The sequence below is a fragment of the Dendrobates tinctorius genome, unplaced genomic scaffold, assembly GCF_039654945.1.
Source record: "Dendrobates tinctorius isolate UK_male_01 unplaced genomic scaffold, ASM3965494v1 ptg000229l, whole genome shotgun sequence".
Taxonomy (NCBI): Eukaryota; Metazoa; Chordata; class Amphibia; order Anura; family Dendrobatidae; genus Dendrobates; species Dendrobates tinctorius.
Genome location: NW_027361896.1, coordinates 958,188 through 1,030,276, shown reverse-complemented (window position 1 = coordinate 1,030,276; position 72,089 = coordinate 958,188).

The following is a 72,089-nucleotide window of genomic DNA, read 5'->3' as shown; positions in this document are numbered from 1 at the left end:
GGTTCCGACTTGTTGGTGATATAGTTTTCCCTGAAAATCAAAAAAATGGCTTTCTGATTCAATGGTAAACGGGCATCTTCTTTCACATATCTCCCAAAACAATACAATCCTAGATCATGTCTAATATTTGAATAGAGGGATGCAACATCTCTAGTCACAAACACGTATGAATCTTTCCACACTATATCCTTCATCAAATGAATCAGCTGGGCAGAATCCCTAAGAAAACTTTTCACAGACATCATATGGAAATACATTATATTATCTACATACGCTGCCAATCCTGACGTGAGAGAACCTATGCCAGAAATGATGGGCCTCCCTGGGGGGTTGTTTTGATCCTTATGAATCTTAGGAAGATGATAGAAAAAAGCCCTAGGGGGATTTTTCATAGTCAGAAAATTATATTCATTTTTATTTAAAATCCCCTCCTTTTTTCCAGTTGCAATTAATTTATTATATTCAGTTACCGCACTCTTATAAATATCCATTGTAACCACTTTATATGTATTCTCATCATTTAATATTCTATATGCCTCTTTCAAATATTCCTTCCTATCTTGGATTACAACTCCCCCCCCCTTATCAGCTGGTCTAATAACCACCTCTGTGTTCTCTTTCAGACTTTTAACAGCCTCCCTTTCTGCTTTAGTCATATTTCTTTCATTTTTATAATCTGCAGGATTTATATTCTCAAAATCCTTCAGTACTAAATCAGAAAATGTTTTTAAATGGTGTCCCTGGTTCTGTATCGGGTAAAAATTAGATTTATTCCTCAATGTAGTGTAATATTCCATTTTCAGTCTGCTGTAATGAAACTTCCTCATCTAAAGACACTTTTTTACTATCCTGTATCAGGAAGTGTCTTAATACCGTTAATTTCCTGATAAAAGTTTGCAAAACAATAAAAAGATCCAGTTCCTGTGAATTCGTGACAGGACAAAAGGATAATCCTTTTTGCAACACAGAAATTTCTGCTGTATTTAATATGATAGATGATAAACTAAAAATATTATTTAGTTTAAGATTAACATACTGGCGCCAGTCCACTTGGACAGAGAAGGAAGGTCCGCTATTCCCAGATGCAGCTGGTGAATAACAGGCTCTGTGCTGGTGCCTGTTTAAAAGAGCTAAAGCTGATAAGAAAAGAAATACACCGCGCTATACTGGGAACTGAAAAAAATAATATAACTGAGTACTTACTTGCTGGTGTGTGAAAAAATCACGTGGTGGTGGATGTATAGCAGTATTCTGAGACTATTCACCTTGTCATAGATGTATATATTTGGATGCCAAAACTGCTGAGTAGATAATATAGGGTTAAATGGGGGTGAGCCCGTTAGTGTGTTACAGAGGGAAAAAATAAAAAAAAAAATAAATAAAATAAAATAAAATATGAACTAATCTTGATTTACTCACTTAAGGAAATCAGAACCATATAAAATATATGCTGTAAATGTAGCCATTGCCAAGTATTAAGATTGGAATGTTGCAGCCTGTTTCTGATGTAAAAAATATAATAGTTGAAAAAAAAAAAAAAAAAAGAGGGGGATAAATAGATGTTTGAGATGATAACTGAATGCTGACCTTACTGCATGCCAATTTCAACAGGCGAGGTCAGAATGATTAATCCTGTGCAAAACAAATGATGGCACAGTTCCTGCAAAGTGAATGAGCGTTAGTGACAGCATGTGCCCACTAGTGGAACGAGGTGCTTAATTCTGGTGCACTTACTTGCAGGGCCAGTGCTCAGTGAGGCAGGCTTGGGTGCTCAGCGTGGGGGCTGGGGCTGCTGCTGCTAATCCGTATGGACGTGGAGACCGCCGTTGCCTCGCGTGCTCCGGCCGAGAGCAACGCTGAGGGACTCGGCATGTGATGGGGCAGGGCTAGCGTGACGTCACACTGGGGGTAAGACGGTGGCTCAAAGGCAGCACAATACCGACATGTTTCGAGAGATAGCTACTCTCTTCATCAGTAAAACATGTCGGTATTGTGCTGCCTTTGAGCCACCGTCTTACCCCCAGTGTGACGTCACGCTAGCCCTGCCCCATCACACGCCGAGTCCCTCAGCGTTGCTCTCGGCCGGAGCACGCGAGGCAACGGCGGTCTCCACGTCCATACGGATTAGCAGCAGCAGCCCCAGCCCCCACGCTGAGCACCCAAGCCTGCCTCACTGAGCACTGGCCCTGCAAGTAAGTGCACCAGAATTAAGCACCTCGTTCCACTAGTGGGCACATGCTGTCACTAACGCTCATTCACTTTGCACAGGAAAGATGTATATCTTTGTACCGTGTTAGCCAGTAGATAGAAAAATATTCAGGATTGAGAGTCCTCAGTAGTTGATACCTTTTAATGGCTAACTGAAAAGATGGTAACACATTGCAAGCTTTCGAGACTACTCAGGTCTCTTCATCAGGCTAGACTAATACAAAATCTGAAGTCACATATTTATGCACAATACATCAACTACTGAGGACTCTCAATCCTGAATATTTTTCCATTCACTTTGCAGGAACTGTGCCATCATTTGTTTTGCACAGGATTAATCATTCTGACCTCACCTGTTGAAATTGGCATGCAGTAAGGTCAGCATTCAGTTATCATCTCAAACATCTATTTATCCCCCTCTTTTTTTTTATTTTTTTTTATTTTTCAACTATTATATTTTTTACATCAGAAACAGGCTGCAACATTTCAATCTTAATACTTGGCAATGGCTACATTTACAGCATATATTTTATATGGTTCTGATTTCCTTAAGTGAGTAAATCAAGATTAGTTCATATTTTATTTATTTATTTTTTTTTATTTTTTCCCTCTGTAACACACTAACGGGCTCACCCCCATTTAACCCTATATTATCTACTCAGCAGTTTTGGCATCCAAATATATACATCTATGACAAGGTGAATAGTCTCAGAATACTGCTATACATCCACCACCACGTGATTTTTTCACACACCAGCAAGTAAGTACTCAGTTATATTATTTTTTTCAGTTCCCAGTATAGCGCGGTGTATTTCTTTTCTAAAAATATTATTTATTATTTTGTTTTCTGGTGTCGGTATCTTTATTCTGTTTTGTTGCGTTTGCCCCCCTCTGCAGCCTCTGTAACACTTTTTCTTTTTCTTGGCTGGTTTGAAAAAAAGTGCGTTATTACATTCTGCTGGTTTTTTCCCTTCACTAAAAAAGGCGGTATATCATCTTGAAAGGATTGTTTGTTCTTTTGTTTACTAATGTTAAATTTTGGAAGAAAAGGGACCAAACTACTCTGATGTTTAGAGTTGTCAATAATACACATTTTGTTCAACTCTTGTAAGTTTTCACATACAATGGACTCCTTCTCTGCAACTGCAATATCTGTCGCTCCCACAATTAAATTATCATCCAACCCCACTTGGGGGAGAATATAAATATTTTGTCTATGATCATCAATTTTATCCAGGAGATTACTCTTCATATTATCATCTGAAAAATTAATCATATCCGGGGGTTCAATCCTCATAGGAGTCATAGGAGGTGGCAAGCTTTTATTTCCATCTTTCCTATTCACATGTTTATTATCCTGATTTTTCCCACTTCTCTTTATTGCATCTATTTGTTCTATTATTTTCTTAATCTGCATCTGTGAGTCTATAACTTCCCCAGTAACATTAGTATTATTGGTGGTATTTATTTCAACTATTTTTACTAGTGCACCCAAATCATTATTTCTTGAATTATCCGTTACATCCATTTTGTCATTGTCACTATTGTCACTAATGATCCGCGGTTCGCTTATTTCAGCTGTCATATCATTAATATTTTCATTTCCATTTTTATTTTCATTTTTATTCTTATAAGTGTAATTTTCAGTAATCACTGTTTCACATAAACCCGTCTGTTTTACTTGTGCATCAGTGTTTTTGTGGACCTCACTTACTATAGTTTCAAAAGAAGGTTTTTGTGTAATCTTCAAATTAGTCTTTGTAAAATTTGGAGTATTTTCACTATTAAAAATTTTTTTATTTCCATTTCTGGGTGTACGTGTAGGCACCATAGGAATTTGTGGGGTGTTTTTCTGTACACTCCCATCTCCCTTATTCATATTCATTATATTGTTGTTCCCACTATCTAGTGTGTTTTTATCAATACTATTCGCTTTCTTATAATCATCTCTATCTCTATATAGTTTGCGTGCCTTTCTCTTAATTATTTCTTGTTCAGCTTGTAAGAGCCTAGATGTAATAGCTGTGTTAATCCTATTAAATTCCGGGTGTATCCCAAAATGAAGGAGTTCTAATGATAAATTGGAGATCCTTTCTACTAATGTCTCTGCCAAAGACGTTCTTTTTTTAAAAAGTAGTTGCAGTAAACCTTGCATGCATTTAAATAAAACCTCATTCCATTCAGAACAAAAACTTAAATCATGTGGAAAAGGGGATGAATGATTAACCCTCAATCCCCTTGGGCATAAATTCTCATCTAAATATATAGAGAGAAACCTAGCATCAGTGGAAAAATGCAATTCATCCTTCAAAAAATCTAACTGATTAAACAGTTTTTTCATTTTAGCCGTGTCTTCCCCTGTAAAGGGTGTCGTATCATCCACATTAATAGTCTTATTTGCTCCAGTCCCAATAGTCTGTACAATAAGTCGTTCCCGGGAAGAAAGGCGATGAGGAAAATATTCCATATTTCTGCCCTAGTGCAGCTATCCAAAGAGGAAATTCAATTTCCAATGTGAACTATAAAAAAGGGGGAGACAGAAGCGCACAATAGGGTCTTATCCAATGATATAAACGTTTCACAGATATGGATCCACTCACCTGGTTCAGTTGTGTGGAACACAACAACCATAAGCACAAATGGGTAGGATCCAATGAACTGCAGCAATCAGCCGGTCACTAGAATTGCATATATAGGAAGGAGAGAAGTCCGGCTTTCAGGATCGCGCTGTTCCAGTCCAAAGTACACAAGGAGTTAATCCAAGGACCAAGCAGTGATTATAACTTTCTTTTTATTCCATAAACTCTACGCGTTTCGTGTACACACTGTACACTTCCTCAGGAGCAAAAGTTACACTGGCATCACATTCCATTCTCCTTATATACTAGCTCCCCCAGGAAGTGATGTAGATGCTCATTGCACTTAAAAAAATTCACACATAACTATCAACATAATGTAAAATCACGAAAATTCATCTATAAAACACACTTCTATAAAAACACACATATGTAAAGCTTCATACTAGAAAAAATGTAAAACATAATAAAATTATGATTATACTCAATAAAAATCTAAATTTCTTGGTACATCATATCAATTAGCAGAACAACATTCACAAATCTCTTATATAACCGCACTTATATTTTCCTTTCAGTATTAACCCTTCATTCAACATATTATACTTTTACTTTCCTTATATTTCAGGCAGATGATCATATACTAATTAATGTATGTGCTCCTATGTGTTTACCATGTCCAGGAGGAACAGGCTGCGCTGATATTTTCAACTATTAAGATTATCCTGCGTTACAGCAGCTTTCTGACCATTTGATTACTGGCGTTATCAGTGAATAACATAAAAAGCGCCCTCCTTCAAGCTACTTTCAAACATACTAGCACGTAACTGATGAAGGTCTATATCGACCGAAACGTTTTCTGGTACTACAATAAACTGCCTCATCAAGCATTAAGTTGAGTGCCAGGTTTTCATTTTATCAGGTGTAAGATAGGGACAGACAGGCTGGAGACTCCTATCCATGTTGTTACCATTGACAAAACACCACTGGCTAAGAATGGCATCAAATTTGTTCCAGAGGAGTTTCTCCTTAACGTGAGTACCTTGCACCAGGAATGTATTTCATGCTTTGTTATGGACAATCTGCCTATGGGGCTGGTGTTGGGGTTCCCCTGGTTGCAATTACATAATCCTGTGATTAATTGGGAATCTCGGGACATTGTTAAATGGGGTCCCATTTGTTCTAAGAAATGTCTTGTTTCTGTATCGGTGTCATCGGTCAGTCTGGAGGGTATTCCGGAGTACCTGAAGGACTTTGAAGATGTGTTCTCTGAAAAGGAGGCTGAAGATTGTGCTGTTAATCTTGCTCCTGATGCCAATTTGCCCAAAGCCCGTTATACAATCTCTCCACCCCTGAGCAGGTCACTATGAAGAAATATATCTCTGATAGCCTCCATAAGGGCCACATTCGGCCCTCTGTCTCTCCTATGGTGGCGGGGTTCTTTTTCGTGAAGAAAAAGGATGGTGGTTTACACCCATGCCTCGATTTTCGAGAACTTAATAAAATCACAATAAGAAACACATCCTCTTCCACTTATACCGACTTGTACAATCAATTGTCAGGGGCCAAGTGGTTCTCCAAGTTGGACCTCAGTGGGGCATACAATCTCATCCGTATGCAGGAGGGGAATGAGTGCAAAACTCCATCTCTCACCTCTGAGGGTCTGTTTGAGACTAACGCGCCAGCAGTATTTCAAAATTTCATGAATCATGTTTTCTAAGATTTTATTGGGTGTTTCATGGTAATTTATTTGGATGCCATTCTTATATATTCTTCTGACAAGCAGAGTCACATGGGCTACCTCCGTGCTGTTCTTCAGAGGCTTAGGGAGAACTTACTATTTGCTAAACCAGAGAAGTGTTCATTCTTTGCTTAGGAATTGTCCTTCCTAGGGGTCATTTTGTCTGCTGAGGGGTTTCGTATGGACCCTAGGTAGGTACAGGCTATTGTGAATTGGGTGCAACCCAGAGATCGCAAAGGTCTTCAGCGTTTTCTGGGTTTCGCCAATTATTATAGAAAATTCATTAAGGGGTTTTCTCAGATTGTCAAACCCCTCACAGATTTAACTCGTAAGGGGGCTGATCTTAAAAACTGGTCAGCTCCAGCTGTGGCGCCGTTTTCTTTAAAAAAATTTTTTCATGACTGCCCCTGTACTGGTTCAACCTGATTTGTCTAAATCATTTATCGTAGAGGTGGACGCCTCAGAGGTGGGAGTGGGAGCTGTGTTGTCCCAGGGGCCCACCACATTGACTAACTTAATGCCCTGTGCCTTCTTTTCGAGAAAATTTTCCTCTGCTGAGAGGAATTATGATGTGGGTAACCGTGAGCTATTGGCCTTTAAATTGGCATTTGAAGAATGGAGGCATTTTTTGGAGGGGGCTGTCCATCGTATCACTGTCAATACGGATCACAAGAACCTGTCTTACATCGAGTCCGCCAAACGTCTGACTCCGAGACAGGCAAGGTGGTCACTTTTGTTTTCCCGATTTCAGTTTTCTATTACTTTCAGACCAGGGTCCAAGAATGTGAAGGCTGATGCTTTATCTCGTAGCCTGGATACAGTTTCACCTCCTGAACCTCCTTCCTCCGTTCTTCAGCGGGGAGTGGTGGTGGCTGTGGTGTCCTCGGCACTGGAACGAGAGATTCGTGAGGCCCAATCTCTTGCTCTTTATGCCTGTTCAGTTTCGGTTAAGGGTGCTTCGGGAGTTCTATGACTCAGCTCTGAGTGGGCATCCTGGAATCTCGGCCACGAGTAAAGCCATTGCTAGGTGATTTTGGTGGCCTTCATTGGCTTATGATGTCACTGGGTTTTTGTCCTCCTGTGAAACGTGTGCTCACGCTGAATCCTCTTGTAACCAGCCGACGAATTGGTGCCACTGCCAATTCCAGATAGACTGTGTACTCATCTGTCCATGGATTTTATCACTGATCTGCCTCTCTCTAATTGCAAAACTGTGATCTGGGTAGTCGATAGGTTCAGCAAACAGGCGCATTTTGTACCTTTGGCAGGCATCCCTAATTCTGAACTCTATCTAAACTGTTCATTGAGCATGTGGTCCGATTGCATGGTGTGCCTGTCAGTGTGGTGTCTGATAGAGGTGCAATTTGTGGCAAAATTCTGGAGGGCTTTTTGTAAAAGGCTGGGTATCAGTCTGACCTTTTCATTGGCCTACCATCCCTAGACTAATGTGTTGTGAGTTCATTCTCTGGTTCACCAGTTGTGAGTTCTCCTTCCAGACTCCCTCTGGTGGTGACAGAAAGTAGTGAGGCTGATTTGATCGGTGGAGATCTGCCACCTGAGAATGGGGATGACGATTGGACCTCAGGAGTCTCAGATTGGATTTAAGACAGCCGACGCCCTATTCTGTTGCTGGTGATTCCTTCTGGCTTGTCAGCTCGTGGTTTTCAACTCTGTTCCAGTCATCTAAAGCTAAGTTTTTTTTACTAATGTTCACACTTGATTTTGTTGGTCTGTTCAGTTTTTTGTGTGGTCAGCCAGCCCTGGCTGGGGGTCGTGCTGAATTTCCACTCTTATTTATCTGTATTTGCCAATTTGCTTTTGTCCCTTACTAGTTTGGCCTCTTTTTGCTCTGTCTCAGAATATTTCAGAGTGCTGGTATAGTGGGAGTAGTATAGTGACTTCAGGGTTAATTTTGCTATCAGAAGTGTTGGACATTATTTTTGTAGGGTTTTTTGCAGGTTGCAGACAGTGTCTTTCCTTTCCTTCCTCGTTAGTTTGGGCCCCATCGTTTGCTCAACCTATTTTCCTGCCTGTGTTTGTGCTTTCATCTTGTTTCACCGTCAATACATGTGTGGGGGCTGTCTTTCCTTTGTGGTCTGCTCTAGGGCAGTTAGTTTTCCCCTTTTCTTGCTTTAGGCTTATTTAGTCCTCCGGCCGTGACGAGGCATCTAGGATCATCGTAGGTACGCTCCACGGCTACTGCTAGTTGTAGTGGTAGGATCAGGGATCTGCAATCTGCATAGTTACCAACCTCTCTTGTTTTCTGTGACTTAGCTTGTTTTGTTTTTTTCTCCTCGGTGACCCATTCATAACAGAATCACCAGCCATACCGCAGATTCTAGGGTACTCAAAAGCAGGAAAAAGTTGTTAAAAAAAGAGAGGGAAAAAAAAAGTGTCCAGAATTTTTTTTTTATGTATATTTTTTCCTCTTTTTCTCTGGGGCCGTAGGAGGATTTTTTTTTCTTTTTCCTAATGGAGATTAAGCAATTTTCTGATTGTGTGGAGCAGCCTGCTGCTGAAGTGCAGGGAATTTCTACCTACCTCATTCAGTCACATGCTGCTGAACCTAAGATTCCTACTCCTGATGTGTTTTCTGGGGATCGGTCTAAATTTCTGAATTTTAAGAATAATTGTAAATTATTTCTGGCCTTGAAGCCTAACTCATCGGGGAGCTCTGTGCAGCAGGTTAAAATTGTCATCTCCTTGCTGCGCGGCGATCCCCAGGATTGGGCTTTTTCTCTGACACCTGAAAATCCTATTCTGACTAATGTGGATGCATTTTTTCAAGCCTTGGGGGTTGTATGATGAACCTAATGCTGTTGATCAAGCTGAGAGAACCCTGTAAACTAAACTAGGTCAGGATTCTGCAGAGTTATACTGTCAAAATTCCAAAAGTGGGCGGTCCTTACTACATGAAATGATAGTGCATTGGCAGCTCTCTTTCGGAATGGTTTATCAGAGACTGTAAAAGATGTTATTGTGGGATTTCCTGTTCCCTCTGGTCTGGATGATTCTATGTCATTAGCCATTCAAGTTGATCAGCGTTTACGTGAACGTAAAACTAGACGTCAGGTGCTGCCACCTTTTGAACAAACGTCTGAACCTATGCAATGTGATAGGGTTTTGTCTAGGGCGCAACGTCGGGAGTTTAGAAGGCGTAATAAACTGTGTTTTTTCTGTGGAGACGTCTCTCATACTATTTCTGTCTGCCCTAAACGAGAGAAGCGTTTTGCACACACATTTGCTGTGGGCAGTGTACAACCTAAGTTTCTTTTGGCAATTACTCTGATCTGCTTCTTATCCACGTTTTCCACGAAGGCTTTTGTGGATTCAGGAGCAGCGTTGAATCTGATGGATTTGGACTTTGCTAAACGTTGTGGTTTTTCCATGACGCCTCTGCGGATGCCTATTCCTTTGAGGGGTATTAATGCTACTCCTTTGGTGGAGAATAAACCTCAGTTTTGGACCCAGGTGACAATGCGAGTTGCCCCAGACCGCCAAGAAAATTGAAAATTTTTGGTGCTGCATAATTTGCATGATACTATTGTTCTGGGTTTTCCTTGGTTGCAAACTCATAATCCAGTTTTGGATTGGAAATCTGGGTCTGTGGTGAGTTGGGGTTGTCAGAGTGTTCTTAGGGACGCTCCTGTTTTCTCCACCTCTCCTCAGTCTCATGACATTCCTGATTATCTTGCCGATTTTTCTGATGTATTTAGTGAGAGCAAGTCTGCGTCTTTGCTTCCTCATAGGAGTTATGACTGTGCAATTGAGTTGATGCCTGGGTGTAAATTTCCCAAGGGTCGGCTTTTCAACTTATCAGTACCCGAACATGATGCTATGCGATCCTATATTAAGGAGTCATTGGAGAAGGGTCATATTAGACCATCCTCGTCACCTTTAGGTGCTGTTTTTTTTGTGGCCAAGAAAGATGGTTCATTAAGACCGTGTATTGATTATCGTTCCCTTAACAAGATGACGGTTAAATATCAGTACCCATTACCTCTGATGTCTGATTTATTCTCCAGAGTTAAGAGTGCCTGCTGGTTTACTAAGCTTGACCTCAGGGGGGTGTATAATCTTATTCGCATCAAGCACGGGGATGAATGGAAGACGGCGTTTAATTCTCCGGAGGGACATTTTGAGTACCTGGTGATGCCTTTTGGGCTCACTAATGCCCCTTCTGTCTTCCAGTCCTTTATGAATTATATTTTCCGTGACTTTGTGGATAAGTTTTTGATCATCTATCTGGATGATATTTTGATCTTTTCTAGTGATTGGGATTCTCATGTGGAACACGTCCGGACTGTGTTCCGGATTTTGAGGGAGAATTCCCTGTTTGTTAAGGGATCTAAATGCCTCTTTGGTGTACAGAGGATTTCATTTTTGGGATTTATCTTATCTCCATCGACTATTGAAATGGACCTGGCCAAGGTACAGGCCATTTATGATTGGGTTCAGCCTACTTCTTTGAAGGCCCTCCAGAAGTTTTTGGGTTTTGCTAATTTCTATCGTAAATGTATAGGTAATTTTTCTGGTATTGTCAAACCACTGACTGATCTGACCAAGAAGGGCGCTGATGTGCTGAATTGGTCTCCTGAGGCTATCTCAGCATTTCAGGAGCTTAAGCAGAGATTTACTTCAGCTCCAGTTTTACGGCAACCTGATGTCTCACTTCCATTTCAGGTGGATGTAGATGCTTCTGAGATTGGTGCAGGAGCTGTTTTGTCCCAAAAAGACCCTGTGACTTCTAAGATGAATCCCTGTGCCTTTTTTTCTTGAAAGTTCTCCCCATCTGAACGCAACTATGACGTGGAGAATCTGGAATTGTTGGCCATGAAATGGGCATTTGAGGAGTGGAGACATTGGTTGGAGGGAACTAGACATCAAGTTGTGGTCCTCACCGATCGCAAGAATTTGATTTATCTGGAGTCGGCCAAACGCTTGAATCCTAGACAGGCTAGATGGGCCTTGTTTTTCACGCGTTTTAATTTTGTGGTCTCTTTTCTTCCGGGCACTAAGAATGTTAAGGCAGACGCCCTTTCTAGGAGTTTCTTTGCTGATTCTCTTAATGTGACCGAGCCTACTACCATCCTAGGTGAGGGGGTAGTTCTTTCTGCCATTTCGCCCGATTTGAGACGCGCCCTGGAGGAATTTCAGGAGGATAAACCTGAGCTTTGTCCTATGGGAAAATTGTATGTTCCTGACCAGTGGAGAAAGAGTGATGTCTGAAGTTCATTGCTCCGCATTGGCTGGTCATCCAGGTATTTTTGGTACCAGAGATTTGGTGAGTCAGTCTTTTGGTGGCCTGCCTTATCTCGTGACGTCAGGAATTTTGTACAGTCCTGTGGGACTTGTTATCGGTCTAAACCCTATTCTTATTCTAGTGGGTTGCTGATGCCCCTGCCGGTGCCCAAGAGGCCATGGACCCATATCTCAATGGATTTTATTTCTGATCTTCATGTCTCTCAGAGAATGACTTATCTGGGTGATTTGTGATAGATTTTCGAAGATGGTCCATCTTGTACCACTCCCAAAGTTGCCATCTTCCGCTGAGTTGGTGCCCTTGTTTTTACAACAGGTGGTTCGGTTACATGGGATTCCTGAGAACATTGTGTCCGACAGAGGAGTCCAGTTTGTTTCCAGATTCTGGAAAGCCTTTTCTTCCAATCTGGGAATTCAGTTATCCTTCTCTGCATTTCATCCCCAGACCAATGGACAGACTGAGAGAACAAACCAGACCTTGGAGTCTTATTTGAGATGTTTTATATCTGCTGATCAAGATGACTGGGTCTCATTTTTGCCCTTGGCCGAATTCGCACTGAACAATAGAGCTAGTTCTGCCACTTTGATGTCACCCTTTTTCTGTAATTTTGGGTTTCATCCTCGATTCTCTTCAGGGCAAGTGGAATCTTCGTCCTGCCCAGGTGTGGACACTGTGGTTAAGAGAATGCAGCAGATATGGGACCAAGTGGTGGATAAGTTGTCACTCTCAGGAAAAGGCCCAGCGATTTTCCAACTGGCATAGGACCATTGGTGATGTGGTTTGGTTGTCGCCTAAGAATATTCCTATGAAGGTTGCATCTCCTAAATTTAAGCCAAGATTTATTGGTCCTTATAAGATTTTGGAAATTCTTGATCCTGTTTCGTTTCGATTGGCTCTTCCAGTTACGTTCAAGATCCATAACGTATTTCACAAATCTCTGTTGAAGAGGTTTGTTGAGCCAGTGGTTCCTATGGCAGCACCTCCTGACCCTGTGTTGGTTGAAGGCAATGTGGAATATGAGGTAGAGAAAATATTGGATTCTCGTTTGGTTAGATGGAGACTCCAGTATTTGGTCAAATGGAAGGGTTATGGTCAGGAGGATAATTCTTGGGTCTCTGCCTCTGATATTCATGCCAATAGATTGGTTCGTGCTTTTTACCGGGCTCACCCTGATCGGCCTGGTGGCGTGGATGAGGGTTCGGTGACTCCTCCTCAAGGGGGGGTACTGTTGTGAGTTCATTCTCTGGTTCACCAGTTGTGAGTTCTCCTTCCAGACTCCCTCTGGTGGTGACAGGAGGTAGTGAGGCTGATTTGATAGTTGGAGATCTGCCACCAGAGAATGGGGATGACAATTGGACCTCAGGAATCTCAGATTGGATTTAAGACAGCCGACGCCCTATTCTGTTGCTGGTGATTTCTTCTGGCTTGTCAGCTTTTGGTTTTCAGCTCTGTTCCAGTCATGTAAAGCTAAGTTTTTTCTACTAATGTTTACACTTGATTTTGTTGGTTTATTCTGTTTTTTTGTGTGGTTAGCCAGCCCCGGCTGGGGGCTGTGCTGAATTTCCACTCTTGTTTATCTGTATTTGCCAATTTGCTTTTTGTCCCTTACTAGTTTGGCCTCTTTTTGCTCTGTCTCAGAATATTTCAGAGTGCTGATATAGTGGGAGAAGTCTAGTGACTTCAGGGTTAATTTTGCTATCAGAAGTGTTGGACATTATTTTTGTAGGGTTTTTTGCAGGTTGCAGACAGTGTCTTTCCTTTCCTTCCTAGTTAGTTTGGGCCCCATCGTTTGCTCAGCCTATTTTCCTGCCTGTGTTTGTGCTTTCATCTTGTTTCACCGTCAATACATGTGTGGGGGCTGTCTTTCCTTTGGGGTCTGCTCTGGGGCAGTTAGTTTTCCCCTTTTCTTGCTTTAGGCTTATTTAGTCCTCCGGCCTTGACGAGGCGTCTAGGATCATCGTAGGTATGCTCCACAGCTACTGCTAGTTGTGGTAGGATCAGGGATCTGCAATCTGCATAGTTACCAACCTCTCTGGTTTTCTGTGACTTAGCTTGTTTTGCTTTTTTCTCCTCGGTGACCCATTCATAACACCAATGGTCAGACTGAAAGGACTAATTAAACGGGAGTCTCACATAGCAATCTCGCTAGCGAGATCGCTGCTGAGTCACAACAGCGATCTCACCAGCGAGATCGCTGTGTGTGACAGTGATCAGCGACCGGCCCCTCTGCCGGTATCGCTGATCGCTGCAAGAAACCTCTGGACATATTTTTCGTCGCTGGTCTCCCGCTGGCCAGCACGCATCGCTGCGTTTGACAGACGGGAGACCAGCGATCAACTGTAAAAAATAATAAAAAAATTAAAAATATTGTTATTCTCACCTTCCGACGTCCCGTGCAGCCATCCCGCCTCTCTCCACGCTCCCGGTCCCAGTAAACCTTTGCTCGAATGACCGCGAGACGTCGCGCTGCCGCGAGACCATGACATTCTCATGGTCATTCTCGCAAAGGATTACTGGGACCGGAGCGTGGAGAGAGGCAGGATGGCTGCGCGGGACGTCGGAAGGTGAGAATAACAATATTTTTTATTTTAATTCTATTTTTTTACAGGGATATGGCATCAGCGCTAACGAACACAGCGATGCCGGGCGCTCGGCATCGCTGTGCTGATCGCTGGTGAAGCTGTTTGTTTGATTTCGTTGTCGGGATCGCTGGTAAGTCGCTATGTGTGACTCCAGCTTTAGTCTTTGGAGCAGATATTGCTGTGTCTTGCTACTTCCAGACAGGACGATTGGTGCTTTGCACTACCCATGGCAGAGTTTGCGTTCAATAATCGTGTGAATTAGTCCACTGGTACTTCCCCGTTCTTCTGCAACTATGGGTTTCACCCTCACTTTAGTGAGTTTTCCCGGCTGGATTTGAGGTGTCCAGGGGCTGATTCGGCTTTTTGGCCATTTGGGGAGATCTAGAGGGAGGTTCAGAGAAACATTGGGGAGGCTCAGGGCAAGTATAATTTTTTTGTGGATAAACGACGTTCTGTGGGCCCTACCAGGTGGGGGATAAGGTATGGTTATCCACCAAGAATATTACATTGAGGATTCCTTCTACTAAGTTGGGTCCCTAGTTTATTGGCCTTTATGAGATTTTAGAGGTGGTTAATCCTGTGGCCTTTCGCCTGCGCTTGCCTCCGTCGTTGCGGATCCTCATAAGGTGCTTGTGAAGCCGTAGGGGCCTTCTCCTGGTGAGTCTCCCTCGCTCTCGTCACCTGTTGTGGCAGATGGCCAGACTGAGTATGAGGTGGAACAGGTGGAGGATTCTCGTATGCTCCGTGATTCACTTCAGTACTTGGTCCATTGGAAAGGTTACGATCCTGAGGACCAGTCGTGTGTGCCGGCGCGTTCGGTCCATGCGGATCAGTTGGTCCGGGCCTTTCACGCTCATTGTCCAGGGAAGCCTTGGGGTCCTGTGGCCCCCCATTGAGAGGGGGGTACTGTGATGATCCAGTCCAGAATTTGTTTTCTGCTGTCTTCTCTTTGGACTGGTCATGTGGGGGGACCTTTGACGCCACATAGGCGTCATGAAAAGTCATGCCAATACGACCCATGACGCCTATATGGCATCATGAATTGATTGCCCCCCTGCGGGTCGGGTGATCGGGGTCACTGAAAGGTCACCCGACCCGCACACAGAGGACCCTTTATAGTTAACCCCAGGGGGCGTGTCTTAGCCCCCACGTGCCTACGATCGCTTCCTTCCGCTCCCCCCCAGCTTCCGATTACCTCCCCTCCCACCCCCGGTACCTTCCGAGTGCCGCCGTCGCTCCCGGTGTCCTGCAGTCCTGGATCATGGGTGCTGTCATCTTGGAAAATGGCGGGTGCATGCGCAGTGCGCCCACTCGAATCTGCCGGCTGCAGATTCCATTCATTCATTTTGATCACTGTGATAAACTCTCTCAGTGATGAAAATAAAAAAAAAAGTAAATAACCCCCCCTTTATCACCCCCATAGGTAGGCACAAATAATAAAATATAGAAAATATTTTTATTTTTCCATTAGCGTTATGTAAGGTGTGGACCTCTGGTAACCACTACTCTGGCTATAGAGGACGCAGACAGGGAAATACTGAGGACTTTTACCCGCAGCTTCAAGGGGTCGAGGGTCCGGTGTCTAGCGTGGGTATGAGCAGCCAGGAGTCGGGACCTGAGGAGAGCTGAGGTGCTGTGACCTGCGGTGCGTCAGAGAAAGGGGCAGAGCTACAGCAAAGCCCCACTGGGAGCCGACAGCAGCACAGGAATGCAGCAGTGAAGAGGAAGAAACAGTAGACAGGTCAGCAAAGCAATATTGTCATACACAGAAAGGGCGGTGAGGTACAGCAGGGACAGCCAGAGGGAGGTCAGGACATAGCCAAAGGTCATACACAGAGCGGTCGGCGATGTACAGCAGGGACAACCAAAGGGAGCTCAAGATGTAGCCAAAAGGTCATGCACAGAGAGGGTGTCAAGGTACAGAATCAGCAGATGGAAGACTTAAACAGGGACAAGACCAGATCAAAAACCAAGCAGACATACAAAGATAGGCACGAAGCACATGCAGAACAGGGTGAGACACACTCAGCTCAGAGTTTAAACGACAGAGAATGGCTCCACAATGAGGCTAAAAGAACCCTCCCAAGATCCCAAAGAGAAGCCCTCCACATTAACTCTTAAACCACCTAACCTGCAAACCATGACAGGTGAGGGTTAGAATTAGGGTTAGGGTTGGAATTAGGGTTAGGGTTGGAATTAGGGTTAGAGTTAGAGTGGAATTAGGGTTAGGGTTGGAATGAAGGTTAGGTTTAGAATTAGGGGGTTATAGGAAGTTTTGCCCCAAGCAGTTCGCCCCCAACAATTTGCCCCCAGCAGTTCGCCCCAGGTACATTTCGCCCCCTCACATTTCACCCCCAGGAAGATTTGCCCCTGCACATTTCGCCCCTGCACATTTCTCCCCTGGATGTTTCACCCCCAGTAGTTCACCCCAGGTAGTTCGCCCCCGGATGTTTGTACCCTGTTTTGCCCCAGAATTTTGTGTTTGGATGTTTTGCCAGCTTGTAATTGTGGTTCATAAATTCCCGCCCTTCATCAATCTACATGTTACAAAAGAACTGTACAGAATGCTGCACTTTTGTGACATGTTAAATCAACTGTTTCCAATACTTCTTGGATATCGGTCAGACCCCTCTCTTATAGCCAAACCAGATCTCACTCTTTGCACGAGGGGCAGTACCCCACAACACAGTGTCTGTAAATTGAGATTCTAGTTTTGGCTTTTATCCTAAGTCATGTAAGAAGGCTCGTTAAAGGGTCGACATTGACTTTTAGGATTGCTACTTCCAATAGGTGGCACTAGAGTTCTAGCCCTCTTCCTCTCTGAAGAGACAATTTATATATTTCCCAGAGGAGCATTGCGGCTTTAAGTCTCCACATCTCGGCATGAGATGAGAATAGTTCTTGGATATAAAACATTTTTGTGTTGCAAAAACATAACATGAAAAAAATAAACGGATTCAAAAAATGTAGTGTGAATGATGCCTGATTTAGGCGGGGAATGTAAACCGCTCTAAAATCAAAACATTTTGTGAACTTTTACCTGACCCAGCACTGACCTGCTTTTTTGCAAGTTTTGTTGCAGATGTAACAATTTTCATGTCAGGTGTCCTGCAAGTTTCATTAGACTAGCTTTTATTCCATCTTTACAGCAGAATATAGCAGTGTCAAAAATCTCTACAAAGAGAGAGGTGTACTAGCACAAAAAAATCAGTCAGCTTCCACAGCAATTCACTTTCTACAATTATGAATTTACTTCTATCCAAACGTGGGAAGAAGAAGTTGGTCTACGAGAATCACATTTACATATTTTCCAAACGAACGGCTGACGATGTTCATTCTATCTGGGTGTGAGAAAAACGGTCGACTTGCAAGGGATGTGTTTGGACCAATGAAGCATCTGGTGTAGTGATGAAAGTAACCAATCCCCACAACCACGCAGCACAAGCAGCAAGACCTGAAACAATCCGACTTGTCAATGAGGCAGTCACCAGGGCAAGGACAACACAGGAGACACCACAACAGATTCTCACAGAAGTCATTTCAGGAGCCCATTCTAATGTTGTAGCACATCTCCCAAAGAAATCATCACTGAAGACAGGACTTGGCAGGAGGAGCGCTATTAAACGGTCACAGGACCCTGCCCCAGAGACAAGGGATAGGGTCCCTCTAGACCATCAGTGCTCCGTGCCGCGACTGCAATGCCAGCAGAAAAGTAATATAAATGTACAAGTAGCGCAAAAGTGTGCAAGGCGCCAATCTGGCATGCGCCACTAAGCGGCCAGGGTTGGGCTAACCAGAGCACAACTTGCACGCGGCGCTGCACTGGCGGGTGCTATGACTTGGCGTAGTACGGTAGTGCCACGTACAGGACGACACTACCAGACGCTAGTGTGTGCTGACACTTAGGAGCTCGGTGGCGAGAGCATAGCCACCCATTGGTGCTGACTATCTCTAAACCCTATAACAAGCACAACCAAAGGGAGGGAGTCATAGAGAGTCATTCACCAGATACATGCATCCATCATCACGCATTCCACTGACAATATGAGTCTATATTAGCGCATGGCCGAGCGGCCATGTGAGTCTTTTATAGTGGTGACCTTTCGGGACCTTCCCTGTGGTCCAATTGGAACAGGCACGGGACCTGAGCATGTGACCCCTGGACTCCAATGGGAGGTTGAGCCATGGGCATGCTCAGTGGAACGTAAAAGGGACTTAGTCCCAGGAGCTGCTTTCCGCTGGCTAGTGCAAGCTGCTATAGTTGAACCAGGGATGGCAGCAGCAACCAACCCGACAGCACTAGTTTGAGCAAGGTGCCGGGAATGACGTCTTTGCTGAGCAGGCTCCTCTGCGGCCGGGACTGAATGGGAGACTGCAGAAGGCAAGGATCGGGATTCCTCCCGTGCAGAGGGAAAAACCCGATGACTAACAGCCGTATCTTGATATTTGGAACAAGAGACAATCTCCATCTACTGGCCCAAAGTAAAGAGTGGTTTTCTGATGACATGTTTTCCACTACACCATCCCTGTTCAAGCAACTTTATACAGTCCATGTAGTCCACAGCGTCCTTGTTGTTCCTGTAGTGTACGCCTTGCTGACAGGCAAGAGCCATTCAACATACTAGAGACTGCTATAAGAGCTGAAGAACATGCAACCTGGACTGCAGCCACACAACCTGATGTTGAATTTTGAACTAGCTGCAATCCAGGCATTTGAGAATGAATTCCCCAACCTCGAGAAGACTGGTTGCTTCTTACACCTATCACAGTCAGTTTGGTATAAAGTTCAAAATGAAGGACTCAAGGTGCAATATCAAGGTGACCATGAATTTGCTTGTTGGATACGCATGATACCTGCCCTTGCCTTTCTACAACACAGAATGTTGTGCCTTCATTTAAAGAGTTAGTGGAAAATCCTGACTTTCCACAAGAAGCCATACCCATTGCCAACTATTTTGAAGATACCTATATTGGTCGAATGACTCTGTAGGGGGTGGACTGACCTATGGACTTGTCTGATAAAGATGGAAATGTAAAGGAGATGATGTATACAATGCTTTATTCTGATTTGTATGTATATGTGTGGGACAACAGCTGGAATTAGTGGAAGATGGTGTAGTACCTGGTTTTGGCCACAAGATGAGGACAGAGTAGTGAGAAAAGGACTCACCAGCAAGCCTAAGGGCCCCGTCACACATAGCGACTCACCATCAATCCCGACAACGATATGAACTTGTCAGGATCGCTGGTGTGTCACTACATGATCGCTGGTGAGCTGCCAAACAGGCAGCTTCACCAGTGATCAGCACCAGCGACGAGCGGGTGCGTCGTTGTGTACCTTAGTTACCAGCGCGCTGATGCAGGGAGCTGGTACCCAAGGTAAACAACGGGTTTCTAAGTGCCGCACGGCGCTTAGAAACCCGCTGTTTATCTTGGTTACCCGCTCCCTGCATCAGCGCGCTGGTAACTAAGGTACACAGAGGGTTTCTAAGCGCCGCGGGGCTCTTAGAAACCCGCTGTTTACCTTGGTTACAAGCTCCTGATCGCTGGTCTCCCGCCTGCCACACGCAGCGATGCGTGCTGGCCAGTGGTAGACCAGAGACCAAGAAATTGTCCAGGCCATTCCATCGTGATCAGCGATACCCGGCAGGGGGGCCGGTCGCTGATAGGTGTCACACACAGCGATCTCGCTGGTGAGATCGCTGTTGCGTCACAAAACTTGTGACTCAGCAGCGATCTCGCTAGCGAGATCGCTGTGTGTGACGGGGGCTTTAGGCTAGGGAAACTGCATAGTCATGTTGGGCAGAGTTACGGGACTGGAAGGGGGATTTAAAGAAGGAGCAGATATAAGGAAGAGTCCCAGGGGCAGGATAGACACCCAGGAGGAAGAGAGAAACGTGAAGAGCTCAGGAGAGGATGGAGGAAGGAGAAGGTCAGGAAAGACAGAAGAGAAAGAGACGGTTAGTCAGAGAGGGGGGTGGCCCTGAGAGGACAGCTGCAGGACCGGACGGCAGTGACTAACGGAGGTCTGGGGTACAGGACAGTTGGACACTGAAGAGTGAGTAAGTATCACAGCGGGCAGGCTCGGTCGGGTGAAGCACTGTGGCCATGGGCCTAATGGCAGCCACAGTGAAGGAACCTAGGGGTCTCCGCCGAACGGAAGCAGAAGGAAGGTAACAGGTACCCAGGCCAGGGAGCAGAAGCTGTTGTGTCTGCTGTGGATGTCAAGAGGACACCCAATAAAGTTTGGACCTGATTGAAAGGATTTCTGCGTCTGTCTCCCGTCTGTTCCGCAGCCGATTGGAACCACCCCCAGTCTGCACACGTACTACAACTCGCAGAGGATGTCAGGCACCTTTGTTTCCAGTTCAACTTTGGAATATGTATGAACGAACATTAAATGATCAACAGCGAACAAATAATGATGTTGAAGGATGGCACCTTAGCTTTCAAGAAACATGTGGTACTCTTTTCCCAAATATATACCGGTTCATTAACTGTCTGAAACATCAGCAAGAGCTCCACAGTTTAGAAATTATTCAGATAATAGCAGGAAATCCCACCACTGCAAGAAACAAAAAATATGCTGCAGTTTCAGCAAGGGTTAAACGTATTGTGCAAGATTTCAACAGTAGAAGCTTGATAGATTTCTGAGAGGCATTGCCAACAGCTTTGAATTTTAGTTGATGGTCACATATTTAGCTGTAAAATAATTCAAACATTAACACCTGCAATTTTTCTTTTCTTTCCTCTTTTTCTCTAACCCTTCCCCCATTACCCTTTATGTTTCTTGTTTAACAGTTTTAATTTATACAGTTAAAGCGTAACTCTAAACAAAGAAAACAAGTTTTGCTATGTTAGGCTGTGTGCACACGATGCAGATTTGCTGCGGTTCCACAGCGGATTTTACCGCGCAGAAACGTTGCATTTCTGCATTGTGATGTACAGTAGCCTTAAAATCAATGGAAAAAAAAAACCGCTGTGCAGACGCTGCGGATTTTTCCGCGCGGTTTTCCCACGGTACAAAATCCGCAGCATGTTACTTCTTTTGTGTGGTTTTCCATCTCCCCTGTCACCAAATCCGCAGGGGGAAAACCGCAATGGAAAACCGCACAAAAAACGCATGAAAACCGCATGAAAAATGGAAGAAATCCGCAGGAAAAATGCAGGTCATTTGACCTGCGGATTTCTTCCATTCTGCGCGGAAAAATCCGCAGGGCCAAAAAGTACGTCTGCACACAGCCTTATAGTACCTGTGGCACTGATCTTTTCCAATGGAGACCACCTTCCAGCAACTTCACTTCTGTGTGAAAAGTCCCATCCAAGTTCCAGCAACAGGCTCCATGTGATGCAGGATTTCAATGGCTACTAAGTAGCTCATTTCGCCTTAGTAGCAGAACTTGTGGACGGACTTCAGGGGTTGTGGCTGCATGGGAAGTGTAACTGTCAGGCCTGTTTCAGACTAGCGGTTTTGATGGCGATTATCGCAGCAGTTTAAAACCGTGTCGGTAATCGCCAGCAAAACCACTAGATAGCACTCAATTTGTACAATGCAAGTCAATGGGCTCAAATCGCGGGAAAACTGCAGCAGAAAGCTGCGCGGTTTTCCATTTTAAAACATGTTCTATCTTCCTGGCGATTACCGCCACGGTTTTAAACTGCCGCAGTAAGCGACAGGAAAGAGGCATCAATGTGCCCCCTATGATGTATACAGGGCTGCTGGTTCACAGCCCCCTGCAAAGCTCCCTAACTCCCCATGTGCTCAATCCTTTACTGGCTTTACACAGGGGGGAAGCCCTCCTCTTGTCCAGGATGAAGCACATGAGGGGAGAGGGAGAAGGGGAACTTTCAAGAGGGCTGTAAACGAGCAGCCCTGAATGTATCACAGGAAGCCTGAATCCGTCCACAATTTCTGCTACCAAGGGGGCCCGACTTCCTTAGTAACCACAGAAATCCTGCAGCACATAGAGCCTGCTGCTGTAACTTGGATGGGACTTTTCACACAAAACTAAATACAATTTACAAAAAAATTATATTTAAAAAAAAATAAAGCTGCTGGAAGGGAGTCTCCATTAGAAAAGATCAGTGCTACAGGTACTATAACATATCAAAAGTTTTTTTTTAGAGTTACGCTTTAAATATATTGTTCTGCAATGTTGGTTAGTTTGACCAATTGTTAATATTTTTCTGTCTGTTTGTAAAGTTACTCATCTAGAAAACTAAAAGTTTTCGAATTAAAAAAAAATGTAACTTGATCACATTTATACATCTTAGACTCAAAATATGATTAGTGATATGTGAACCTGCCAAAGTTCAGTTCGGGCAATTCCGTCCCAAACACACAAGAAAATCCTGGTTCGGGTTCAGCACCCACAAACTATCATCTCCATTGAACTCAATGGTATGGAGACTCAGAGGAGTGGAGGATCTGTCCACCACATCCTCATCACTGACCAGATAGTAAAAATAAAATATATATATTGCTACTTACCCCTTTGCTGAGGTACCGGCAGACGCGGAGGGTCCTCTTCCATGCACTTACACATTGTATGAATATGTTATCGTTCCCGAGGGAATCCCTTTCAGGATTCCTAGCTAGGGATTCCCTTGGTCAAGAAGATTCTCCACACAGGTCGGGACCTCAGTAAAGGGGAGAGAAGCGATTTTTATTTTCTGATGAGCAAACTCCAAACATTGCCTTTTTGGGGTCGGTGTTGTTGAACCCGAGCAGGCAATGTTCGATACGAAACCTGAACTTTCCAGATCGGATTTGCTCATCACTAGATACAGTATGATATGTAATGGATGACAAAAAGAAGCCATTAAGTGTAACACCAATAATGCATAACAGTAAAATGATGGTCACTTGTCTTAGATCAGGGGTGTCAAACTCATTCAACAAGGGCCACACCAATTTAATGGTTGTCCCCAAAGGGCCGTTTGATACTGAAAGAACGGATGCACACAACCAATTCCCGTCCAGAACATGCATTTCTCTGCATAGAGCAGTGCATGCCCCTATATAAGGCATGTCATGGTGAATCAGCTCTTTACCAGGTGCTGTCACATCTTCCCTGGATCTCACCGAAATCATTGAGAGCTATGGCTGCAGCTTCCAGTCACTTGTCCTTGTCCTTGGTGCTGAAAGCTGCTGATAAACAGCTGGTTCAATGCAGAATACAACTGGACCCTATTCTTGGCCTAATCTGAGGAATGGGCATCAATAGAAAAAGGGATCCTGAAGTGAGAATACCACTTTTATCTGCTGCTCCATTCTTTGGTGTACTGGCAGAGTGTTCTGTGAGGGCTAATCCCCAAACAGTCCCCCTGCTTTCATACATAGCCTGCATTAAAGGGGTATTCTCATGCTAAACAGCAAAATAAGGCAGCATGCTTTCAGCAATCATGTTGTGGTAAGCATGCTGCCGATCTTCCCCTCCTGGTACTTACCTAGAGGTCTTCTGCTCATCTTTGCCTGATCTCCTGGCTGTGTGGGCTGCCGATCGCCATGCTGGATCCTGGGGCCACCATGAGTCCTCTCCTTCCCAGCATCCTCTTCTGCCTGATCTCATCGCGGCATTGTGCATGCGCAGCAGTGTCTTGGTGACAGGAAAGGCATCCTGCCCCCAGAATTGACTGATGAATGGGGCAGGAGTGACGTCATGTCAGTGAGCGGCCAGGAGGCATTTGGCCTCACTGCCACGGCATTCTTCATGCTTCATGGATCAGTGATCCAGGCAAGATGAAAAGACAGCCGGAAGCAGGAGAAGACATCATGGGGAACCGCTAGACTGCACTCCGGGACCTAAGGAGCTGTAGCTGCGACAGGTAAGTATGTCAGTTTTTTGTGTTCTAGGGTGATAATACTCCTTTAAGGCCAGCCAGAAGAGACACAGGGTGAGCTGCTGAAAAGGCAGCCACAGGAATCCCAAGCAATTGGGGTCCTGTATATTTTACCCCAGGTATGTTGAGCCCTAGATGTTTTGTTCCCTGCATGTTGACCCCATGTAGAGGGTGAAACATCTGGGGTCAAAATGCTGGGGGCGAAACATCAGATAGCGACACATCCAGGAACAAAATGCTGTATGTGAAACATCCAGGGGCGAAACATCCAAGGGTGAACAGCCAGGGGCAAAAAATCCGGGGGTGTAGCATCCAGGGGGAACTGCTGGGGATGAAACATCCAGGGGCGAACTGCTGGGGGTGAAACATCCGGGGGTGAACTGCTGAGGGCAAACTGCCAGGGACGAAAAAACCGGGGGCCAACTGCCGGGGGTGAAACGTCCGGGGACGAACTGCTGGGGGCGAAACATCCGGGATGAACTGCTGGGGACTGCTGGGGGTGAAATGTACGGGGGTGAAACATGCTGGGGGCCAAATGCTGGGGATGAAATGTGCGGGGGCTAACTGCTAAGGGCAAAACATCCAAATCCTGAATTAGGGTTAGGGTTGAATTAGGGTTGGAATTAGGGTTGAGATTGGAATTAGGGTTAAGATTAGGGTGTGTTGGGGTTAGGATTGGGATTAGGGTTAGGCTTGTGGTTAGGGTTATGGTTAGGGTTGGGATTAGAGTTAGGGGTGTGTTGGGGTTGGGGTTATGGTTAGGGTTGTGGTTAAGGGTGTGTTGGGGTTAGGGTTGGAGTTAGAATTGAGGGGTTTCTACTGTTCAGGCACATCAAGGGGTCGCCAAACGCGACATGGTGCCACCATTGATTCCAGCCAATTTTGCGTTCAAAAAGTCAAATGGTGCTCCCTTCCTTCCAAGCCCCGACGTGTGCCCAAACAGTGGTGTACCCCAACATATGGGGTATCAGCGTACTCAAGAAAAAATGCACAACAACTTTGGGGGTCCAATTTCTCCTGTTACCCTTGGGAAAATAAAAATTGGGAGCTAAAAAATTATTTTTGTGGAAAAAAAATGCTTTTTTTATTTTAATGTCTCTGAGTTATAAACTTCTGTGAAGCACTTTGGGGTTAAAAGTGCTCACCAGACATCTAGAAAAGTTCCTTGGAAGGTCTAGTTTCCAAAATGGGGTCACTTGTGGGGGGTTTCTACTGTTTAGGCACATCAGGGGCTCTGCAAATGTAACGACGACCACAGACCATTCCATCAAAGTCTGCATTTCAAAACGTCACTACTTCCATTCCGAGCCCTGACGTGTGTCCAAACAATGGTCCCCCCCACATATGGGATACTAGCGTACTCAGGACAAACTAGATGACAACTTTTGGGGTCCAATTTCTCCTGTTACCCTTGTGAAAATAAAAATTTTCCAAAATGGGGTCACTTGTGGGGGGTTTCCACAGTTTAGTCACATCAGGGGCTCTGCAAACGTAACATGATGCCTGCAGACCATTCCATCAAGGCGGCATTTCAAAACGTCACTACTTCCCTTCCAAGCCCCGACGTGTGCTCAAACAATGGTTCCCCCCACATATGGGGGTCCAGCATACTCAGGACAAACTGGATAACAGCTTTTGGGGTCCAATTTCTCCTGTTACCCTTGTGAAAATAAAAAATTGTGGAATAAAAAATAATTTTTTGAGGAAAAAAAAATATTTTTATTTTCACCGCTCTGCGTTATAAACTTCTGTGAAGCACCTGGGGGTTCAAAGTGCTCATTATGCATCTAGATAAGTTCCTTAGAGGGTCTAGTTTCCAAAATGTTGTCATTTGTGGTGGAGCGCCAAAGTTTAGGAACACAGGGGCTCTCCAAACACGACATGGTGTCCGTTAACGATTGGAGCTAATTTTCATTTCAAAAAGCCAAATGGTGCTCCTTCCCTTCTGAGCCCTGCCGTGCACCCAAACAGTGGTTCCTCCCCACATATGGGGTACCAGCGTACTCAGTACAAACTGGACAACAACTTTTGTGGTCCAATTTCTCCTGTTAGCTATGTGAAAATAAAAAATAGCGTGCTAAAAAATCTTTTTTGAGGAAAAAAAATGATTTTTATTTTCACTGCTCTGCGTTATAAACTTTTGTAAAGCACTTGGGGGTTTCAAAGTGCTCACTACACATCTAGATAAGTTCCTTAAGGGGTCTAGTTTCCAAAATGGTGTCACTTGTGAGGGGTTTTCACTGTTTAGGCACACAGGGGCTCTCCAAATGCGACATGGTCTCCGATAACGATCGGAGCTAATTTTCCATTCAAAAAGTCAAATGGCGCTCCTTCCCTTCTGAGCCCTGCCGTGCACCAGTGGTTTATGACCACATATGAGGTATCGGTGTACTCAGGAGAAATTTTCCAGCAACTTTTAGGATCCATTTTATCCTGTTGCCCATGTGAAAATGAAGAAATTGATGCTAAAATAAGATTTTTGTTGGAAAAATTAAAATGTCCATTTTTTCCTTCCACGTTGCTTTAGTTCCTGTGAAGCACCTGAAGGGTTAATAATCTTCTTGAATGTAGTTATGGGTAGCTTGAGGGGTGCAGTTTTTACAATGGTGTCACTTTTGGGTATTTTCTGCCATATAGACCCCTCAAAGTGACTTCAAATGGGAGGTGGTCACTAAAAAAATGGTTTTGTAAATTTTGTTGTAAAAATGAGAAATCGCTGGTCAACTTTTATCCCTAATAACTTCCTAACAAAAAAAATGTTGTTTCCAAAATTGTGCTGATGTAAAGTAGACATGTGGAAAATGTTATTTAGTAACTATTTTGTGTCACATAGCTCTCTGGTTTAACAGAATAAAAATTCTAAATTTGAAAATTGCAAAATTGTAAAAATTTTTGCAAATTTCTGTTTTTTTTCCACAAATATACTCAAAAATTATCGACCTAAATTTACCACGAACTTGATGCCCAATATGTCACGAAAAAACAGCATTCCTGAGTTATTATCTCATAAAGGGACACTGGTCAGAATTGCAAAAAATGGCCTCGTCATTAAGGTTAAAATAGCCAAGTCATGAAGGGGTTAATCCCCTCTGCCTCATTCTGGAGCTAGCTGAGCTATTTCAGTCCTCTGCAGCCTGCGGGCCAGCGTCGGCTATACTGCCAGCTTCCAAGCTAGTGCCTCTGACCTGCATTCCTTTAGTCTTCCTTCTGCCCCTGATTACCTGGACTTGTGTATGACTTGCATTGATCTCTGGACTCTGCTTCTGGTTTTTCTGTTTCTGATACCACGCTCCCCAACTGGCTTTTGACCCTGTGGCTTGTGCCCTGACTCCGTCTTCCGTCTTACGTTTATGATACCACATTCCCGGTAGGTCCTGACTTCTTGCTCGCCCCTGACTATGCATTTGCTATCTCCCTTCGTACTTCTGCTCCTGACAGTTGCTGACTTCGGCTAGTCTGACCAATCAGCGCATTCGAACGACGCATGCTTCCGTCGGGAGATCTGCGGCGTGGAGAGAGAGACTCTAGAATACCCGATGAGTTAGAATCGGGCCACCATCTAGTGTGTGTGTATATATATTGTAGGGATGTGACTCACTCAGGTGCAGCGGGAGACAATCAGGAGACAGGTTCTTCCAAAGTTCATGAGGTTTATTTCTGTCATAAACCATAATAACAGCGTGTCACCAAAAATAGCCTCTAGCTTAGGCCAACAAAACATAAACGTTCGTGGTTGCAGACTCAGACCGCGAGTCTCAGCACATGCTGGGAGGTGTAGTCCTCCCCACATACAGCTCCCTGGTTCAGGAGCAGGTCACATTATAAGGCTGTAGCCACACCCACGTTCCCAGCAGCTGACTGGTCACATGACTGTGACCTCACCACAGGTCCTTCAAACAAAAACAATAACAATATCTGGTATGCTTTACTTATGCCTTACATTATGGAGATAAGCCATTTATGCACAACATAAAGAAGGATTTTTCCAGCGTCTCCAGGAGATAAAATGATAATTGCTTTATTGACAATATAAAATCTTCATACCATCAGGTATAAACGACATAAAGAGGCGTATGGAGGGGAGCAATTTCCTACGCATTTCACCCTAAGAGGGCTTAATCATGGAATGCATGATTAATGCATCTCAATACGCTGCACCTCCTTGGAGATTACCTCTCGCCGGGCCTCAGGAATACGATATGGTTTCACGTTCACCCGCACATGTGGCTCAGTCAGAATTTCGTGCTCCACCACCTTCGTGCACCCCGGCAACTCTGAGAACAGGTCGCTGTTTTTCTGGAGTAACTCCCGGCACTGCTGCTTCTGGGCCTTCGATAGAGTCTCCACTATGGTAACGGCTCCAACCTCCCCTTCTAGGTTGCCCAGCAAGCACGGAGTTACCGCTGGCTCTCTATCTTGCCACGGCTTGATAAGGTTAACATGGTAAACCTGGTATGGCTTCCGTCTTCTGGGTTGGTGGATCTTGTAGTTTACGTCTCCCAGCTTCTCCACCACCTCATATGGCCCTTGCCACTTGGCCAAGAACTTACTTTCCACTGTCGGGATTAGCACGAGAACTCGGTCTCCTGGATTGAACTGCCTCACTCTGGCTGACCGGTTGTAGACCCTGGCCTGAGCCTCTTGTGCCTGGCGGAGATGTTCTTTAACAATGGGCATCACCTTCGCAACCCTCTGCTGCATCAGTGCCACATGCTCAATGACGCTTCTGTGGGGCGTGACTTCGGCTTCCCAGGTTTACTTGGCTATATCTAGGAGACCTCGCGGATGCCGGCCGTACAGAAGCTCGAAGGGGAAGAACCCCGTGGAGGCCTGGGGAACTTCACGGATAGAAAACAGTAAATACGGTAAGAGACAATCCCAGTCTCTACCATCTTCCTCTATGACTTTTCTCAGCATGCTCTTCAGGGTCTTGTTAAACCTCTCAACAAGGCCATCTGACTGCGGATGGTACACTGAAGTCCTCAACTGGGAAATTTGGAAGATTCTGCACAATTCTCTCATCACCTTGCTCATAAAAGGTGTTCCCTGGTCGGTCAGGATCTCCTTCGGCAAACCCGTCCGGGAAAACACATGGACCAGCTCACGGGCTATACTCTTCGCGGAGGAGTTTCTCAGGGGAATGGCCTCAGGATAGCGTGTGGCATAGTCCAGGATGACTAATATATACTGATGGCCCAGAGCTGATTTAACTAAGGGACCGACAAAGTCCATGGCAATTCTCTCAAATGGCACCTCAATAATGGGCAGTGGCACAAGAGGGTTCCGAAAATGAGATGTGGGGGCAGTTAACTGACATGTCGGGCAGGACCTGCAATAGTTTACTATTTCCCGGTGACACCCAGGCCAATAGAACCTCTGTACAATCCGTTCCTGGGTTTTTTCCACCCCCAGGTGTCCCCCCAAGATGTGTGAATGGGCCATGCCCAACACTTTTCGTCTATAGGGGCCTGGTACTATTAACTGCTCTGCCACCTCCTCCCTTATTTTCGTGACCCGGTACAACAATTCCCCAATCAACATAAAATGGGGAAACCTTGTGTCTGCTCCCGGCTCTTGTGCAACCCCATTAATGACGGTGACATTGTTAAAGGCTTCCCTTAGTGTGGGGTCCCTATGTTGGGCAGTCCCAAAATTCTCCCCGGCCACCCCTAACTCCGGGATGTCAGGTACAGGGGACCCTTCCTCTTCATCCCCAACAAGGACACAATGGAAACTCGTCTGCCTCTGGTGGTGGTGATACCTCAGTGGGGTGGATTGGTTCCCTGCTCTTGCAAGCACACTCAGAACCCATCCCCCACAGATCCCAAAACAGACAGAAATCCTGGCCAATAATTATAGGATGCAATAAGTCTCGAACAACGCCAACTTCATGCGACTCGGTGCCATGCGCCATTTCAATCTTCACCCTAGCCATAGGGTAGTCCTTTGCATCGCCATGTATGCACCGAACACCAATCTTTTTACCCGGGAGTATGTTTAGAGGAAGACTGGCCCTCACAAGGGTCACCAAGCTCCCGGAGTCCAGAAGCGCCATTACTGCTCGACCGTTCACCTTCACGGGACACGCTTGTGGCCCCTTGTTAGGTAGCGAGTTCACACTGCAAGCTGGATATGCGTAGTATGAACTACGGCGTCCCATGCTGCAGTCCATCTGCTCGGTGGTGTGGGGACAATGGGCCGCTATATGTCCTGGCCCATGACACTTCCAGCAAATAACACCCGAGGGGACCTTGGGCACCGCCTCCCCCGCCCCTTTTGACCTTGGACGCACCACCCCTTTTTGTGACTCCGCCCCCTGCTGGGATCCCCAATACGGAATGGGCTGCTTCCCCAAGGAACCTTCCATCCCCTGGTATCTCTCGACCAGCCCAACCAGTTCATCAGCATTTTGGGGATCACCCTGGGCAACCCAAGTCTGTAGAGGTCTCGGCAGAGAATGCACAAACCGATCCATCACAACTCGCTCTACCATCTGTGCAGGGGAAGCCGACTCTGGCTGCAGCCATTTCTGGACCAGGTGCAACAGGTCAAACATTTGGGAGCACGGGGGTTTGTCCCGGTGATAGGCCCAACGATGAACTCTCTGTGCCCTGGTAGTCATTGTTACCCCCAAGCGGGCGAGAATTTCCGCTTTTAATTTGGGATACTCTCTGGCATCTTGTACCGTCAGGTCAAAGTACGCCTTCTGGGGCTCCCCCGTTAGGTATGGGGCCAGTACCTCAGCCCACCACTCTGGCTGAAGTTTTTCCCTCTCAGCCACCCTTTCAAACACCGTCAGGAAGGCCTCAACATCATCCTCAGGGGTCATTTTTTGTAATGCGCGTCTTACCGCCTTCTCGACGTCGGTGGCATCAGCCCGACCTGGGGTTGGGGCGCTCGTCCTGCCCTCCTGGATGGCGGTTGCCAGAAGCTGCATCTGCTGCCGTTGTTCCTGCTGGCACTGCTGGAACTGCTGCCGCTGCTCCTGCTGGCTTTGCTGGATCTGCTGTAACAACAGCTTGTTGGTTTCCTGCTGCAGTGCCTGGGACTGGACCAGGTGTTTCAGCAGGTCCTCCATGATTCCCGGCAGTGCTTGTTGCCCCGCTGCAAACTTCACCCAGGACATGCAGCAACTGTCTCAAGTCTCTGCTGGGACCGCTGCCCGCACGTGTACCACCAATTGTAGGGATGTGACTCACTCAGGTGCAGTGGGAGACAATCAGGAGACAGGTTCTTCCAAAGTTCATGAGGTTTATTACTGTCATAAACCATAAAACAGCGTGTCACCAAAAATAGCCTCTAGCTTAGGCCAACAAAACATAAACGTTCGTGGTTGCAGACTCAGACCGCGAGTCTCAGCACATGCTGGGAGGTGTAGTTCTCCCCACATACAGCTCCCTGGTTCAGGAGCAGGTCACATTATAAGGCTGTAGCCACACCCACGTTCCCAGCAGCTGACTGGTCACATGACTGTGACCTCACCACAGGTCCTTCAAACAAAAACAATAACAATACCTGGTATGCTTTACTTATGCCTTACATTATGGAGATAAGCCATTTATGAGACACATATCTCCCATCAATTACACGACCCTTAGCCCTGCCACATTATATATATATATATTATTAGAAAAGAAGCGGGCGGCACCGCTGTTACCGTGCTTGGATCCGTGGCTTGCAGCAGGCAGTGAGCTCACATTCAGGATTCCCGGGTGCTTGACCTCGTAGCAATCAACTTGTGTATTCCAGGTAGAAAAAGGTCGCACTCTGCGAGATAGTTGTGAATCTTTATTGACACATAATTACATGTCACGTCGGGGATGTGATAGCAAGAGTGTCAAAAGGCTGACAACGGCCGTTTTGCGAGCGCTTCTAGGACCCGTGGAAGCGCTCGAGTAGCGCGAAACGGCCGTTGTCAGCCTTTATGGAGCATCTTATGGGGCCATAACCTTTATGGAGCATCTTATGGGGCCATAACCTTTATGGAGCATCTTATGGGGCCATAACCTTTATGGGCAGAATATGGGCATATTATTCCATGGAGCATCTTATGTGTCCATTATTAATATTTTGTGCAGCATTTTATGGGGCATATTTTGTATGGAGCATCTTATGGGGCCATCATGAACTATATGGAGCATTATATGGGGCTCCTGATTCAATATGGATATTCAAAAACATTTAACCTACTGATGTCCCAATTAATTTTACTTTTATTGGTATCTATTTTTATTTTTGAAATTTACCAGTAGCTGCTGCATTTTCCACCCTAGGCTTATACTTGAGTCAATTAGTTTTCACAGTTTTTTTGTGGCAAAATTAGGGGCCTCGGCTTTTACTCAGGTCGGCTTATACTCGAGTATATACTGTATATATTCTATCTATTTTATTCAAACCTGTCAGTGTGATTTTACTGTAACCGGCACATGAATTGCCGGCTTTTCAAAGGACACTGGTGTATAAAAATCGGACAGCACTGGTCCAAGTGCTGTGCAATTTTTTCTCTCGCTCCCATAGGCTTGCATTGCCGAGTCTCGGACGATATACACATACAGTATCAGATTAGCGATGAGTCATTCGTAGTGATGAGAGAGCACTAAAATGCTCGGGTGCTCGTTGCTCGGGTCAAGCAATTTGTAATACTCGTGTACTCGGCCAGAACAACGATGCCAATGTAAGACTATGGGAAACTTGAGTATTTTTACTGTGATCCCCGGGGGTCCTTTTAAGGTCTAAAAATGTCTGAAAATGATTTAAACAGTGCTCAAATGACATGGGAACATCATGGGGAATGCCCCTGGAAGCATTTCTGACTCCCAGGTCACAACTTTGAGCAACGTTGTCAGAGTCTTAAACCATTATTACAGGCGCACCAACGAAATATGTTAAGGAACATCCTTTCCAGGGTAATGACTTTTATTTAAAGCAAAATAATAAACCCAAAACTAAAATGTACCTCTACCACTTGGGCTATGTTCACACTTAGGCTACTTTCACACATCAGGTTTTCGGCGTCAGGCGCGATCCGGCGTCGTGCCGGATCGCTGGATCCGGCAAATGTTTAGTAAAACCGGATGTGACGGATCCGGTTTTCTGCCGGATCCGTCTTTTTCTTGACAGACAAAACCGGATCCGTCTCATCCGGTTCATCCGTTTTTCTATCCGTTTTTCGACGGATTACGCCGGATACGGTTTTTAAAATTGACCCTTGTGGCCTTCCGAACGGGATTGGCTACTGGAAAACTAGATATAGCATGTTCCTACAGCCCTTCTTTGACAGGTTGTAGAGAAGAAAGTGCAGGTTGGAGAGAAGAGCAAGTTACTGGCGAAGATGGATGTTGTCATTGGAAATATTACCACTAGAAGTTCTGTGACGGTTTCAGGGACAATTTTCCACTATACTTTATGTCACCTCAAGGCAGAGTACACTGGGATGACAGAGTGTGAGAGATTTTTGCCCTAAACTTGTGTACCTTCTGGACCAACAGTATATACCTTTGCCAACCAAAGTTGGCTATCTTGTCATGGTCTTACTATTTTTACCTTTAGGCCACAGGTGTGTACCTGGTTGTGTTTTATGCAAAGTATTTCACCTTTTAACAAAAGTTGTGTACATTGGTAGGAAATCACCAACAATAAACACAACTTTTTAAGTGAAATACTTTGCTTCAAACACAACCAGGAACACAACTGTGGCAAAAAGCTAAAATTTACCCACAGTTATACCTGGTTTTGAATACCTTTTTACCTTTGAAATACCCTGTATTTAACCTTTTTTTAAAACATAGTTCGCCGCAGAAAGAAATGACAGACAACCATTGTGAAACGATAATTTAACTTTTATTTAATTTTTTTTTTTTTTTTTTGTAAAATGTTTTTAAAGTGCAAAAAAACTTTTTTAGAAAGGTTTTAAACCCAATGGGCATTTTTATTACAAAAAACACACATTACAATTCTGTGTACTGTGGGGTGGAAATACTGCTGGAGGGGCTGCGGGACACTTCGACACTGGGTGTGTGGAGAGAGGACTGGGATCTTGGTGGGGAAGGAACAGTTAGAGGTGAAGGTGTGGAAAAAACTACAGAATGGGTGGACATGTGGGAAGCAGAAGAGGTGGTGGGTGGTGGAGTGGAGGGTTGGGCAGGGACTGTAGGAGCAGATGATGTTGATGGAAAGTTGTATGGGGAAGGAGTTTGGTACGGGGAAGGAGTTTGGTATGGGGAAGGAGTTTGGTACGGGGCAGGTTGCTGGAAGTGGGGAGATGACTGGTACTGGGGAGGTTGCTGGTACTGGGGAGGTTGCTGGTACTGGGCAGGTTGCTGGTATGTAGTAGGAGGGGGAGGATGAAAAGTGGCTGGAGGGGGTGCAGATGTAATAGGAGGGGGAGGATGGAAAGTGGCTGGAGGGGGTGCAGGTGGAGGAACTACAGTGGTGGGAGGTGGAGGTTGGGAGGTAACCTGCTGTAGAGCACCGTGGCACGAATGCATTACATGCATCTGCTGGGCAGGAGAGAGCGTTTCCATGCGCTCCACAACAGACCTGAAAAAGGTGTGGTTTGGCGAAGATCTTGCTTCTGAATGCATGGTTTGCAGAAGTGTCTTCACCTCCAGAATGCTGGAGTTGATCTGCTGAAAGCCTGCGGAGATTTGCTCTGACAAGACTTTGAGACAGTTCTGGAAAGATGCATTCAGATGCAATAACTCTTGCGCATAACTCTTTTCCTGACCCCTCTGCCGCTGTCGCCCAGTACCCGCAGGTGTACTAGAGGCGGCAGGGGCAGAAGGGTGGGGTAAAGGGAAAGCGATCTCCTCACCAGCAGCTTCATGTAATGTAGGCGGCCACGATGCTCCTGTGCTGGTGGATGGGACAGATGGGTCGAATGTGTGGGAAGGCAGGGAAGGTGCAGATGTACCGGGGCGGTCGAAGTGTCCCTCGGTGCCGGTCTCCTCAGGGATCGCCTCAGAAGGGTCCAATCGTGCAGGCTCCCGAGTGCTGCTCACCGTGCTGTGGAATAAAGAGAAAAAAAAACAATTAAAATACTGACATGGTATGGCTGAAAAAAAAAAGTTACATCTAACATTTTTTTCACATGTGTTGTGTAATATTTACCTTCTGGTGAGCATTGTTTCCCGGAGGAACGACAGGGCTTGTGCGTACTTGTACTTGCTCCTGCGTCCTCCAGATCCACTCGGGGCCCGCATCTCTTTATTGAACTCCTTCTTGAAACGATCCCTCACAGACCGCCACCGATTCACAATTCTGTTCCCTGAAACGAGAAAGGAGTGGTTAGTATACAACATCAGTGTTTCACAAACTCCAGTCCTCATGGTCCCCAGGGGTCATGTTTTCAGGATTTCAATAGTAAATAGAAATCCTGAACACATGATCCGTGGGGACCACGAGGACTGGAGTTCGGGAAACACTGGTTTACATCAAGCAACCGTTACTGTAAATACTTACGCTCTTTAATCTGGTCCCGAGCTTCGAGGTCCTCCCAGCGGCCCACAAGGAGAGAACAGATTTCCTCCCAGAGTCGTCGGGTAATGATCAGGTCAGCGTGGCGGCGGTCAGCCATATTCCAGAGCGGCTCCCTTTCTCTGACGAGATCGATGAGGCGGTCCACATCAATCCCTCCATCCTCACCGTCAGAGTCGGGAGCACGCTGTGAAGGCTGTTAAAGAAAAAGACAAAAATAACATAATTAGCCTCCACAAAAGAAATGAAATAAAAAGTGCAAAAAAACAAAGCAAAAATATTTATACTTACACGCTGGTGACCGCCGCGTTGCTGTCGCCGACGACCCTGGGAGGCACTGCGAGGACCTCTTGGCCGAGCACCAGATTGGGAAGACTAGAGAAGAAAACAAAAAATGTTATGAGTTTGGATGTAGGCATTTGTTTGCTGTGTGTGGTCTGCAGAACATTGTTTTCTATGTGTAGTGTGATGTTGTGTTTCTGCGTTTGATGCAAAAAACTTACGAATTGTGAGCCCACTCCAAGCGTCTGTCCACCCCTTCCTTCTTCTTCTGGGAGCTCCTCTTCATCTTGTGATTCCTGTTTTGAAATAAAAGGCAATGAATAGACATATATTACAGAGATGATGGATTTTGGAAATAAAAACTTACCGTCAAACGCTGACGATGCGAGGGAGGGCTCCCAGAAGAAGATGTGCTGTCCTGTTGATGGCCAGACTCCATGGCTGTGGGTATTGCTGCTGCCAGTGATGCCATTTCTGCTGCTGCTGCTGCTGCTGCATCTCTTTGGCGGCTGTTGAATAAAGAGAAACAAAGGGCCAATGAATATCTTGATATTCCATGGCCCTAGTTTGGAGGAATGGGGGATTTGATAATTACCGTCTCTCATCTGCTTCTGGACTCCCCTCCCGTTCAGGATGCTGCTCCATTTGGGGTGGTGCTGATGGTGCTGCTGCTGCATCTCTTTGGCGGCTGTTGAATAAAGAGAAACAAAGGGCCAATGAATATCTTGATATTCCATGGCCCTAGTTTGGAGGAATGGGGGATTTGATAATTACCGTCTCTCATCTGCTGCTGGCCTCCCATCCTCAGCATGTTCTATTTGCTGCTCCATTTGGGGGGGTGGTGGTGCTGATGGTGCTGCAGTGGTCTCCTGCCTTCTCCTGCTTCGCTTGGTTGCTTTCTTGGGTGGCATGTTGGGTGTGGCTGTGGGTCCCACTGTCTTGCTTTTATATATGTCTTGTGGGCAGAGCTACTGAGCATGCTCAGACCAAAAAACCGGATCCGGCCGCCGGATCCGGCTTTCGCCGGATCCGGCGCATTGCGGCGCTCATAGGCTTTCATTGTGTGAAAAAGCCGGACGCGCCGGATCCGGCGTGTCCGGCTTTTTCGCCGGAGACAAAAAACGTTACAGTAGACGTTTTTTCCAGACGCCGGATCGCGACACATTGCGACACATTGCCGGATCCGGCGAAAACCGGATGAAACGCATGGCCATCCGGCGCGATCCGGCGCAAATGCAAGTCAATGGGGGTGAAACCGGATCCGGCATTGCATTTCGCCGGATCCGGTTTCTGTCAAAAGCGCCGGATCGCGCCTGATGTGTGAAAGAGGCCTTAGCGGTTTTGATGCATTTTTCCACTTTAGCATAGCTTTCAACTGATTCAAATGCATTCACTGGGAAATGTCATTGAAGCATTTAACAACCCTAGCTGGCCATGTGTTGTGTGACACATCATCAGACATATCTTGTCTCATTTATGAAGCAGGGACTCTTAAAGTCACAAAGCCTATTTTTATAGGGGCATCAGGCGGCATTAATGTTCTTAAAGGGCCATTATTAAACGGTGGGTCTCCTATACTATTATTGCCTATGCCTGCCCAAAAACTCAACTTTACCTGTCAGAAGTGCAAACTTGTTGCCCTCTTAGTGGAAAAGGTGCAGGGACTGGAAGAAAGAATAGCAACATTGAAGGTAATTAAAGAACATGAGGACTTCTTGGATGAAGCAGAAGAATCCATTCAGGATTTGGAAAGTGAGAAAAGCTTCAGAGCACATACAGAGGCTGAAAAGTGGAGCCATGTGATGAAAAGAAGCAAACGGATCAAGTGGTCATCACCACCCACACAGCTTAGCAACCAATATGAAGCCCTCATGCTGGAGAACGAAAATGGCACAGCTCAGGATGATATCGTATCTACAAGAGAAGACACACTATCAACAAAAGTTACTCTGTCAACAAAAGCGGAAACAAATGACACTCAAAAACACGAGCAACAAGCAGTGCGTCCAGAAAGAAAAGAAGAGTGGTAGTTGAGGGCGACTCACTACTAAGAGGCACGGAGGCAACTATCTGCAGGCAGGACATAACCGCACGAGAAGTATGCTGCCTCCCAGGAACAAAAATCAAGGATGTGGCCAACAGGATACCAACTATCCTCAAATCCAAGGACGACTACCCTTTCCTACTGATACATGTAGGCACAAACGACACGGCAAGAAATGACCTACCAACTATCTGCGAAGACTTTGAAATTCTGGGGAAGAAAATAAAGGAACGGAACGAACAGGTTGTTTTCTCATCAATCCTCCCAGTCGATGGCCATGGCATCAGAAGATGGAATAGGATATAAGAGGTGAACAACTGGCTATGACGGTGGTGCAGGCAGCAAGGACTTGGATTCTTGGACCAGGCATGAATTACCTCTACGATGGACTTCTCGCAAGAGATGGGATGCACCTCTCAAAACCTGGGAAACACACATTCGCCAGAAGACTTGCCACACTCATCAGGAGGGCTTTAAACTAGAATAAGAGGGGATGGGAGGAAAATAAGCAGACAAGAACTTGCAGCAGAAGGACATACTAATCAAGGATACTAGATGTGGTAAAGAGGACCCAAGACAGGGTACTCAGAAGGAAGCTAAGAAAAATGAAGCAAAACTTCTTTCCTGCATGCTGACCAACGCAAGAAGCCTGACCAATAAGATTGAAGATCTGGAGTTGGTAATGTATGAGGAAAAATACGACATGCTAGGAATAACTGGGACATGGTTAGATGACAGCTATAACTGGGCGGCTAACTTGCAAGGATATGATTTGTTTAGGAAAGGAAAAAGGGGGTGGAGTCTGTCTATATATAAAGTCCACTTTAAAGCCCACACTAAGAGAAGATATACAAGAGGGAATTGAAGAGGTGGAGTCTCTATGGGTGGAGATACAAGGAGAGAAAAGTAATAAAATCCTCATAGGGGTTTGTTATAAGCCACCAAATATAACAGAAACCACTGAAAATGTATTATTGAAACAAATAGACAAAGCAGCAAATCACAATGAGGTGATTATTATGGGGGGACTTCAACTACCCCGACATAGACTGGGAAACTGAAACCTGCGTATCTCAGAAAGGAAACCAATTTCTGTCAGTAACCAAGGATAATTATCTGTCACAACTTGTGCAGTGCCAACTAGAGGGACAGCCCTTCTGGACTTAATTTTAAGCAACAGGCCAGATAGAATAACAGAAGTACAAGTCGATGGGCACCTAGGGAACAGTAACCACAATATAATACAATTCCACTTGTCCTTCAGTAAGGTGCCCTGGATGGGGGTTACGAAAACGCTGAATTTCAGGAAAGCAAAGTTTGATCAGCTTAGAGAGGACCTTCGCCGAATTGATTGGGACAACGTCCTCAAAAATAGGAGCACAGAAAATAAATGGGAATATTTAAATCAGTTTTACACACCCACTGCGAGCTAGCCATACCGTACAGAAATAAAAGGGCTAGGAACAGGAGAACACCAATGTGGCTAAATAAGGATGTAAAACGGCAGTAAATAACAAGAACAAGGCATTTAGGAAGCTAAAACAAGAAGGCAATGAAGAAGCATTAAAAAGTTATAGAGAAAAAAATAAAATGTGTAAAAAACAAATACATTTAGCAAAAGTGGAAACTGAGAGACTCATTGCTAAGGAAAGTAAAACAAACCCCAAGCTATTCTTTAATTATATAAACAGTAAAAGATTAAAATTGATGGTGTCGGCCCTTTAAAGAACAATGAGGGTGAAATCATAGAGAGCGATGTGGGAAAAGCAAATACTTTTTTCTCAACAGTGTTCACACAGGAAAAGGATTTGCCAGGGGAAATGCAGAGTGATAATGTAAACTCACCATTAAGTATTACCTGCCTAAGGCCGGTTTCACACTAGCGCATTTTCAGCGCGCGCACGGCCGGGGGTAGCTCCGCCCCCGATCCGGCTCTCTGCCCGGCGTGCCCGCCCCTTCCTTGTAGCGCCGCCTCCTAGCGGACAGCGGCGCCTGCGATCGGCGCACCCTATCTTTAGCATAGGGTGCGCCGATCGTGCGCAGGCCGTGCGCTAGTTGCGCTTTGACCTGCGCTGCGCACTTTTGACGGTGCGCCGTGCGCGCCAAAATCCAAAAAGTTTGATTTTGGCGCGCACGGCGCACCGTCAAAAGTGCGCAGCGCAGGTCAAAGCGCAACTAGCGCACGGCCTGCGCACGATTGGCGCACCCTATGCTAAAGATAGGGTGCGCCGATCGCAGGCGCCGCTGTCCGCTAGGAGGCGGCGCTACAAGGAAGGGGCGGGCACGCCGGGCAGAGAGCCGGATCGGGGGCGGAGCTACCCCCGGCCGTGCGCGCATTGAAAATGCGCTAGTGTGAAACCGGCCTTACCCAGGAAGAAGTGCAGAACTGCCTTAGTAAGATTAAAATTGACAAATCACCAGGCCCTGATGGCATTCACCCTCAGGTATTAAGGGAGTTAAGTAATGTAATAGACAGGCCTCTATTCCTTATATTTAAAGACTCTATAGAAACTGGGTCTGTTCCTTTTGATTGGCGGCAAGCAAATATGGTACCAATATTCAAAAAGGGGTGTAAAAGGGAACCTGGAAACTATAGGCCGGTAAGCTTAACATCTGTTGTGGGTAAAATTTTTGAAGGGTTTCTAAGGGATACCATTATGGAATATCTCAATGTTAATAAATGTTTAACTCCATATCAACATGGATTTATGAAGGATCGCTCCTGTCAAACTAACCTGATCAGCTTCTATGAGGATATAAGCTCTAAAATGGACCAAGGAGAATCATTGGATGACATTTATCTTGACTTCTCTAAAGCATTTGACACTGTCCCACATAAAAGATTGGTAAGTAAGATGAGAAAGCTTGGGCTAGGGGAAAATGTATGTAGATGGGTAGGTAGCTGGCTTAGTGATAGAAAACAAAGAGTGGTTATTAATAGTGCATACTCAGATTGGGCCAGGGTTACTAGTGGGGTACCACAGTGTTCTGTATTGGGCCCCTACTATTTAATATATTTATTAATGATCTAGTGGATGGCTTACACAGTAAAATATCAGTATTTGCAGATGATACAAAACTATGTAAGGTAGTTAACACAAAGGAGGACAGTTTGCAACTACAGACAGATTTGAGGAAATTGGAGAATTGGGCTGAAAAATGGCAAATGAGGTTTAACACAGATAAGTGTAAGGTTATGCACATGGGAAGGAGAAACAAATGCAATAATTACTTACTAAATGGGAAACTGCTGAGGAAATCAGACATGGAAAAAGACTTAGGCATCTTAGTCAATAAGAAGCTAAATTGGAGTGCCCAGTGTCAGGCAGCTGCCACCAAAGCTAATAGGGTCATGGGATGCATTAGAAGAGGTCTGAGGACACGAGATGAAAACATAATTCTCCCTCTGTACAAATCACTCATCAGACCACACTTGGAGTATTGTGTGTAATTTTGGACGCCGGTGCTCAAGAAAGACACTGCTGAACTTGAAAGGGTTCAAAAGTGGGCTACTAAAATGATAAATGGAGTTGGTTCACAATACCCAAAAAGGTTATCAAAATTAGGTCTATTTACTCTAGAAAAGAGAAGACATAGGGGAGACTTAATATATATGTACAAGTATATCAGAGGGCAATACAGAGATCTCTCCAATGAACTGTTTGTGCCAAGGACTGTGACAAGAACAAGGGGGCATTCTCTTCGTTTGGAGGAAAGACAATTTCTGCACCAGCATAGAAGAGGGTTCTTCACGGTAAGAACAGTGAAGCTCTGGAAATCTTTTCCTGAGGAAGTGGTGATGGCCAACTCACTGAATGAATTTAAGAAAGGAATGGATGCTTTTCTTGTGAGTAACAGTATAGAAGGTTACGAATAACAGAATATTATAGGTAGATGGTTGACCCAGGTTAGGGGAGGGAATTTTTTTCCCTATGGAGAAAATTGGCTTCTACTCTGTGGGTTTTTTGCCTTCCCCAGGATCAACAATGCAGAACAGCTGCACTAAAAATAGGCTGAACTAGATGGACATAAGGTCTTCATTCAGCCTTCAAAACTATGCTGCTATGTTACTATGTGAGTGGCTGTGATGCCAAAAAATAGGATGCAATACCCCTTTCACGAGATGTACGGGAGGGTCTCCTGAAGAAAGTTACCATTATAAGAAAATGGGTCTCCCATAGTGTTTGCCTATGCATTGAATGCAAGGCTTGCCTTACCCCAAAATTACACGCACCCAATAACCCTTGGAACAGACATACGGGATGGCCACAGGAAACCAAAGTTGACATTATTTTTCATTTGGCACTGCCATATGCATTGAATGCAAGGCCCACCTTGCCGCAAAGTTACATGCACACCAATAAGTCTTTGAAGCCACGTACTGGATGGCCACATGTATCCATAGTTCCCAGTATTCACTTGGTACTTCCATACTGTTTGCTTATGCATTGAATGCAATGCCTGCCCTGCACCAAATTCACATGCACCCCAAAAACCCTTTGAAATGACGTACTGGATGGCCACAGGAAAACCCACTTCATATTATTCATTTGGTACTGCCATACTGTTTGCTTATGCATTGAATGCAAGTTCTGACCTGCCACAAAGTTACTTGGACCCAAATAATCCTTGGAAGAGACATAGAGGTGGGCCTCATGAAAACAATTTTCCCATTATTAGGAAGTGGGTCTCCCACAGTGTTTGCCTATGCAGTGAATGCAAGGTCTGCCAAAAAATAAGGAAGCACTCCAATGCCCCTTGAAAGAGATGTGGAGGAAGGCCGCATGAAAAAAATGTTCCCATTATAAAGAAGCGGGTCTCCTATACTTTGAATGGCCATACAATAAGTGTATGGACTGACAAACATTTCCCCATGGGGGTACATTTTTTTTTTAAATTTGTTCATGGGCATTATAAACACCCTTGCAAAAAACTAGAGAGGCTGTAGCAAAACCAGGGGAAGAGTCCTGAGGAGATCATTTGCATATTCCCAGTGCCTTCTGGGATAAGTGAAGAGTCTCCGCGAGCTCAACGATCACTGGGTTTTGGCCATTGCAGCTGAAAAGAGGAAATCGGAAAACCGGGGAAGAGTCCTGAGGAGATCATTTGCATATTCCCAGTGCCTTCTGGGATAAGTGAAGAGTCTCCGCGAGCTCAACGATCACTGGGTTTTGGCCGTTGTAGCTGAAAAGAGGAAATCGGATAACCAGGGGAAGAGTCCTGAGGAGATCATTTGCATATTTTGGCTCATCTTTTATCGTTCTTAAGAAATCTCAATATGGAAGAGGCCAGGAGCCATTTGGTGAGCTGCATTTCTTGCTACATGTTCACAGACTTACCAGTGAAAAAGCCAAACTTCACATGCCACAAATGCAAGCTTGTGTCCCTGTTGGAGGAAAAGTTGCAAAATCTGGAAAAGAGGTTAGCTACGTTGAAGATCATTAAGGAAGGTGAAGAGTTCTTAGACAGAGCAGAATTATCTCTTCATGTTACAGAAAGAGAAGACATTCGAAGTGCACCTGAAGAAACAGAGGAATGGAGACATGTGACCCAGAGAAGCAGGAGGATCAGGAGGCAGTCAGCATCCATACTTCTCAGGAACCAGTACCAGGCTCTCACGCAGGAAAACGATGAAGAAATACATCAGGATAAGACTTTGCCCACAAACAGCAACCTTGTACGCCTTCAGAGTCCTCCTGGATGGAGAAAGAAAAATGTGAAGAAGAAACGGAGAGTGATGGTCATGGGGGATTCCCTGTTGAGAGGAACAGAGGCCGCTATCTGCAGACCGGATATAACTTCAAGAGAAATGTGCTGTCTTCCAGGTGCAAAAATTAAAGATGTGTCTGACATGATATCAGGACTCTTCAGACCTACAGATGACTACCCATTCCTGCTACTACATGTGGGGACAAATGACACCGCAAAAAACGACCTGGAAACCATCTGCAGAGTCTTTGAAAACTTAGGCAAGAAAGTGAAAGAACTGGGAGCGCAGGTGGTCTTCTCTTCCATCCTCCCAGTGGATGGCCATGGAACAAGGAGGTGGAATAAGATTCTGCAGGTGAACAACTGGCTACGTCGATGGTGCCGTCAGCAACGATTTGGATTTCTGGATCACGGAGTGAATTACCAATACGATGGACTACATGCTAGAGATGGGGTGCACCTTACGAAGACTGGAAAACATGTATTTGGAAGTCGCCTTGCTACACTTGTAAGGAGAGCTTTAAACTAGAACAACGTGGGAAGGGAAGCAAAAGACCAGAAAAAGCCATACACCTGACAAATGCTATTGAGAACGTTGCTATTAGAAGTGGAAAGGAAGAACAAAGACAAAAGAATCTAAATAATAAAAGTATTGGAGAAAGATAAAACAATCACAAGCTAAAATGTTTCTATACTAATGCACAAAGCATGGGCAACAAACAAGGAGAATTGGAACTACTAACGCAGGAAAAGAAATATGATGTCATTGGAATCACTGAAACTTGGTGGGACAATACACATGATTGGAATACAAAACTAGAAGGATACAACTTATTTGCAAGAAACAGACTTGATAAACAAGGAGGGGGTGTCGCATTGTATGTTAGAAACGCGTATATCTGCACAGAGATTGAAGCTTCAGAGACTGGGAGTTCTGTGGAAACTGTATGGGTGAGAATACAAGGACAGAACAATGGAAAGGACACCATTGTAGGCATTTACTACAAGCCGCCTGTGCAAGCTGAAGATATGGATGAACTCTTTATGCATTAAATGGCCAAGTTCTCCAAAAAATATGACATAGTTGTCATGGGAGATTTCAACTATCCAGACATTTGTTGGGAATCTCTCTCAGGCAAAACTAATAAGTCAAGGAAATTCTTATCCTCTCTTGCTGACAACTTTATCTTCCAAAAGGTAGGGGAGAAAACAAGGGGAACTGCTACCTTGGATCTAATCCTTATAAACCGGGAGGAAATGGTTGAGGAGGTAAAAGTGGCTGGGACCCTAGGAGGTAGCGACCATGCTATTTTAGAATTTTGGATAACTAGAGGAGGAAGACCTGTGAAGACTCAGACTTCAAGGTTAGATTTCAGAAAGGCAGATTTTAAGGGATTCAGAAAGAGAATTGGAGGGATCCAATGGCTGGATATCCTTAAAGACAAAAATGTCCAGGAAGGATGGGAAATCTTGAAAAATGAAATTCTCAAAGCACAATTGTTAACAATTCCGAAAAGAGGGAAGAATAGGAAGCATTTAAGGAAACCAGGATGGATGAACACAGAACTTAAGCACATGCTAAAAAGGAAGAAAGAAATGTTTATAAAATGGAAAGATGGAGGCATATCTAAAGAAGAATATAATGATGTCTGCAGAACCTGCAGGGCACAAATCAGATTACTAAAGCTGACAATGAATTGAGGCTCGCAAGAGATGTCAAAAGCAATAATAAAGGATTTTGGGCATATGTCAAAAGTAAAAGTCAAAAATGCTATAGGACTTTTACAGGATGAAAATGATGAAATGGTAAGACAGGATGTTGAGAAGGCCGAACTTTTAAATTCCTATTTTGCATCTGTTTTCTCTCAGAAAGGAAATGTAACATCAACTGTCCTTCACTGTCCTATTAAGGGAATAGAAGAATCCAGGATATCTATAAACAGGAAGATAGTGAGGAAACACTTAGCTAACCTAAATGAATTCAAGTCTCCGGGTCCAGAAAAATTACACCCCAGAGTACTGAAGGAGATAGCAGAAGACATTTTTGAACCCCTCTCCATAATCTTTGAAAACTCTTGGAGAACAGGAGAAGTCCCAGAAGACTGGAGAAGAGCAAATGTTGTTCCTATCTTCAAAAAGGGGAAGAAGGTGGACCCAGGCAACTATAGGCCGGTGAGTCTGACTTCTATACCAGGAAAGATCTTTGAACAAATTATTAAACAACATGTATGTCAGTACCTGGATAAGAATGAAGTGATTAAACAGAGTCAGCATGGGTTTGTAACTAATAAGTCATGTCAGACTAACTTAATTTCCTTCTATGACGGAATCACTGATTGGGTGGATCAAGGAAATGCTGTAGATATAGTATATCTTGACTTCAGCAAAGCATTTGACAAAGTATCTCATAAAATCCTTATTGAAAAAATGACTAAGTATGGAATGGACAAGGCAACTGTTATGTGGATTCATAACTGGCTTAGTGATCGGACCCAAAGAGTGGTCGTAAATGGCTGCACATCCAGTTGGAAGAATGTCTCAAGTGGGGTACCACAGGGCTCTCTCCTGGGCCCTGTATTGTTCAACATCTTTATCAACGATTTAGATGAAGGAATTGAGGGTAAACTGATTCAATTTACTGATGACACAAAGCTTGGAGGGATAGCTAATACTAGAGAAGAAAGAGAGGATTCAAAAAGATATAAATAAACTGGAGCAGTGGGCAGCAACTAACAGAATGGATTTTAACAGGGAAAAATGCAAAGTACTACATCTGGGCAATAAAAATGAAAAAAGCATATACAGAATGGGAGGAATAGGGCTAAGCAAGAGCACATGTGAAAAAGACTTGGGTATACTAATAGATCACAGACTGAATATGAGTCAACAGTGTGATGCAGCAGCAAAAAAGGCAAATGCAATTCTAGGATGTATTAACAGAAGCATACAGTCTAGATCACGTGAAGTCATTATTGCCCTCTACTCCTCTTTGGTCAGACCTCATCTGGAATATTGTGTCCAGATTTGGGCACCACATTTTAAAAAAAGACATCAACAAACTGGAGCAAGTTCAGAAAAGAGCGACCAGAATGGTGACCGGTCTGCAAACCCTGTCTTATGAGGAAAGGTTGCAGGATTTGGGAATGTTTAGTTTGCAAAAGAGAAGACTGAGAAGAGACTTAATAGCTGTCTACAAATATCTAAAGAGCTGTCACATTGTAGAAGGATCATCTTTATTCTCATTTGCACAAGGAAAGACTAGAAGCAATGGGATGAAACTGAATGGGAGGAGACACATATTAGAAAAAACTTTTTGACAGTTATAGTGATCAATGAGTGGAACAAGCTGCCACGAGAAGTGGTGAGTTCTCCTTCAATGGAAGTCTTCAAACAGAGGCTGGACAGACATCTGACTGGGATGATGTAGCGAATCCTGCTTTGAGCAGGGGGTTGGACCAGATGGCCCAGGAGGTCCCTTCCAACTCTACGATTCTATGATTCTATCACGGAATACGTTCATTCTGGTGTTCTAGCGGTTTTGTCTGAAGTGACGTGGAGGATGTCCTCCTATCAGGGCCTGAACAGCACCCGGCGCACCCCGGCAAGTGCCGAGGCCCTGGCGAGACAGGGGGGCCCACTCACGCTGTCTAGGATACACGCCGCCACGCCTCCCATGCACTGACCCCATCCTCGCCCAGTCGCCCTCCCAGAGAGTCCCACCGCTGACTGCAATGATGTCCCAGGCTGTTCTGTGCGCACAGGACCTGTGATGAGGTCACAGGAGGGGAGGAGTCAGGGGGTCACATGATCAGGGGCCTCAGTGTATGCAGGATGCTCCTGTGCTGGTAGTCATCATGGTGCTGGATGAGGGAAGTTTATGTGTGGGGTCAGGAGGGGTTTACAGGGGGGATGTAGCAGAGCTGTGTGTGTACGGAGCAGAGCTGTGTGTGTACGGAGCGGAGCCGCGTGTGTGCAAGGTGTACGGAGCGTAGCCGTGTGTGTATGAGGTGTACGGAGCGTAGCCATGTGTGTACGAGGTGTGCGGAGCGGAGCCGTGTGTGTACGAGGTGTACGGAGCGTAGCCATGTGTGTACGAGGTGTGCGGCGCAGAGCCGTGTGTGTACGAGGTATGGAGCAGAGCCATGTGTGTGCAAGGTGTACGGAGCGTAGCCGCGTGTGTACGAGGTGTACAGAGCGTAGCCATGTGTGTACGAGGTGTGCAGAGCGGAGCGTGTGTGTCCGAGGTGTGCGGAGCAGAGCCATGTGTGTACAAGGTGTACGGTCTGGAGCCGTGTGTGTGCGCGAGGTGTACAGAGCGGAGCTGCGTGTGTACGAGGTGTACAGAGCTGAGCCGGGAGCCGCGTGTGTACGAGGTGTACAGAGCGGAGCCGCGTGTGTACGAGGTGTGCACAGCAGAGCTGCGTGTGTACGAGGTGTACGGTGTGGAGCCCGGAGCCGTGTGTCTAGGAGGTGTACGAAGCGGAGCCTCTTGTGTACGAGGTGTACGGAGTGGAGCCGCATGTGTATGAGGTGTACGGAGCGGAGCCGCATGTGTACGAGGTGTATGGAGTGGAACCGCGTGTGTACGAGGTGTACGGAGCAGAGCCGTGTTTGTACGAGGTGTACGGAGCGGAGCCGCGTGTGTACGAGGTGTACGGAGCGGAGCCGTGTGTGTACGAGGTGTACGGAACGGAGCCGTGTGTGTACAAGGTGTACGGAACGGAGCCGTGTGTTTACAGAACGGAGCAGAGCCGCGTTTGAACGAGGTGTACGGAGCGGAGCCGCATGTGTACGAGGTGTACGGAGCGGAGCCGCGTGTGTACGAGGTGTACGGAGCGGAGCCATGTGTGTACGAGGTGTACGGAACGGAGCCGTGTGTTTACAGAGCGGAGCAGAGCCGGATGTGTACGGGGTGTACGGAGTGAAGCCGTGTGTGTACAAGGTGTACGGTGCGGAGCCGTGTGTGTACGAGGCATACAAACCGGAACTGTGTGTGTATGAGGTGTGCGGAGCCGTGCTTGTATGATGTGTATGGTGGGGAGCATTCATACCTTCCAACCGTCCCGGATCCAGCGGGACAGTCCCGATTTTGAGAGAGAGACTGCCCCACCCGGGAGCTTACTTTACCCGCGGACACTGGAGTACACGACGGAGCCCCAATGAGCACTTTAAAACTTGCACGTGACGTTCTACCGGAAGTGACGGGCTGGAAGCTGACCAGAAATTAGGTAATTTCGGGAGGAGATTTTGACGGAACCATGGAGCCACTTCAGGGAATGCTTCAGATCCATCACCGTGTCCTCCTCCGACAGCGCGAACAGCGGGATCGCCTAGGAATCGGGGATGCCAGCCACGTGAGCGGATCATGATATGTCCTGTATCGTGAGGCTCAGGTGGGCACTACTATTGTGAACTCTCTTAACCTGACTTCTGAGTTTGGGCTCCCTCGTGGTGGCTGCAGGTAGTGGAGTTGGTCGGGTTGACAGAAGTTCATCACCTGAAGACGATGAGTGGAAGTCAGGTGTTACAGACAGGGAAGATTTAAGTGAGCAAGCTTCCCTCAGTTGCTGCTGGTGATTTGTTTTTCTTCCTGTGCATCTTGAAGTCTGCTTGTCCCCTGCTTGGCCTGAATCGTTCAGATAAGTTATTTGTTTGCTGGAATCTTTTTGCATTTGATCCAGTTTTGGCATTCTCTGCTTTCTGCTTTGCTGTGTGGGTTCAGCATTGTTCCCTGCTGGGACCAGTGTCAGTCTGTTCAGTATTGCCAATCCCCTGTTATAGCAGTGTCTTTGGTTTTGCTTCCAGTTCACACCAGAATGCTGATCTAGTGGGGGAGCGGTTGTGTGGCCTCAGTATTTTTGCATATCAGACGTGTTGAATTTTTTAGGGTTTTTGCGTAATTGCAGACAGTATCTTTTCTGTCCTGTGCTATCTAGACAGTTTGGGCTCCATCATTTGCTTACTATATGTTCTGCCTGTGTTTGTGCCTCATCTTGTCTCAATATATGTTTGGTGGCTATCTATTCCTTTGGGGTTCTGCTCTGGGGCAGTCTAGCTTTCCCCTTTCTTGCTCTAGGCTTAGTTAACTCTTTGGCTGTGCCAAGGCGTCTAGGGCATCGTAGGTACGCCCCACTGCTAATTCTAGTTGTGTTGTTAGGTTTAGGGGTCTGCAATCCGCTAAGTTGCCAACCTTTCTGGTTGCCTAGCTTATTTCCCGGCTATCCTCCTCGGTGACCGAATCATACCAGAATCACCAGCCTAAACTGTAAATTCTAGGGTACCCTAAAGAAGGGAAAAATTGATAAAAAAAAGTGTCAGAATTTTTTATACATTTTTTCCTTTTTTTCTCTGGGGGCCGTAGGAGGATTTTTTCTTTAATGGAGACTAAGCAATTGTCAGATCGTGTTGAGCAGCTCGCTGCTGAAGTTCGGGGAATTTCTGCCTATGTCACTCAATCGTCTGCTGTAGAACCAAAAATCCCTAGTTCTGATTTATTTTCTGGGGATCGGTCTAAATTTTTGAACTTTAAGAATAACTGTTTTTTTGCCTTGAAACCTAATTCCTCGGGGAACTTTGTGCAGCAGGTAAAAATTGTCATCTCCCTGTTGCGCGGCGACCCCCTGGACTGGGCTTTTTCTCTGATATATGGAGATCCTACTCTGGCTAATGTGGGGTTGTTGTATGATGAACCTAATGTTATTGATCAAGCTGAGAAAAAACTTTATTGGCATTGAACCAGGGTCAGGAAGCAGCAGAGTTATATTGTCAAAAATTCTGAAAGTGGGCGGTCCTTACTAAATGGAAGGATGATGCCTTAGCAGCTCTTTTTCGGAAAGGTCTGGCAGAAACCGTAAAGATGTTATGGTGGGATTTCCTGTCCCCTCTGGTCTTAGCGACTCTATGTCATGAGCCATTCAAATTGATCGACGTTTACGTGAATGTAAAACTATGCGAGAGGCGGTGCTACCTTTCAAACAAACTTCTGAGCCCATGCAATGCCTGTCTCTCAGATAATGACTGTTATTTGGGTGATTTGTGATAGATTCTCTAAGATGATCCATCTTGTACCACTCCCTAAGTTGCCATCTTCCTCAGAGTTGGTGCCCTTGTTTTTGCAACAGGTGGTTCTCTTGCATGGGATTCCTGAGAACATTGTGTCTGACAGAGGAGTTCAGTTTGTGTCTAGATTTTGGAGGACTTTTTGTTCCAAGCTGGGAATTCAGTTGTCCTTCTCCTCTGCGTTTCACCCTCAGACCAATGGGCAGACGGAGAGAACAAATCAGACTTTGGAGTCTTATTTGAGATGTTTTATTTCTGCTGATCAGGATGATTGGGTTTCATTTTTGCCCTTGGCCGAATTTGCTTTAAATAATAGAGCTAGTTCTGCCACTGTCACCTTTTTTTGTAACTTTGGGTTTCATCCTCGATTCTCTTCGGGGCAGGTGGAGTCTTCTGCCTGCCCAGGTGTTGACACTGTGGTGGAGAGAATGCACCAGATCTGGGACCAAGTGGTGGATAAGTTGTCTCTCTCCCAGGAAAAGGCCCAGCGGTTTTCCAACCGGCATATGACCATTGGTCCCCGGTTTAAGGTGGGTGATATGGTTTGGTTGTCAAAGAATATCTCTATGAAGGTGGCTTCTCCAAAGTTTAAACCTAGATTTATTGGACCTTACAAGATTTTGGAGATTCTTAATCTGGTCTCTTTTCGATTGGCTCTTCCTGTTACATTCAAGATCCATAACGTGTTTCATAAGTCTCTGTTAAAGAGGTTTGTTGAGCCAGTAGTTCCTGTGGTGGCACCTCCTGACCCTGTATTGGTTGAAGGTAATGTGGAATATGAGGTTGAGAAGATACTGGATTCTCGTCTGGCTAGATGGAGACTCCAGTATTTGGTTAAGTGGAAGGGTTATGGCCAGGAAGATAATTCTTGGGTCTCTGCATTCATGCCGAAAGATTGGTTCGTGCTTTTCATCGGGCCCATCCTGATCGCCCCGGTGGCGTGGATGAGGGTTCGGTGACCCCTCCTCAAGGGAGAGGTACTGTTATGAGCTCATTTTCTCCTTCACCTTTGATGTCCGATGAACTCCCTCTGCTGGTGAAAGGAGGTAGTGAAATCGATTTGGATGGGAAAAACCTGTCAACTGAACAGGTGGAGTGTGATTGGACATCCGGAGTCTCTGAGTGGATATAAGGCTGCCGACGCCCTGCTGGGTTGCTGGTGATCCTCTCTGCTCTGAGCTCTGGCCTCCAGTTTAGTCCTGTCTACTAAAGCTAAGTTTTTGCTCTGCTATTGTTCCATGAGATTTTGTCTGGTTTGCTTAGTGTTTGTGTTCAGCCAGCCCTGGTTGGGACTGGCTGAACTTCATTTTTTGTCTCTGATCAATTGATCTCTTTGCTCTGTTTTCAGAATATACCGGAGTGCTGATATAGTGATTTTGAAGTCTAGTGACTCAAGGGCCTTTTCTATCAGTCGTGTTGGACATTATTTTTGGCAGGGTTTTTGCGTGATTGCAGACAGTTGCTTTTCTTTCCTGTCTTTTCTAGTTAGTGAGGGTCCCATCGTTTGCTCAGCCGGTCTTTCTGTCTGTGTTTGTGTTTTCACCGTCAATACATGTTTGGGGCTGTCTATTGCTTTGGCGTCTGCTCTGGGGCAGTTTAGATTTCCCCTTTTTTTCGGTTTATTTAGTTCTCCGGCTGTGAACGAGGTGTCTAGGACCACTCCAGAATTCAGTATAAACTTATTACCCTGACCCACAAAGTCCTCCATGGCTCAGCACCACCCTACATCTCCTCCCTTGTTTCAGTATACCACCCTACCCGCGCCCTCAGTTCTGCTGATGACCTGAGGTTAGCATCCTCAATAATCAGAACCTCCCACTCCCGTCTCCAAGACTTTACACGTGCCGCGCCAATTCTTTGGAATGCACTTCCCAGGTCAATATGATTAGTCCCCAATCCCCACAATTTTAAGCGTGCCCTGAAAGTGCATTTATTCAGAGTGGCCTATCGTCTCAACACATTAACCTAATCTATCCCTGTGTGGCACAGCCAAAAGTTTTACCATAACCAGGTTCCCCGCATCATGTTCCCACATGCTTTATGCATCCATTAGTCCTTTGTGTCTGTACTGTTACACACTTAACATTATGGCTGGTCCATACAATCAGGGCAACTGTTACCACCCACCTTTTGTGTCTACCTCTTTCCTCATAGACTGTAAGCTTGCGAGCAGGGCCCTCATTCCTCTTGGTAATTGTTATAATCTATGTGATTGTTATGCTGTAATGTCTATTGTCTGTACAAATCCCCTCTGAAATGTAAAGTGCTGCGGAATATGTCGGCGCTATAGAAATAAAATTTATTATTATTATTTTCTCGAAAAATTTCCACATCTGAATGTAACTATGATGTGGGTAATCGGGAATTGTTGGCTATGAAGTGGTCATTTGCAGAGTGGAGACATTGGTTGGAGGGAGCCAGACATCAAGTTGTGGTGCTCAGCGACCATAAGAACTTGATCTATCTCGAATCATCCAAGCGATTGAATCCTAGACAGGCTAGGTGGGCCTTGCTTTTCATGCGTTTTAATTTTGTGGTCTCCTTTCCTAGGGGCACTAAGAATGTTAAGGCGGACGCGATCTATAGGAGTTTCTTTGCGGATTCTCTTGATGTGACCGAGCCTACTACCATTCTAAATGAGGGTGTGGTTCTTTCTGCCTTTTCTCCAGATTTGAGGCTTGCTGTGGAGGAATTTCAGGAGGACAAACCTGAACAATGCCCTATGGGGAAAATGTATGTCCCTGACAGTGGAGGAGAATAGTAATGTCTGAAATTCATTGCTCCGCGTTAGCTGCTCATCCTGGTATTTTTGGTACCAGAGATTTGGTGAGTCGGTCTTTTTGGTGGCCTGCCTTATCTCGTGTTGTCAGGAATTTTGTGCGGTCCTGAGGGACTTGTTCTCGGTCCAAACCCTGTTCTCGTTCTAGTGGTTTGTTAATGCCCCTGCCAGTGCCCAGGAGGCCATGGAGCCATATCTCAATGGATTTTATTTCTGATCTCCCTGTCTCTCAGAGAATTGACGGTTATCTGGGTGATCTGTGATAGACTTTTTAAGATGGTCCATCTTGTACCACTCCCAAAGTTGCCATCTTCTTCTGAGTTGGTGCCTTGGTTTTTACAACAGGTGTTTCGGTTGCACGGTATTCCTGAGAACATTGTGTCTGACAGAGCAATCCAGTTTGTTTCCAGATTTTGGAGAGCATTTTGTTCTTAACTGGGAATTCAGTTGTTTTTCTCCTCTGCATTTCACCCTCAGACCAATGGGCAGACTAAGAGAACAAACCAGACTTTGGAAACCTATTTGAGATGTTTTATATCTGCTGATCAGGATGACTGGGTGTCTTACCGAGTCAATATGATGGACTTATGGTCCTTACATACATAGCGCTCACTAATATACTAATTAGGCAAGAGACAAGAAGTCTGTGCTCAGTAAAACAATAGTATTTTATTCTATTAAAATCAGAGATATTAATGAATTAACTTATAAATTTGCACATGAATTTTAGCAGCACTAGTCTAACATTACATGATCAATACATCATCTATTCATAGAGAAAGTAAGCATCAATATATTACCGGATATTGTAGCATCACTCCTCTATCGGGGGACTCGATTGGCGAGGAGGAAATATCCCGTAAAACTCCATCACAGAAGATATGCATCCATAAGTCTCCTGGAACGTCCCTACTCGCCAGTGGAAATTCCCTCGGTTATATACACACTGTTCCTAGATATGAATCTAGTCCTGCGCAATACAACTTCTACAAGTAATGTTTACACAAGCTGTACAGCTACGCAGTGAACATTCCAACACATGCTCTGCTCGTATAACGCAAGTGCTGTATGGTTGTTTTTCACATTCCTTCTGCATGTCCTCATCATGTACTCAAAGAGGTCATTCAGCGGTCAAATCCCCAGTCTCTGGTAATGTTGTACTGAATACTTTTGAAAAGGAATAATAAGACCCGTAATCACCTACCTACCATCTGGATACCTTTTCTAATATCAATCATACATCATTCATATCACATAAGTATCACACTGGGTCTCATTTTTGCCCTTGGTTGAATTTGCTCTAAATAATAGGGCTAGTTCTGCCACTTTGATGTCTCCTTTTTTCTGCAACTTTGGGTTCCATCCTTGATTTTCTTCAGGGCAGGTGGAGGCTTCAGCCTGCCCAAGTGTGGATTCTGTGGTAGAGAGAATGCAGCAGATTTGGGAACAAGTAGTGGATAAGTTGTCTCACTCTCAGGAGAAGGCCCAACGGTTTTCCAACCGGCAGAGGACCATTGGTCCCCGGTTTAAAGTGGGTGACTTGGTTTGGTTGTCCTCAAAAAATATTCCTATGAAAGTTGCGTCTCCAAAATTCAAGCCAAGGTTCATTGGACCTCATAAGATTTTGGAAAGCTTTAATCCCGTTTCTTTCCGCTTGGCTCTTCCAGGAACGTTTAAGATTCACGTTTTTCATAAATCTTTGTTGAAAAGGTTTGTGGAGCCAGTAGTTCCCATGGCTGCGCCCCCTGATCCTGTATTGGTTAAGGGTAATCTGGAGTATGAGGTAGAGAAGGTATTAGATTCTCTTCTGGCTAGACGGAGACTCCAGCACTTGGTCAAGTGGAAAGGCTATGGTCAGGAGGATAATTCTTGGGTGTCTGGTTCTGACATTCATGCTGATAGATTGGTTCGCGCCTTTCACTGGGCCCATCCTGATCTGCCTGGTGGCTGGGATGAGGGTTAGATGACCCTTCCTCAAGGGGGGTACTGTTGTGAACACTCTTAACCTGACTTCTGAGTTTGGGCTCCCTCTGGTGGTGGCTGTTGGTAATGGAGCTGGTCGGGTTGACAGAAGTCCAGCACCTGAAGATGATGAGTAGAAGTCAGGTGTTATAGACTGGGAAGATTTAAGTGAGCAAGCTTCCCTCAGTTGCTGCTGGTGATTTGTTTTTCTTCCTGTGCATGTTGAAGTCCGCTTGTCCCCTGCTTGGTCTTTCATTGTTCAGAGAAGTTATTTGTTTGCTGGAATGTTTTTGCATTTGATCTAGTTTTGCCTTTCTCTGCTTCCAGCTTTGGTGTGGGGTTCAGCATTGTTCCCTGCTGGGACCGGTGCTGGACCATGCTCCATATGCCACAGCTTATGACAGTCTGCTCAGTATTGCCAATCCCCTTTTATAGCAGTGTCTTTTGGTTTTGCTTCCAGTTCACACCAGAATGCTGATCTAGTGGGGAAGAGGTCGTGTGGCCTCAGTATTTTTGCATATCAGACGTGTTGGATTTTTTAGGGTCTTGCGTGATTGCAGACAGTATTTTTTCTGTCCTGTGCTACCTAGACAGTTTGGGCCCCATCATTTGCTTACGCTATCGTCTGCCTGTGTTTGTGCCTCATCTTGTCTCAATGGCAATATATGTTTGGGGCTCTCTATTCCTTTGGGATTATGCTCTGGGGCAGTTTAGCTTTCCCCTTTCTTGCTTTAGGCTTAGTTAACTCTTTGGCTGTGCCGAGGCGTCTAGGGCATCGTAGGTACGTCCCACAGCTAATTCTGTTTGTGTTGTTTGGTTTAGAGGTCTGCAATCCGCTAAGTTGCCAACCTTTCTGGTGTTCTGGTTGCCTAGCTTATTTCCTGGCTATCCTCCTCGGTGACTGAATCATAACACACTACAATGGGAGCCGGGCTACTATGGTATCTTTATAGAATATTTCTCTCTCTGTTTCTTTCTCTCTCTCTGTTCTTTCTTTCTCTCTCTAATCTTTTTTTCTCTTACTCTGTTCTTTCTCTATCTCGCTGTTCTTTCTTTCTCTGTTCTCTTTCTTTCCCCTCTTTCTTTCTCTCTGTTCTTTCTCTCTCTGTTCTTTCTTTCCTCTCTTTCTCTCTCTCTGTTCTTTCTTTCTCTCTCTGTATTTTCTTTCTTTCTTTCTTTCTTTCTTTCCCTTCTGTCTCTCTGTTCTTTCTTTCCCCTCTTTCTTTATTTCTGCTCTTTCTTTCTCTCTGTTCCTTCCCCTCTTTCTTTCTCTATACTACTCTGTTCTTTCTTTCCCCTCTTTCTTTTTTCTCTCTATTTTTTTCTGTCCACTCTTTCTTCCTCTTTCTGTTCTTTCTTTCTCTGTTCTTTATTTCTTTCCCCTCTTTCTTTCTCTCTCCCTCTCTGTTCTTTTTTCCCCTCTTTTTTTCTCTCTGTTTTTTTTTCTGTCCACTCTCTCTCTCTGTTCTTTCTTTCCCCTCTATCTCTCTGTTCTTCCTTTTGCTCTGTTCTCTCTCTGTTCTTTCTTTCCTCTCTTTCTCTGTTCTTTCTTTCCCGTCTTTCTTTCCCATCTTTCTTTCTCTCTCTGTTCTTTCTTTATTCCCCTCTTTCTTTCTGTTCCTCCCCATCTTTCTTTCTCTCTATCCCTCTGTTCTTTCTTTCTTTCTTTCTTTCCCCTCTTTCTTTATTCTCTCTCTGTTCTTTTATTCTGTCCACTCTTTCTTTCTCTCTGTTCTTTCTTGCTCTCTCCCATTCCTTTCTTTCTTTCTCTCTGTTCTTTCTTTCTTTCTTTCTCTGTTCTTTCTTTCCCTTCTTTCTTTCTCTCTGTTCTTTCTTTCTTTCTTTCTCTCTCTGTTCTTTCTTTCTCATCTTTTTTTCATACGTACACTACTATTCAATAGCCTCCTTCACATGAATGTGTTTTGCCACAGAGCGTGTGTCCGTGTGGATCACATGCGTGTCTGTGTGATGCACACAGAAACAAGTCTGTTGTGAATGGGTCACCGAGGAGGATAGCAGGCCCAGGCTAAGCTACAGAAAACCAGAGAGATTGGTAACTAAGTGGATTGCAGACCCCTGATCCTGTCCACACAACTAGTAGTAGCCGTGGAGCCTACCTATGATGATCCTAGATGCCTCGGCACAGCCGGAGATCTAACCAAGCCTAAAGCAAGAAAGGAGAAATCTAAACTGCCCCAGAGCAGACCCCAAAGGAATAGATAGCCACCAAACATATATTGTCGGTGAGACAAGACGAAAACACAAAAGCAGGCAGAAAAATAGACTGAGGAAATGATGGGGCCCACACTGACTAGACAGGACAGGAAAGGAAAGACACTGTCTGCAATCACGCAAAAATCCCTGCAAAAGTCCAACACATCTGATGCACAAAAAACACTGAAGTCGCACGACTTCGCCCCCACTATATCAGCACTCTGGTATATTCTGAAAGCAAAGCAAAAAGAGACCAATATAACGGGACTAAACAAACTGGCACAAGCAGTAACATATGGGCGGTGATTCAGCACATCGCCAGCTGGCTGACCCGCACAAAGCAGAGATAGACAAAACCAGATCAAATGCAAACAGAGTAACAAATGAACCACTTAGCTGAACATGCAGGGACAGAGCAGGAGACCTCAGACCTCAGGAGGCACAGGAAGAAAATCACCAGCAGGGATAGAGGGAATCGGCTGTCTTAAATCCCAATCTGAAACCCCAGATCTCCAATTGTCTTCCTCATTATCAGGTGGCAAGCCTCTGTCAATCAGATCAGCTCCACTACCTCCAGTAACCACCAGAGGGAGCCCAGAAAGAGAACTCGCAACCCCTCTGTCAATCTGACCAGCTCCACTACCTTCAGCAATCACCAGAGGGAAGCCAGAGAGAGAATTCACAATTCAAGTCCATTTTTGGCCAGCACCACGGTTGCCACATGGCATGATTCGTGGTATGTATTAAAGGGGGGCCCACTGAGACTCTTTCGCCCGGGGCCCTCAAAAACCTGGAGCCGGCCCTGCCTCCTATGAATCTTTTGCCAAGTTAAAGGAGCAGGTCTCATATACTTGGAATGTAAGTGTATAAGCTGACAAATTTCTCCATGGGGGCTACATATTTTTTTTAAATTGGTTTACGGGCATAACACCCTTGCCAAAAACTAGAGTGGCTGTAGCATGCCCGGATACGTTCACCCTGGTTTTATAGTGGTGGTGGATGAAAAGAATGAGGAGAAGAAGGAGGATGACACCAAATAGCCAAAGTCAGGAAGTTTATACCCACGTGTGGGTGTTAAGAGGTGCATGGGAATACACCTTCCAAAAAAAAAAAAAAACTGTACTGGAGGTTATGTTTCGCTGTTATCATTCGATGTTGTAGAGAAGTCTGGCCCAATCCAACCCTTGATCATTTTTATAAGAATCAGCCTGTCTGCATTTTCAGTTGACAGGCGAATGTGCTTATCAGTTATAATTCCACCAGCGGCACTAAAAACCCGCTCTGACAAAACGCTAGCGGCAGGGTGGCCAGGACCTCTAAGGCATAGAGAGCCAGTTCAAGCCACGTGTCCAGCTTGGATACCCAATAATTAAAAGGCACAGAGGAATCACGAAGGATGTTGGTACGGTCAGCAAGGTACTCCGTCAGCATCTTCCCAAACATTACACTCCTTGTGACATTACCCTATGCCTCCGGGCCAGAGTGATGTGAGGGTCTGAGAAAACTGTCCCAGAACTTTGCCTGCTGGATTGGAGTTGTGTCTCTCTCGCCTGTACTCCTTGGTTGTCCAATGAACAGTGACATCTGCCGCCAGCGTTTTCAGATGGGAATTTTTTTTTAATTCAGCAACAATGCCCCTCTGACACTGCACCATTTTAATAGACCTGTCTGCTTCTGGAAGAAGAGACTGAAAGGTCTTCTTGTAGCGTGGGTCTAGAAGTGTCCCCAACCAGTAATGAATGTCACTGAAAATTTTCATAATGCGAAGGTCACGCGAAAGGCAGCCGAACAAAGTCAGCCATGCATGCCAGACTGGTAACAGGCAATCCTTGCGTGTCCTCAACAACAGGACGACTGACCATTGTGTCCTCCTCCTCCTAGTCCTCCTCCTCCCTGTCCTCAGGCCATCCAAGCTGAATGAGACGGTATGACAGTTGTGCTTGGAGTACCCTCTATAGCGCATGAAAGTAGCTCCTGTTCTTCCTCCTCCTCCTCTTGCTCATTGTCAACCAAACCACGTTGGGATGACATGAGTTTGGGCTGTGTGTAATCACCCTGTATGGTTCCTTGCTCCATGTCCCCGTGCTCTGCCTGCAATGCATCCTCTTTCATTGTGAGCAGAGAGCTTTTCAGAATGGAGGGGAGTGGGATGGTTACGCTAATTATGGCGTCATCGCCGCTCACCATCTTGTTGGATTGCTCAAAGTTTTGTAGGATGGTACATATAGCATATAATAACTACTTGTGCTAGCTAGGTAAATCCGGGAAAGACATGTATATAAATTTGGATGTATATAATAAATGCACTCACTTCTATTCCCAAGCAAGATGATAGCGTCCCACAATAGTTAAAAAACAGCGCTATATCAAATCGCAACACAAGCAGAACGATACCTTCATTCACATAGAGTACGAGATGATTAAGAAGAATCCTGGTTCCACAATGTTCCAATTAAAAAGCAACAGTTCCAGCAGCGATCGTTCAAACAATGAAGCCCGCAGTCCAAGTACCCGGAGCACACTTTGCGGTTTCTGAGCAGCAGTTCCGACGGGCCAGACTAGATTCAGGTGCCGACTCTCGAGTCCTTTAGAGTGCGGTTCACAACCGTGGGTATCGGACGCTGTCCCGGCCGGTGACAGACGTCCCCCTACACGCGTAGCAGCCGCTAACGGCGGCAGATAAGCAGCGCATGTAAGTTCAGAGCCAGCAAGGTTCAGCGATCCCCGCAGAACCTTGCGTGACGTCACGGTCACGTGGAGCACCACGTGACTGGCTACTGAGCGCGGACCAGACCACAATACTATCTTACGCGTTTCGGAATCGTCGGATTACTTCCTCAGAGATGGTCCATAGAAGTCAAACAAGCGCTTATATGCCCACAGGTTCCCGCCTCTAAGTTCATACATTAAAAGCAAACAGTTCGATTTCGCTATTTAGACCATTGGGAACCAATGTATTCATTTCGAATATCAATCTGCTTTCTTCCCTTGACATTTGTTGGATAAAGTTACCTCTCCTCCAACTTTTTTTAACTACTCTTATGCCGGTAATTTTGATATTCTTAATAGAACCACCATGAAAATTAGTGAAATGATGTGAAAGGGGGTGGCCAGCAAATTTGTTCCCAATGTTACGCAGATGTTCAGCTATCCTTACGTGCATCGGGCGTATAGTGCGCCCAATATACAATTTCCCACATGGGCAGGTGATCCCGTATAGAACCCCTGTAGTGTCACATGTAACAAAATCTTTAATTGGTACCTCCGCAAAACTGTTAGTAATCGCTAGTTGTTTCTTAATAGCCAGTTTTTTACAGGGACCACATTTTTTACATGGAAAAAATCCAACGGGTAATTTATTTGATACATTCCTGCTCAGAGGATTAGAAATAGGGGGGGCTATCATATTGCCCAAATTTTGCGCCTTCCTAAAGATAAACCTAGGATATGACGGTACAATATAATGCGAACAGTATAATCCTTAAAAAAATCGTGAGGAAGCATTGGAATATCCTGAAGAATGATAAAGTCATAGGGGAATCTTTACCGTCATATCCTAGGTTCATCTTTACGAAGGCGCAAAATTTGGGCAATATGATAGCCCCCCTATTTCTAATCCTCTGAGCAGGAATGTATCAAATAAATTACCCGTTGGATTTTTTCCATGTAAAAAATGTGGTCCCTGTAAAAAACTGGCTATTAAGAAACAACTAGCGATTACTAACAGTTTTGCGGAGGTACCAATTAAAGATTTTGTTACATGTGACACTACAGGGGTTCTATACGGGATCACCTGCCCATGTGGGAAATTGTATATTGGGCGCACTATACGCCCGATGCACGTAAGGATAGCTGAACATCAGCGTAACATTGGGAACAAATTTGCTGGCCACCCCCTTTCACATCATTTCACTAATTTTCATTGTGGTTCTATTAAGAATATCAAAATTACCGGCATAAGAGTAGTTAAAAAAAGTTGGAGGAGAGGTAACTTTATCCAACAAATGTCAAGGGAAGAAAGCAGATTGATATTCGAAATGAATACATTGGTTCCCAATGGTCTAAATAGTGAAATCGAACTGTTTGCTTTTAATGTATGAACTTAGAGGCGGGAACCTGTGGGCATATAAGCGCTTGTTTGACTTCTATGGACCATCTCTGAGGAAGGAATCCGACGATTCCAAAACGCGTAAGATAGTATTGTGGTCTGGTCCGCGCTCAGTAGCCAGTCACGTGGTGCTCCACGTGACCGTGACGTCACGCAAGGTCCTGCGGGGATCGCTGAACCTTGCTTGCTCTGAACTTACACGCGCTGCTTATCTGCCGCCGTTAGCGGCTGCTACGCGTGTAGGGGGACGTCTGTCACCGGCCGGGACAGCGTCCGATACCCACGGTTGTGAACCGCACTCTAAAGGACTCGAGAGTCGGCACCTGAATCTAGTCTGGCCCGTCGGAACTGCTGCTCAGAAACCGCAAAGTGTGCTCCGGGTACTTGGACTGCGGGCTTTATTGTTTGAACTATCACTGCTGGAACTGTTGCTTTTTAATTGGAACACTGTGGAACCAGGATTCTTCTTAATCATCTCGTACTCTATGTGAATGAAGGTATCGTTCTGCTTGTGTTGCGATTTGATATAGCTCTGTTTTTTAACTATTGTGGGACGCTATCATCTTGCTTGGGAATAGAAGTGAGTGCATTTATTATATACATCCAAATTTATATACATGTCTTTCCCGGATTTACCTAGCTAGCGCAAATAGTTATTATATGCTAATGGTTTTTTGTTAGGACAAATTAGGTGGTTTTGTCCATATTTGCTGCTGCTGGTAGCGGGACTTAATGACTTGCGCCTCCATATATTTATTTTTTTTTATAGGATGGTACATATGTCTGACATCCATGTCCACTCCTCAGGTCTTATGTGTGGAGACTGAACTGAATAACAACGGCCTTGTTGATGCTGGTACTAAACAACTTCCCTCCTCTGCTCATAAATCCTTTCCAACATATGCAGTGTAGAGTTACAATGCATGGGGACATCACACACCAGTCGGTGAGCCGGAAGCTGCAAACGCTGCTGAAGCACGGCAAAAGAAGCTGAAGCTGTAGCTGACTTTCTAAAATGGGCACACAGGCAGCGTACTTTCACAAGCAGATCCGGCAGCTCAGGCTAGCTTTTGAGAAACCGTTGAACAATGAGGTTAAGCACATGGGCCAGGCATGGTACATGTGTGAGCTTGCCTCGCCTCAGAGCCACCACCACGTTCTGGCCATTGTCACACACAACCATGTCTGGCTGTAGGTTCAGCGGTGTCAGCCACAGATCTGCCTGCTCTTTCAGAGCTGATCACAACTCTTCAGCATTGTGCGTTTTGTCACCTAAGCATATTAGCTTCAGCACAGCCTGTTGGTGCTTGGCTGAGGCAGTGCTGCAGTGCTTCCAGGTTGTGACTGATGTGCTCATTTCGGAGATGGAGGCTGAAGAGGAGGAGGAGGTGCAGAAGCTGTACACTGTGGGGGTGACCCTGATTGCTTTAGGGCCCGCAATCCTCAGCGTCAGGAGGACGTGCTCCATCACAAGGTCCGACTTCCACTACGTTAACCCATTGTGCTGTCAGCGAGATGTACTGTCCCTGCCATGAAGCACTTGTCCACATGTCTGAGGTTAGGTGGACTTTCCCAGTCACAGCATTGTTGAGGGCACGGATAATGTTGTGGGACATGTGCTTGTGTAATGCCGGGACGGCACAACGGGAGAAATAGTGCCAGCTGGGGACCAAATATCTTGGGATGGCCGCTACCATCAGATTGTGGAAAACTTCCGTCTCCATGAACCTAAAAGGCAACATTTCGAGCACAAGTAGATGAGAAATGTGTGAATTTAGTACTGTGGCCTGTGGGGTGTTAACTACGTATTTCCGCTTGCGTTCCAAAGACTGTGGTATGGACAACTGAAGGCTGCGCTGGGACAAGGACATGGACGTGCTCGATGATGGTGCTAGTTGAGTGTGGGTAACGACAGGTGCAGGGCAGGAGGCAACTTTGCATGCACAGTGGACAGGGGATTGGCTTTCATGCACAACAGTGGAAGAAGCGGTGTTACCCACAGACCCTCTTCCTGGAGCCTTTGGTTTGGCCCACAAAGTCAGATGTTTTGCTGTCATGTGCCTGATCATGCTGGTGGTGGTCAGGCTGGTAGTATTGCTAACCCTGCTGATGCGGGCATGGCGGGTGGTGCAAATGGCCTGTTGGGGTTATCGGCAGAGCCTTTAAAAACCAACAAGACTCGGGAAGACCTAACAGTTGGACTGGTAACTTCCGTCATGTTGGTGTTACAGGGAACGGTTGCCCACCTTCTGTCTGCGGCTACCACACTATTTCTTCCTGCCTGTTGGGATGCTACGCCTCCCTCCCCCTATGTGCTGCTGTCCTCGCTCTGCATGTCCTCCTGCCAGGTTGTGTCATCCACCACCTTTTCTTACACTTCCGCACCCTTGTCCTCCTCCTGAGTTTCCCGCAATTGTGTCTCAACATCGTCCACCTCTTCTTACACGTTCCCACCGTCGCCTTCGTGGGCCGGGCGAGAGGCCAGAATCTAAAAATGGAGTGTCCAAGTGTGGGATCAGTTGTCTCCGGGCACTCAGCATGGTGGGAAGTTCAGGGTCAGGAATATGCGGTCCAGACTCAAGGCAACTCAGACTTGACTGTGTAGAAGACAGGGTGCTGGTGGTAAACTGGAAGTATTATCTGCCATCCAACCAACAACCTTTTCAAACTGCTTTGGCTTCAGTAGTGCTGTCCCATAGAAATGTGGACAGGAAGGTCTAGCAAGCAGATGTGGATGTTTGTTGTGGCCCAATTTGAGCTTGGCCACGACCTCGACCTCTGCATGCACCATCACCATCAAATCCAGTTCCCTGTCCCTTTCCACGTGCCTTGCCCATTTTAAATGGACTACAATATTTTACACATTCACTACAAATGGCTGAATTTGTAGCGAACTTATATGTTATCAGTGTGCGGGAAAACCACACTTTGAAAGATCTGCCCTGTAGGTAACAATATTATTATTATTTTTTTTTTAGCAAACTGGTGTCAATAACTAGAGTAATACACAGCAAAAACAGTTTAATGGAGCCGTCAAATGCCCAAATTTGTACACCATAGATAGATGAGGGGTGTCACGTAGATACCACACTGTAAAATAGGTGACCTGTATTTTTATTTTTTACCACAAAATATTGTTTATACCTAGGGTAACAGACAGCAAATACAGTTGGATGCAGGCCTGATATGGCACAAATTGTACACCACAGATAGATGAGGCGTGTCACGGAGATACCACACTGTAAAATATGTGGCCTGTATTTTTATTTTTTACCCTAAAATAGTGTTTAGACCTAGGGTAACAGACAGCAAAAACAGTGGAATTTAGGCCTGAAATGCCACAATTTGCAGCACCCAGATAGTTCAGGCGTCTGACAGCGATACCAGACTGTTTAATATGTGGCCTGAATTTTTATATTTTTGATCCCAAAATACTGTATAGACCTAGGATAACAGACAGCAAATACAGTGGAATGTAGGCCTGATATGCCACAATTTGTATACCACAAATAGATGAGGATTGTCATGGAGATACCACACTGTGACTCATGTGGCCTGTTTTTTTTATTTTTGACAGCAAAATACTGTTTAGAACTAGGGTAAAACACAGGAAAAACAGTTCAATGGAGCCCTCAAATGCCACAATTTTTAGACCACAGATAAATGAGACGTGTCAATGAGGTACCATACTGTAAAATATGTGGCCTGTGTTTTCATTTTTTACCCCAAAATAGTCTTTAAACCTAGGATAGCAAACAACAAATACAGTGGAATGTAGGCCTGAAATGCCACAATTTGCAGCCCCCAGATAGATCAGGCATCTGACGGAGATAGCACACTGTTAAATATGTGGCCTGAATTTTTTTTTGTTTTTGTTTTTTGCCACCAAAATTATGTCAATAAGCAGGCTATGACAATACAAAAAAGATTCTTTGGAGGACTGAAATTGTGAAATATTTAGCGCAATGATATGCAATACGTGTGGCGGACAAAACACAGTGTTAAATATATTAACTGTAGCTAAATATTTTTTGCCACGTAATTATTTTTTGCAAGCTAAATATTTTTTTTTGGCAGATAAATGTTTTTGTCCAGTTAAATATTTTTTTGACACCTAAATATTTTTTTTGGCAAGCAAATGGTGTCAAAAAAATTTATAAAATACTACAGTACCACAAAAAATGCCAGAATTTTTCTTCTCACTCAGATGCAATGCCTGGGACGGGCAAAGCCATTTAAAATTGCTGGATTTTCAGGCTGTACTATTATAAGGGTCTGGTTTTACTCTGCAGTGTCAACAAGCAAATGTAGAAAAAAACAGGGCTCTGGATAGCTATGGAATAAAATAATCAGGATTATGGTGCAAAAAAATTTTTTTCCTAGCCACTGATACCTGGAGCTAGGTATATATATAATAGGCAGCAGTAGACCGTAATGGAAGCTCTTGATGCATGCAATGTGTGGTGTAGTAACCACTGTGTCCACTAGGGGGCGCTGTGTGGATGTCCCAAGAGAGAGGATGAGTGGCAGGATCCTGAAGGACGGTTATGTATCTCAAGGTGGGTGGCCTTGAGATGGAGACTTATGTGCGTGTTGATCAGCAGTGATACTGCTGAGTTGCTGCTTTAATGTGTCAGGGAGAAGTCTCCAGGTAACTAGAGAGTTGGGTGGGCCTGGTTACCTACAAACCCACCCAGGGGGTGTGTTTAACGCTTGTAGTAAGAGACTGAGTGTGTGAAGGACCTGTGATGAAGTCATAGTCATGTGACCCGGTGGGTGTGGCTATGGACCATATAATGTGGCCAGGGTAGGTCACATGTGGTGAATGCTGGGACCTGGTTGGTCCAGTGTGGAAGGTCCCGCTGGGAGAAGTATCTCCTGGATAACAGTCTGTGGGGTGGCTGTGTGTCATGGCTGCCAGCGTCTGAGAGTCCCAGAGGAGAGAGCGGATGTCTGCAGCGTGGGGAAACAGACAACTATGAGGCTGAAGAGCCTGTGTATGCTAACCTGTGTGATCACAGGGAGAACAGAGAGGAGCTCTGTTAAAGCACGCTATGCTGATGTGAAGTTTATGTTGCTTCTGTGGGTTTATGCTGCTAAATAAACCGCATGGACTATGATGTTGTATGGAAAACCTGTGCCGGATCTGATTTTGTGTCTGACGAGCGAATATCCCCTACTTGAATGACAGCTCTACCTCACAAATGATACCTAGATGCCCACATACAGTGCCTGCATGCCTTGCACTGAAATTTATATAGCCACATGCACTCCCCTGCCTACCTAGCACTGCAATTTATATACCGCATAATTAGTCCTTAGAAGGACTGTTGGTTTATCTGGATTTGTGGATTCTATGATGGTATATCCACACTAACTTAAAACCCCCCAAATCTGACCCTATCTCAGCAGCAGCTCTCTCTACACTATCTAAATCTGGAGCTGAATGCGCCAAGCAGGGCGGCGTCCGGTCTCTTATAGTCCTGATGACGCTGTGCGGCCAGCCAATCACTGTAATGCCACAATCATCGTGGCTGAGGCATTACAGTGCATGGCAGACAATCCCTGCATGTTGATTGGTGCTCTAAAGAGCGCCAAATACGCAGGGCGGAGCTCCCACCGAATGACCCCAGAATGCTTGCTGCTTGCCGAGTACACAGAGTACAGTGATACTTGGGTGAGTAATGAGCATTACCGAATACGCTCGCTCATCACTAGTCGTTTGCGAACGATACGACCTCAGTGAGAGCCACTAAATTCTGTAAATGACTCTCACTGGGCGTAAAATCCCGGTGTTCGTCAGACGTAACTCCATCTACCTGGCCAAAACTCCAACCATTCATCAATTTAATTGCTTACTAGCAAGTGAGTGGAGTTTTTGCCATAGGTGGGCGGAGTTTCGGCTGCATTACGTCAACATAAATATGTGTTCACATATTATGAACACATATTTAATAGGGATCCATTTAGGATCCAAAAAGTGCCAGACTGCCCATCACTAAATCAAAATTAAAATGTTTTTTAGATACCCTCAATAAAGTACTTGTATGGTTCATCTCATAAGGGAAGAAAAAGGATCCTTTCACTTCCAGTTGAACTGATAGCTGAATGGTTAAGCTGCTGGTTTATATAATAGGAAGCTTGAGTTTGAGCCCTGTGAAAGTAATATTTGATTTTTTTTTTATTATGCAAGTTACCACACAAACTCCAATCATGCTCCACTTTTAATATCTGACATTCTTATTATCCTCCTGACGTGTTAGCAAAAAGTTTCAGACATGCTGTGTATTTACGTGGTAAATCACATGGCCAAAGAAATTGGATGGGAGGCACTGATTTACTATATATCTATTTGCAATTGACTGTACATTTACTTAATGTCATAAGAAAGGGTCTAATGAACAAATTACTTCATAGAATTTTTTTGTTTGCATCCACCCAAGAACTGGCTGTAAACTCATGAGCACTAGAGGTCTCACTAATCCATTGTGTTCAAGGCATGGTCCTCCTGTAGCAGCAAAAAATGGAACTATGGGTGTGTCCTACACTATCTGATTCTGCAGGAGACCTGCATGTGTTCATTGCTATCTCACAGATCTGCGGAGCATCGTTTCTCTCTGTAAGGCTGGCATCACACTACCATAGAATACGGACAAGTGCTATACGAGAAAACATGGCATAGCACTCGGTCCAGTGTTAATCTATGGGGCAGCTCACATCACCGTCTATTTTCTCAGCCGTATTCAGCTTGCATGTAAAATCACAGCATGCTGCGATTGTCACCGAGACTCGACCAAGACTCGCCAATGCAAGCCTATGGGTGCGAGAAAAAAATTGCAAAGCATTTGGTCTATTCGAGTCCTGTCCGATTTCTACACACAGGTGTCCTTTGAAAAGCTGGAAATTCATGTGCCACATACAGTAAAATCACACTGACAGCTTACAATAGAATAGATATATACATATATACATGTCAGTGACACACACACACACATTATATATATATATATATATATATATATATATATATATACATATACACTCACTGGCCACTTTATTAGGTACACCATGCTAGTAACGGGTTGGACCCCCTTTTGCCTTCAGAACTGCCTCAATTCTTCGTGGCAGAGATTCAACAAGGTGCTGGAAGCATTCCTCAGAGATTTTGGACCATATTGACATGATGGCATCACACAGTTGGCGCAGATTTGTCGGCTGCACATCCCTGATGCGAATCTCCCGTTCCACCACATCCCAAAGATGCTCTATTGGATTGAGATCTGGTGACTGAGGAGGCCATTTGAGTACAGTGAACTCATTGTCATGTTCAAGAAACCAATCTGAGATGATTCGAGCTTTATGACATGGCGCATTATCCTGCTGAAAGTAGCCATCAGATGCCTGTTCTTAGCTGAGAGGAGTGGTACCCAGTGTGGTCTTCTGCTGCTGTAGCCCATCTGCCTCAAAGTTCGACGCACTGTGCGTTCAGAGATGCTCTTCTGCCTACCTTGGTTGTAACGGGTGGCAATTTGAGTCACTGTTGCCTTTCTATCAGCTCGAACCAGTATGCCCATTCTCCTCTGACCTCAACAAGGCATTTCCGGCCACAGAACTGCCGCTCACTGGATTTTTTTTCTTTTTCGGACCATTCTCTGTAAACCCTAGAGATGGTTATGCGTGAAAATCCCAGTAGATCAGCAGTTTCTGAAATACTCAGACCAGCCCTTCTGGCACCAACAATCATGCCACGTTCAAAGGCACTCAAATCACCTTTCTTCCCCATACTGATGCTCGGTTTGAACTGCAGGAGATTGTCTTGACCATGTCTACATGCCTAAATGCACTGAGTTGCCGCCATGTGATTGGCAGATTAGAAATTAAGTCTTAACACACAGTTGGACAGGTGTACCTAATAAAGTGGCCAGTGAGTGTATATGTATATATACAGCTCTGGCAAAAAATTAAGAGACCACTGAAAAATGTTCAGTTTGTCTGATTTTTCTCTTTATAGGTATATACTAGCTGAAGTAATAACTAACTGTGGATAGTTATAACAAATTATAATTATCCTCCATCCCATAGTCCTGTGCCTATATGCCCATATGCCCATCACACATCCTCCATCCGATAGTCCCATGCCCATATACCCATCATACATATTCTCCATCCCATAGTCCTGTGCCCATATACCCATCATACAGATCCACGATCCCATAAGCCCGTGCCCATATACCCATCATACATATCCTCCATCCCATAGTCGAGTGCCCATATACCCATCACACATCCTCCATCCCATAGTCCCATGCCCATATGCCCATCACACATCCTCCATTCCATAGTCCCAGGCCCATATACCCATCATACATATTCTCCATCCCATAGTCCCATGCCCATATACCCATCATACATATCCGCCATCCCATAGTCCTGTGCCCATATACCCATCATACATATCCATGATCCCATAGGCCCATGCCCATATACCCATACATATACCCATACATATCCTCCATCCCATAGTCGAGTGCCCATATACCCATCACACATCCTCCATCCCATAGTTCCATGCCCATATGCCCTTCACACATCCTCCATCCCATAGTCCCATGCCCATATACCCATCATACATATTTGCCATCCCATAGTCGAGTGCCCATATACCCATCACACATCCTTCCTCTCAGTCCCATGCCCATGTACCCGTCATACATATCCTCCATCCCTTAGTCCAGTGCCCATACACCGATCACACATCCTCCATCCCATAGTCCCGTGCCCATATACCCGTCATACATATCCTCCATCCCATAGTCCAGTGCCCATATACCCATCACACATCATCCATCCCATAGTCAACCATTATGACATCATAATGAGCGGCGGGGCTTGCAACCTATGATGACATCAGCATCACCATGGCAACCATTATGACATCATAATGAGGGGCGGGGCTTGATATACACACTTTTTCCCCATTATGTAGATAGGGGCAAAATTGTTTGGTGAATTGGAACACGCGGGGTTAAAATTTCACCTCACAACATAGCCTAGGACACTCTCAGGGTCCAGATGTGTGACTGTGCCAAATTTTGTGGCTGTAGCTGCGACGGTGCCGATGCCAATCCCGGACATACACACATACATACATACATACACACACTTGAGCTTTGTATATTAGACTAGCTGAAGAGCCCGGCGCTGCCCGGGCATAGTAGCTAGATGTGGTTAGTTAAAACAAATTATAATTATCTTCCATCCCATAGGCCCGTGCCCATATACCCATCATACATATCCACCATCTCATAGTCGAGTGCCCATATACCCATCACACATCCTCCATCCCATAGTCCTATGCCCATATACCCATCATACATATTCGCCATCCCATAGTCGAGTGCCCATATACCCATCAGACATCCTTCATCTCATAGTCCCATGCCCATATACCCATCATGCATATCCTCCATCCCATAGTCCCGTGCCCATATACCCATCATATATATCTGCCATCCCATAGTCCCGTGCCCATATACCCGTCATACATATCCTCCATCCCATAGTCCAGTGCCCATATACCCATCACACATCCTCCATCCCATAGTCCAGTGCACATGTACCCATCACACATCCTCCATCCCATAGTCAACCATTATGACATCATAATGAGCGGCGGGGCTTGCAACCTATGATGACATCAGCGTCGCCATGGCAACCATTATGACATAATGAGGGGCGGGGCTTGATATACACACACTTTTTCCCCATTATGTAGATAGGGGCAAAATTGTTTGGTGAATTGGATCTCGCGGGGTTAAAATTTCGCCTCACAACATAGCTTAGGACACTCTCGGGGTCCAGACGTGTGACTGTGCCAAATTTTGTGGCTGTAGCTGCGACGGTGCAGATGCCAATCCCGGACATACACACACACATACATACATACACACACTTGAGCTTTACATATTAGACTAGCTGAAGAGCCCGGCACTGCCCGGGCATAGTAACTAACTGTGGATAGTTATAACAAATTATAATTATCCTCCATCCCATAGTCCCGTGCCCATATACCCAACATACCTATCCTCCATCCCATAGTCTCATGCCCATATACCCATCACACATCCTCCATCCCATAGTCTCATGCCCATATACCCATCATACATATTCTCCATCCCATAGTCCCATGCCCATATACCCATCATACATATTCGCCATCCCATAGTCGAGTGCCCATATACCCA